General features: G+C 41.9%; 3 protein-coding genes across 3 annotated transcripts; all 3 read left to right on the top strand.

The window, feature by feature from the left end:
• Nucleotides 1–593: 593 nt before the first annotated feature.
• LOC138784967 (extracellular calcium-sensing receptor-like) lies at nt 594–10,769 on the top strand. The gene is made up of 8 exons (XM_069960675.1): nt 594–805; nt 934–1,225; nt 3,425–3,574; nt 4,038–4,865; nt 5,885–6,004; nt 9,024–9,251; nt 9,433–9,556; nt 9,853–10,769. Exons 1-8 carry the CDS (start codon nt 594–596, stop codon nt 10,767–10,769), a joined length of 2,871 nt encoding a protein of 956 aa, XP_069816776.1.
• Nucleotides 10,770–11,291: 522 nt separating this feature from the next.
• LOC138784983 (extracellular calcium-sensing receptor-like) lies at nt 11,292–21,776 on the top strand. Its single transcript, XM_069960676.1, has 7 exons — nt 11,292–11,375; nt 16,062–16,306; nt 16,644–16,935; nt 18,319–19,146; nt 20,055–20,282; nt 20,636–20,759; nt 20,857–21,776. Exons 1-7 carry the CDS (start codon nt 11,292–11,294, stop codon nt 21,774–21,776), a joined length of 2,721 nt encoding a protein of 906 aa, XP_069816777.1.
• A 10,622-nt stretch (nt 21,777–32,398) lies between these two features.
• LOC138784999 (extracellular calcium-sensing receptor-like) lies at nt 32,399–41,136 on the top strand. The gene is made up of 8 exons (XM_069960677.1): nt 32,399–32,474; nt 34,022–34,105; nt 34,213–34,312; nt 35,063–35,354; nt 37,097–37,924; nt 39,307–39,534; nt 39,996–40,119; nt 40,217–41,136. The coding sequence occupies exons 1-8, from the start codon at nt 32,399–32,401 to the stop codon at nt 41,134–41,136; spliced, it is 2,652 nt and encodes an 883-aa protein (XP_069816778.1).
• Nucleotides 41,137–72,089: the final 30,953 nt, after the last annotated feature.

Consider the following 72,089-nt stretch of genomic DNA (forward strand, 5'->3'; position numbering starts at 1 on the left):
TGCTGCTGTGAGCTTCCGTGCCTGTGTGTAACAGGCTGTCTGCCGGAAGCTCACCTGGCCCCGAAGGTGACACTGCTCAAACCTCCCCCCCCCCCCCGGGCGCAGACATTACCGGTGGGGGGTGGCAGAGGGGGGGTTAAAGAAAAAAATGCACCAACCTGAACCCGGAACCCTGCTTCCGGGTTCAGGTTGGTGGGGGCCCCTTTGTGGTGGGGGCCCTGGGGCACGTGCCCCGGGTGCCCACTCTTTAATCCGGCCCTGAGTGGAGCAGGAGGTCTTGTGAGACAATACACGTAAGGAGATGTCACAAGACTTGGTCAAAGATGTATGGAGGGGACTGGTTGTAGACAGTTTTGTATGATAATGTACATATCTTAAACTGAGTTTAAAGGGGATGGTAGCCAGTGAAGGGATTGGTAAGAAGAGGCAACATCCATAGGTAATTGGAATTATTTAGTCATATGTTACATCTCTATAGTGTGAGAAACTTTTCACCTGTATGTTACAGCACCAATTATCGGGCATGACACTAAGCCTATATACTAATTACAATCTTATTATATCTCCAGGCACTTCCGACTACGAAGAGAAACATGATCAGCACATATACTTATATCCGGATACTCCTCATCCTCATTCATGTCTTATACACCAAAACCTCCCAATGCAGTCTGGGAAATACAGAGCTGGAGGGAATAGAACAGGCTGGAGATATACTGATTGGTATTATGTTAACTCTGCATGTGGACAATGTATACAATCGTAACACGTTTACTGAGAGACCCCCCTGGACCACCTGCACCAAGTAAGGAACCGTAACATTGACGATGGGATTTTTTAGTGAGGCTCTTGTATAGCAGTGCCTGACCTTTACCAGGACTTGACTATTATTAATACCGAACAGTCTAAAAATTCTATTTTCTCTATCTAAAGGTTTAGTTTTGAGCACTACCAGCAGCTCCAAGCATCAATCTTTGCCATTGAAGAGATTAACAGCGATCCTGAGATTCTCCCAAACATTACGTTGGGTTTCCAAGCCTATGATCCATGCCTTACTGTCCATCAAAGCTTAGCAGGAACATTGCAGGCAGTAACAGGACAAAGAAAGGCCGTCCCAAACTACAGATGTCTTGTGGACCGTCCTTTAAGCTCTTTCATTGGTCATATATCATCTACATTTTCTATTCTCATGGCTCATATTCTCGGACTTCTTAGATACCCTCAGGTAAAAAATGTTTGATAATTTAAGAGATCAATCAGTGTTAGTTGTAGATTCAGAAACATATTGAGCAGTGAGAGTAAGGCTGGACTGGTCAACTAAAGGTCCAGAGCAAGCTTATGTAGTCACAGATTTAGAAGGGTATTGGGAGTTGGACTGCACTGATGAATTAACACATCAGAAGATTCCAAGGATAACATAGGCCCTACTGTGATAATGAAGCTTAGACATGAGTGGGTCCATTGGGTCCTGTAATGGCCAACCTTATCAGCATAATAATAGGGCAAAAGAGGGTTGTTAAATTAGGTGTTAGTCCTTTTTATGACCTGTGCGTGTAATGTAAGGTTCCAATGAACCCAAAAAGAATTGTAGAAATTCAAAAATAAGTGTGACTCAACCTATTTCAGGGGTGTGTGATGTAAAGTAATTTATATAGGATGGAGAACTTAGAGTGCACTAGCTGCCTCCTGCACCGATTAGGACAGATGGAGTGTTGTGTAAATTATGGTAGGCTCTCAAGAAATTCTTTCTCTTACAGTAATACCTCTGTTTTTGGACCCAAACGGTTCTGGAAGGCTGTTCCAGAAGTGAGCAATTCGAGAACTGAGCTGTGTGTTACCATAGGGAACAATGTAAATGTATTTTATTGGTTCTTACTCTCCATGGGTCAGGTGCAGAGTAATAAGTAGCAGTGCAAAAGTAACGGGATGAAGTACAGGCCTGGAGGTGGGTGCCGGCAGCTGGGGCAGGCTGGAGGAGCTGTTCCCCGTGGCCGGAAGAAGCATTGGTTACCCAAGGAAAGCATTGGCCGGTGGCTGCAGGATCAACTGTGGGAAGGGCAGCTGGCACCGGAGCAAGGGTCCACAGAGCTGGGGAAGGCTTGAGGTGTTCCTTATGATGAAGAGGAGAAAGGTTGAATCAGCAAGCTCAAACAATCCCCCGCTCCTGCCTCTCTCTGCCGCAACTGCAGAGAACACCCCTTTAGAGTAGGGATTCACTTCCTTATGACGGGGATCCCCTCTACTGTAACCTTGGTGTTCCTGAACACCTCAATGATTATCAGCTGAATAATAGTTCGGTTGACAGTAATCTCCCCTGATTTTATTGGGATAGCGAACAATGTTCGAGTACCAAACAAAACTTAGGGGGAAATTTTGTTCAAACATGAAGGTGTTTGAGAGTCGAGGTATTACTGTGTTTAAATATATAATATGATAATAGATATAAATTTTATAAACAATAGATATGAAAAGTTAAAAAAACACAACAAGTTAAAATTGTACAATATAAACCCTTTAAGGACCCATGATGTATACGGTACTCCAGAGGGTCCAGGGGGCTCTCTGAAGCCAGCTCAGGAGCTGAGCTCACTTCATAGAGAGTGACGGCTGGATGCTATCAACAGCAGGGTCTTCACCAGTGTCGGACTGGCCCACCATAGGACTGGAGGGCCCCCAGCTCCGGTGGGCCCCCAGCTTTAGAACCTGCACAGACACTGACTGACGTGTTGTTTCTCACTAGTTCTTCATTGGTGGGCCCCCAATTTTCCTCTGGTGGGCCCCAGATGACCCAGTCCAAAACTGGTCTTCACTATTCATGACGAGGTGCAGAAATTGCGACTGTGACTGCAGGGGAGTCATAGTTACTTACTTCTAGGCAATAGTCCCTGGTAGGGACCTACATTTTAGAAGTTTTAAAAAAAATTACATGCCCCCCCCTTCCTATTTTATATATTAAGAATAAAAATAAATGAGTAAACATATTATATTTTGTAGTGTGCATAACTGTTCTATAAAATAAAAATAATGAGAGACCCTTCTGGACCACCCCCACCAAGTAAGGAAACGTAATATTGATGATGGTTACCAAGACTTGATTATTGTGAATTCCGAATATTCACCACTTGGGTAGAACATACGTTTGCTTTGTTTTAGATTCTTGTTCCTTGTTTCAGGCAGCCGACATCTTGATCCTTTTTCTTACACAGACATAATCTTCTGTCTATATAACTATATCATATCAGCTGCAATGTTTATAGCTGAGGGGTAAACTGAATAAAAAGTGCAGAAGGCTCAGAATGATTTAATTGTTAACCTCTTGATTTACACATCATAAAAGATGAAGTTATAATTTATGATGCGTTGATATCTCCACTGATTTTACACATTCTAAAAATACTGATATTTTTTTCATCTAAAGGTTTAGTTTCGAGAACTACTATCAGCTACAAGCAGCAAATTTGGCATTGAAGAGATTAACAGCAATCGGGAAATTCTCCCAAACATCACGTTGGGTTTCCAAGCCTATGATCCTTGCCTGACTGTCATGCAAAGCTTAGCAGGAACATTGCAGGTGGTAACGGGACAGAGCAAAGCAGTCCCCAACTACAGATGTCTTGTGGACAGTCCTTTAAGCTCTGTCATTGGTCATGCAACATTCTCATGGCTCATATTCTAGGGCTTCTTAGACACCCCCAGGTAATGAATGTTTCTTACGTTGGTTTAGGAGATCAATGTTCTCATAGTAATAGATTCTGAAACATATTGGACAGTGAGACTAGGACTTGATCCATCAACTAGAAGAGCAGAGGATCATCATGGAGTCATAGATTTAGCAGCTGCAACAGGACTGGAATGAGGGAAATGGACAGCAAAGGATTCTGGCCTAAAGAAATGAGGAATAATGATGATGTTACTAGAACAATTTGGGCTGCCAAACCACCAAACAAAAGTGAGAAGTGTGTTGGGTCACAGAATAAACTAAGGTCAGTTATGTTGTTGACATGTAAACACATCTCCAACCATTATTTTCTACACAGATCAGCCCTTGGTCTACTAGCCCTCTCCTCAGTGACCGAAGAAAGTTCCCCTCCTTCTTCAGGACTATTCCCAGTGATGTTTTCCAGTCCAAAGGTCTTGCTCAGCTGGTTTTGCAGTTTGGATGGACTTGGATAGGACTTCTGGCTGAGGACGATGACTATGGCCAACAAGGGATTCAACTCGTCAGACAAGAGATAATAAAGGCTGGAGCATGTGTGGCCTTCACAGAAACCATTATTTTAAGTCAGGCAGATCGCAATGCTCCACACATTGTTAGTATAATAAAACAATCTTCAGCCAAGGTTGTGATTGTCTTCTCCAAGGACATTGATATATTTGCAATATTAATGGAGATGGTAAGACAAGGTGTTAGTCAAAGGCTATTTGTTGCCAGCGAAACCTGGTCGACCTCACAATTTTTCCAGGGAATCAACACAAGTCTTGTTCTAGGCACGATTGGTCTGGCTGTAAGCAGTGGGACAATTCCTGGATTTAAAGATTTCCTAAACAATGTTCATCCATCCATGCCTTCAGGAGGATCATGGGCAAAACTTCTCTGGGAAAAAACTTTTAATTGTAAATTTGTTAATGAGAACAATGTCACAGGTTCTTTATCTTCTCCAGTAAAACCATGTACAGGAGCAGAAGATCTTAGGAACGTAACAAACAGCTACAACAACGTTGATCATTTAGCAGTCACATATAATGTCTACATAGCAGTAAAGATTATCGCCATGGCCTTAAAAGTCCTAAGATCCTGTCAAAGAGATGAATTTACCAGTCTTCACCAGACGGGTGCTGATATTTCCAAGTTTGAGCATTGGAAGGTATTTTATATTTCAAATAAAAAAATGAGAAGGGAAGTCTGGCACAGCGCCAAAAAGTTATTACGGGCTGGGAATGAGGGACCATTAAAAAGAAGTCATATTTACCTCTGCCATTGCCCGCTCAGCTCCTGTACCCAAGCTGGCTGTCTTCTTAGCTCTCCTCCGGCTACGTCACGACCAAGTTGATGGATGCTTCGCTCAGTCAGTCAGTGACTGGGAAAGGACATCGCTGCAGTCACTGATTGGCTGAGTGGGGTAAATCCCACCCGCTTGTGATATTCAATCCGGGTCGTGATGTACCTGGAAACCAGAAGAAGAGGACACCTGGCAATGTAGCGGAGTTTGTTGATAAGGCGCAACGTGGGAAAGGGGTGAACATATTTTCTTTTTTAATTTCCCCCCACCCCCTACCCATAATGAATGTGCAGAAGTAGACTGTATTGCTTACAGTATTCTATAGTTATATCTTGGTTATGTTTCATAGTACCTGGGCACACAGTATGAGAGTTGAATTGAGTTTAGAAGAGGAGAGTAGTTAGATGAGCATAAGGAGTCAGTGAGAAGTTAGTTGCCTCTCGTGACCAAGCTGAAAAACTACAATACCCTGAGTAGACACGTTGACCTGTTCTGAGGGACATTTCTTCTGTAACCTCTGTAACCAGCACTAATCTTAGAAGGGAAAAGTTCTGAAGGACCTCCTAGGAATCAATGACCTTAGGGGACCTATGGTTCAGACAACTTGCCACCAGGAGCTGACCAGTATGATTTATCAACTCAGAAACCAGCTCAGGACACTTGCTGATGCTGCTCATGTTAACTGCACAGGTTCCTGATGATTGGTGGTAAACCCCAGTCTGTCCATATTAAACTCCTGTAACACTGGATTATTAGTGCAACAGAAAAGGGATCTTTCTAAAAAAAGAAAGAAAAAAAACATACATCCAATCTATACAAGTTATACAAAGCAAAGACAACAGTAAAGATATAATCAGAATTTGTAAAATTCTACTCCTCCCTAGAGCAACGAAGTCCTCATGAAAATGGTGAAGAAAATTGTGGTCGCTTCTTTCAGAAACCCTCACCTTGGTAGAACTCCAGTCCACCCTGTAGATCTTAAAATTTTTGGCAGCATGATATCAGTAAGTTCCTTCCCCTCCTTCTGGATCCAGAATAAGTGGGATTTGTAGGGGGTATTGAGGGGAAAGTTATGCTGCATATACTTTACCTCATTCAACACTCCAGACAAACAAAAAATTGTTCAGTGTTACTGGGAACATTGGGGCCCATTGCCCCCTTCCTGTTCATATTGGTGAAGACAACCTTGATTTAAACTATAAGACTGTACTCTTCCATACAGGGAGTGGACATAGTAGGCAAACACCACAAAATAGCAGCTTTTGCCAATTACTTTTTAATAATTACATCCAACCTTGAATCAAGCTTTCCAGCTCTTTTGAACATCCTAGCTCAATATGGTTCTTTTTCTAACTCAAAAATTAGCAATGAGTCAGAAGCCATAGGCTTTACTTTACCCAAAATGACATCAGTTATATATCAATACTCACATGGGCCCTCACACTATGTTAAACTGCAGGAAAATGCATATAAAATTATCACTAGATGGTATGTTACACCAGAACAAAAACCACTACTACCATTCCACTTCAGATCTCTGTTGTAGGTATGGCACTCATTGAAGGACTTATATGCAAGTTTAGTGGATTCTAGAAATCTCAACCCTCTGCCAAACCCCCCTTAGCCCAACATTTGAGAATGTTTTAATGAACATCCCATTCCTTCATCTGCCAAAAGCGACTTATTCAACTCTTAATATCAGGGGCTAAGCTTTCGATCCCTACTTTATGGAAAAGCACTAAAACTCCTTCTGTTGCTCAATGGCTTTGGAAGTTGGACTATTATATAGACTGGTGAAAATTTCTGCATTGTCATATTGCTCCTACAACTCATTTCGATCCCTCTCACAACCATGGTAGGGCGACTGAACAGCCACTTTCTTTCTTATATCTATAGTGTCTCTGACTGACTAATAATAAGATGGATCCTTTCCTGGAATTGACCACTTCGGAAATAGTGACATAATAACTCTCAATCAGAGGTGGTATCCCCTGCCCTCTTCTCCCTCCTTTTTCCTCTCCTGTTTGGTTCCTTTATGTTACATCTCTACATTTTATGTTAAATCTTTACCCAAACATGTGCATTCACCAATAAAGGTAGCTCGTCCTGGCCAAGAGGACAGGCAGCAGATGTCGATCACATTTTAAATAATAGAGATGAGCAAACCTGGGCTGTACGAACTCAAACCATTGGCTTTTGAATCCCGCTGTCTTCCCTTTTCGTGGGGAAGGTGGAGACAGCCTGAGTCCCGCCTAGAAAACAGGGTTAGTCGTGACTCCCCATGGAACAGGAAGACAACGGGATTGAAATGACAATGGTTCTTGTTCATACGTCCCAGAAGTTCGGCCCGCCTTGCTCATCTCTATGAAATATCATAAGTGCCCCCTTCTACACACCCTGTCCTTAGAGTGGAGCACACAATGTTCTTGACATGATATAAGCTAGTGGCATCTTCTACACGGAGATACCACAAAGTAGTGAAGATGTGGTTGAAGGTGTCTCCCATCAATAATATTCATGGCATTTCCTATTTACCAAGAATAGGACCATGGTAGGAAGGAGGAGAAGAATGCAGACTTCCAAACTCTGTAATTATCACCATTTCCATGAACACAAATGACTTAAAGGAGAAGTCCTATGAAAGTGTAAAAATGCAAAGTCACACACACCCTCGTACCCCGTAAAGTCGCCCCATAACAAGTGCCATTGACAGCCACCGGTGTTCTGAAGCTCTCCTTGCTGCAACATCTAGCTATACCCGGCTGAGTGATTGCCCGCTTAGCCAATCAGTGACTGGGGTGGGACATCGAGACGTTGTAGCTAGGAGAGATGACTAGACATTACTGACTTCTGCTGTGATTTGACATAGGGAGAAAGTTATAGAGACAATTGTATGTGAGGGCGGAGGCCTTAGAGAGCGCAATATAGGGGGCATAGGGGGCAGTATATGTGAGAGAAGAGGCTTGTGGGAAGCAGTATATATGAAAGAGAGAGGGGGGTCATAGGAGCAGCATATATGAAAGAGAGAGGGGGGTCATAGGAGCAGCATATATGAAAGAGAGAGGGGGGTCATAGGAGCAGCATATATGAAAGAGCGGGGCCATGGGAGAAGTACATATGAGAGTGGGGCCATGGAAACAGTATATAAAAGGGGGCCTATGGGAGCAATATATTATTACTGTGGGGGAATTAATTAATGGAAGAGAACTAATAATGTGTGAGGCCGTAAAAGGGACACTTTTATTAATTGTTGGCACTAATAAGGCGACTTTTGCGATGTGTGTGGGCACTGTTACTGTATGAAATACAAAAGGTGACAGAGGTTACAATCACTGATAACACACAATTTTGTAAACACTACAATTCCTGAGACCTCAATGGAAACAACATCATATTCATAACTCACTTTAAGTAACATCCAAAGGGAAGATGAGAGAACGATACCTCTGACAGTCCCCTGTATGAGACCCATATTTATATAGCCCTGCCATACCTTCCATTCTTCATGTCAAAAGTAGAGCAAAGGCCCATCCCATTCACATACAGTATATAGTCATTCGATTTACGGCAGGAAAGAAAACTGAAGCTCATCTGATGGGACGTTCCATCTCCCCCTTCTAGGCTCTCTATAGGGTATGAAGATTTACAACACCTCCCTATCCTCTGTCCTTAAAAGAAATACTTCTCCTCCAATCCAAGCTAAAAGTCCTTCATGTCAGGCCTCAACTAGGCTGTTCCACTATCCGAAGTCCTCAATTAAGCATACATGTAGGCAATATGGGGGGTGAGGCATCTATGAAAGGCGCGCCAGTGGCACATGCCACAGAAAAGGAACAGGTTCTTGCCTTCTACCGTAACCTTCTACCGGCAGAAATCAACACCACATCACGAGGACCAGCGTATGAGTATGTAGGTTTTAAAAAAATGTCCCCCTATATCTCTACTTCATTCTCTGAAATCTTATTACATACATTTATGTTGATAAATTCAACTAATCCTCGTCTATAATTATTGTTTTCACAGCTTCTACGCTACATAAAGCGAGCGAGGCTCACACTGAGTAGTGGTCAGGAACTATACTTTGATAAGAATGGAGACCCACCTGCAGTCTATGATATAGTCAACTGGCAACTGGGCCCAGAGGACACCATAAAACACGTCAAGATCGGAAGCTATGACACCACAAGATCTTCAGATCAAGTTTTCCATATAAACACAAGTAACATTCAGTGGCCTGACGGAGAACAGATGGTAAGAGAGATAGAAAGTATTTTTAAATTATTATACTGTTTTAATTCACCTATGCTTCCTACAGTTAATGGTCACCTCTAAAAAAATGTAAGGGGTGTCATGTATGGCATCATGGCGTCATGTGTGGCTTAGGTAATAACATCTAAGGATAGTTTTTTATTTCCAGTTCTTGTACCCTCAGGTTCCTCGCTCGGTCTGCAGTGAGAGTTGTCCTTCAGGTTTTAGGAAAGCGACAAGAAGAGGAGAACCTGTCTGCTGTTTCCAATGTGTTCCATGTCCTCAAGGAGAAATCTCCAACCAAACAGGTAAGAAACAGTTGTTATGTACAGGCTGCATTCACACGTCCACAAAGTCTGTCCACAATTGCAGACATCTTATGGAGCTGTGATCCATGCAGAAAAAAGAACTGCGATTAAAGCACGAATCGCTATTCTTCTATGAATAGGTCCATGCATTGCAGACAACTACAGATGCATTTCCATAGTGCTATCAGTAACTACAGGTCCGTGGCCATAGACAGCACTATGGAACGTGTGACCGTAGCCTAAGTTTCAGGATATAATTTTATACTAAATTGTAAAAAAAAATGTATCTATTGTAGATTCTTTGGATTGCGTCAAATGTCCATGGGATCAGTGGCCAAACCTTCAGAAATCTAAATGTTTCCCAAGAACCATAGAATTTCTCTCATATGAAGACCCATTGGGATCGACCTTGGTGGTGATTACAGTCATTTCCTCCTTGGTTCCTGCTTCCATATTACGACTTTTCATAAAATATAAGAACACTCCCATAGTGAAGGCAAACAACTACCATCTAAGCTGCTTTCTTCTCTTCTCATTGTCTCTATGTTTCCTCTGTTCCTTGGCTTTCATTGGTCCGCCCCAGGCTGAGAAGTGTCTCCTACGACAGTGTGCATTCGGGATTGCTTTTGTCCTTTGTGTCTCTTGCATCTTGACCAAAACTATTACAGTAGTGTTTGCCTTCTGGGCTACAAAACCGGGCAGCCGACTGAGGAAATGGACAAGTCTTAGAGTTTCTCTCTTATTTATATTCATATGCTCCTTATTACAGTTTCTCTTGTGTATCATTTGGGTGTCACTTGCTCCTCCATTTCCCCAGTACATTAGTACACAAGCACAACCCACAATCATCAGCTATGAATGTAATGAAGGGTCACCTATCGCCTTTTGGTGCATGTTGGGATATCTTGGCCTCTTGGCATCTATCAGCTTCATTGTTGCTTTTATGGCCAGGAGACTCCCCGACAGCTTCAATGAAGCTAAATTCATCACTTTCAGCATGCTGGCCTTCCTTAGCGTCTGGGTGTCTTTTATTCCAGCCTACCTTAGCGCTCAAGGAAAGTACACTGTAGCTATGGAGATATTTGCCATTCTTTGTTCCAGTTGGGCTCTGGTGATCTGTATGTTCCTTCCTAAATGTTTCATAATCTTGTTCCAACCTTACAAGAACTCTCGAGAACACCTGAAGAATGCAAGAGTCCAACCCCATGGATGATATGAAGATAACATGTTCTTTTGTTATGTGTGTTTTGTAGTAATATGAAGTTTTAAGTAGATCGCAATGATAACATTCTACTCATTGATTTCTCATAGTTATAACCTAATAACCTTACACATCCAATATTACAGTGTCTTCTGCAGCAGAGTATCGCATATGGTCCTAATGGAGTGATTCTTCTACTTTTTACAATACAGTAACCTCAGAATTTTTTTTTTCATTTCTGGGGAGTCCTTAGGCTGATCGCTACATTAACCCCTTCCTGACTACATCATGTAAATTTACAGCAGCTAGTAGTGGGCCAGATTTCATAGTTACTTTTTAAGTAGGTTGCACCATGTTGCTGGTATCCTGCTGCAGTGGCCAGGACTGAAGCTTTTTCAGAACTGGGCATTTAATCCCTAAGATCCCACAGTCAATGAAGACAGTGTGCTTTAGATGATTTTTTTGTTTTTACTACTGCTTCCTATCAGCACCCCCAAAGTTATCAAGGTGTCCTGTTAGCAGCCAGAGGTAGCCATGCCTGCCAGGTCTCAGATCAGCCTCCAGCATGCTGTCTATGATGGCAAACAGGTTCTGATGACTATACAAATTGCGTACCTGGTATGTGATGCTGCTAGTTGGTCCAATTACATCTATGCTTACAATAAACCACTCACCTTCTCAGAATAAGAGGTTGGTTCCACTAACGCCTGTAAAGAACTTCTTCTGCTGTAAAGTTTATTAAAGTAAAGACCTCTCTATCATTTTGATAAAACAGTTTCTGGATGTATCATTGCACAACCAACACCATGGGCGACTCATTTACCAACTATAAGACACATCACAGAGGGCAGATGCATAACTACCACCATAGCAGCCACAGCCACCACTGGGCCTCCTGAGCTGTCCTCATACTACCAAGGCAGATGCCTACGATAGGGGACACTTTGTACTGTGGGGAAGGGGGAGAGTAGGATACTAAGGGAGATGCCTATTTCAGGGGACATTATCTATGGGGGATACCAGGGGAGATGCCTTGCCTACCATGGGGGACACTAGGGGAGATGTGCACCATGGGGGCACTATCTACTGGAGGGAATACCAGGACAGATACCCAACATTTGTATTCGATCTACTGGGCAGAGGGCTAACAAACAAGGGGATTTCCTACAGTGAAATAAGGGAGAGGAGGGGGGCTAAATCAAAAGTTACGGGCTTGACCGAAGATGTACCCGAGTGGGACAGAGACTCTTAAAATCAGTGCACCCTTTCTTTTTCACTGCTGTGTGAACAGTGTAAGCTGCTGTGACAATCGGGAAAGTGCCCAGAGCCAGACAATCCACGTACTGCTGCTGTGATACTCAATCTGGTGACAGCAAGATGTAAGGTCTATTTAAGACTTCTACTTGAGTTATGGTAAGAAAAAAAAATTACAGAACGTCAGGATCATTGGATGTAAACCCACTGTGCCACATGACTGTCTATCCCAAAGTGTGTTGTTCTACACAAGATACTCCTGATGGTGGAGATAGGCTTTCCCGGAGAACATGCCAGGTTGTTGCCTCTTGAGACAAACAGAATAAGTGGAAGCTGGTCCTGGCAGACCAGATGGAAAGGGTGGTAACTACCCAAGTTGCCAAATACACAGTATAGGCAAATGTATAGACACTGGACACTCTAGATGCAAGTGACAGATGCTGGAGATCAAGACACAGGTGCTGCCAACATGCTGCAGCTTACACGGTGCAGCTCACACTATGCAGGTAACTTGGTAATGGAACAGATAGCTGGTACAAACAGTGGGTCAGGTTCACACTGGAATACAACTGGGAGTGCAGGGCCAGACAGCAGAAACACCAGGATACAGAAACACCACAGCAGAAACACAGGAACCAGGACAGAGAGTGCAAGCAGACTGTAGCTGGACTGTTTGGGGGTCTTATCTTTTGTGCCACGATCTCTATTTTTCATTGGTACCATCTTTGTGTAGATAGAACGGTCTGATCATTAATATGTTTATTGGTAATTTATTTTTGTGCGTTTTATATATAAAATGGGAAAGGGGCAATTTAAACTTTTATTGGGGTAGGGGCTATGTCATGTACCTGAACAGGATAACATGCGGTGCTCTACAAGTCCAGGATTACCTAACAGTCTCCTATAGCAACAATGCTTTTAGAATGACTTGCAGCACTCACTAGTGTGAACTGCAGCCATTGCCCATATTTGTATCCTATGACCTTCTAATTCAATAAGTGCCGCAGTTCACTCTAAGAGCATCATTGACACAATAAACAATGTATACCTACCCATTCTCGTACCCATAGCACTGCTCCCAGGTTTTGCTGACAGTGGCCGGCCTCCTGCAGCTCCTCTAGCTGCAGAAGACTGATAAATGACCTGCAACTATCCCTGATGTCACGTCATCTAAATCTCACTTCTAAATCAATGAAGATATATTGGGGCAAGAGATACTTGAACGCTATCTAGCAGGCTATGCCTCTATATTAACCTCTACATACAGATTATACAACAACATTGAACCACCAGAGGCTTGAAAAACCTAGCACCACTTTACATGGTAAGTCCATGTTCACATGCCGGAACAGACAAACCGTTCCGTGACCCGGCCGGGTCACGGAACAGCTGGTCTCTGCAAAGATCATCCCGGTTGGTACTGCAGTACTGGCCAGATGATAATTCCAGCCACAGAGTTCTGAAGCGGGCGCATCAGTACACGCCCGCATCAGGACTCCATATAGCACACTATAAAGCAAGTGTCCGGAGCCGCTCGCTTCACAGTGTGCACTGACATGCCTTTCTATGGCAGCTATTCAATGAATTGTGGCCGCAGAAAACTGACATGTCATTTCTTTGCCAAAAAAAACCTAAAAAGGCCAACAGCACCTTGGAGACACTCCAACAATGACCTAAGGCATATATACAGGATGCACGCAGGCCGGCTCACAATCCTTGGTATGAGCACTCGCAATTGTAGAAAGAGGAAATTCCCACAGCATACACAGTGAAATAGAGTGTGTTTATTCACACATCAGGGTACAGATAATGCAACGTTTCAGCCTCATGGCCTTTGTCAAGCTTGACAAAGGCCAGGAGGCCGAAACATTGCATTATCTGTACCCTGATGTGTGAATAAAAACACTCTATTTCACTGTGGATGCTGTGGGAATTTCCTCTTTCTACAATGTAATTTCTTTCCGGCACCGCGAGGGATCCCGGCTGGAGCATATTGCCGATTGCAACAACGGACGTACTTTTAGGCTATGTTCACACTACGTATATGTCCGGCCACATATTTTTCGCGGCCGGACATATACGTGTAAAACTCCGGCCGGAATTTACACAAGTTGCGGCCGGCTACGTACGGTCCGTGAACTTACGCCCCTAAGCTACGTACGCTTCCCGAGCGGCGTACATAGCGATCTGACAGCGGTCTTTTACTGGGATATCTTCGCCTAGCCCCTGACACCCCACAGAACCTTTTGGATCGGCACAAAAAGGTGTAAAAATGAAGAAATCACCACTACGTACGGGACTGCATTTCCGTCCCGAAACAATGGTTCATTTTTTACGGCGCCGCATACGATCCGGGCGTAAGTTCGTACGTAGTGGGAACTGTGCGGCAATAGATCGTATACTTTCCATTGTACGCAAACTAAATAAATCTCCGGCCGCTTATTCACGGAGCGCGCTACGGCCGGAAATTTACGTAGTGTGAACATAGCCCTATGTTGTATGAACATAACCTATGACTGTAAACCCAGGCCCTTGCAGATGAATGTAATATATGGTCAGCAGATAGTCTGTAATTGCAGATAGTATAGGCTCTACTTTATTTTGTGGTAGCATGATGCATGTAATTGTAGATCCCAGACCAGGCTAATATACAAACTTTTATGACCTTCTTCCCTGTTCATGGTCCATAATGGTGGGCGGCCCACAAATTACACTTCATGGGCCACTCCATACCCATGGAACCATGGTTAAATAACCATAAGAACAATTCAGACATGTTCTTATACCTTGACCACCTCTTCACATGACCCCGAACTCAACAAGGAGGACTAAAGACTAAAGACCAATGACCATATTTGCAATTGTCTACTGTACATCATTGAATGGCAATCCACTGCAGTCACAGTGACTACTACCTTTCCCTATGTAGCTATTACCCATCATAGGAGACATGAAAATGTAATTTCCAACTAAAAAGTCCCATCTGCACAGAGGTCAAATTTTCTTCTGCCCCGAGGTCCGTTGTGAGGGCTTCACCTCTGAGAATTATAATTTACTTAACCGTTTAGCGCAGAGCGAGATCCCTGATCATATGTAATTTACAGTCAGCGTATAACACATGAGTCTCTATATATAGGAGACATTTATCCTCGGCGTGATCTCAGAAGACATTGAACAATACACTGTAAGTAGTCGGCATGCATGATATAGGATTGTTTCTCCTGGCACATATACATCACACTATAGGATCACACTTTTTACTTAGTTTATAGTGAGTGTAGATATCAGAACTGTGTGTGTGTGCGCGTGTGTGTGTTTGTGCGTGTTTGTGCGTGTGTGTTTACATTCTTTCTCCCTAGTTATGATCTGGTTCATATATTGCACATTAAATACAGTATATATTCCTATTACGTATAGTACTGCACTGACAGTGCCGAATGGTCTATTTAGTGGCAGTGGTAAATTTGAAAATGACAACTGTAAATGCCTGAGAGTGCGGTCTGATGGGGTTCGAGAGGTCCATACAAATGTATTGGGCACAGTTATGTACTGTAGGTTATTCACAGGATTAGCTCAAGAAGTCATCTTCAGATTGAAAAGTCAGCGGCTCTATCAGAAATTTCAGGTAAGATTCAGGTGCACCGATACAGAGGAGCCATGATGTGTGTGGGGGGGGGGGGGGCAGAGACAGAAAGGGAGGGAAGTTCCTGTAGAAGAAGGGAGTTGTCAGATAAGGAGGTATCACAAGACCACGGCCGTATTCACCACTAGGCACCCGTCGTCCGGCTGATAATACGGCCCTGCACAAGACTAAGTCAAAGATGTATGGAGGGAGCTGGATGTAGACAGTTTTGTATGATAATGTACTTTTTGTAGATACTGGAATTGCAGCCAGGGAATTGATTGGTAATAAGAAGGGGCAATAATCATAGGTAATAGGACTAGATTAGTTATATAGTAAATTTCTATATTACACCTATATTATACAACACCAAGTATCGGGCAGGACACTAAGCCTATGTACTAATTACAATCTAATTATATTTCCAGACACTTCTGACTACGAAGAGAAACATGATCAGCACATATACTTATATCCGGATACTCCTCATCCTCTCTCAATGTATTCAAGCCTTATTCACCAAAACCTCCCAATGCGGTCTGGAAAAAACGGAGCTGGAGGGGATAGAACAGGCTGGAGATATAATAATTGGTATTATGTTAACTCTGCATGTGGACAGTGTGTATATTCCTTACACATTTACTGAGAAACCCCCCTGGACCACCTGCACCAAGTAAGGAACCATTACATTTTTTGTAAAGAGGCTGTTGTATAGCAGTGCCTGACCCTTACCTGGACTTGACTATTGTAAACTCCGAGTACTCAGCGCTTGGGTAGCACATACTTTTGCTGTGTTTTAGATGTATTCTTGCTCCTAGTTTCAGGTAGCCTTTATCTTAAACTTTTTTCTTACACAGACATAATCTTCAAAATTATCCTATGGCCATAGTGTTCCCTTTGTTAACTTCTTGATCTATACTTTAGAAAACATGAAGTTATCATTTATTATGAGTTTATATCTCCACTGATTTTACATATTCTAAAAATTCTAATATTTTTTCTATCTACAGGTTTAGTCTTGAAAACTACCAACAGTTCCAAGCAGCGATCTTTGCAATTAAAGAGATCAACAGCGATCCCGAGATTCTCCCAAACATCACATTGGGTTTCCAGGCCTATGATCCTTGCCTGACTGTCATGCAAAGCTTAGCTGGAACGTTGCAGGTGGTAACGGGGCAGAGCAAAGCCGTCCCCAACTACAGATGTCTTGTCGACAGCCCTTTAAGCTCTGTCATTGGTCATGCATCGTCTACATATTCTATTCTCATGGCTCATATTCTGGGACTTCTCAGATACCCTCAGGTAGGAAATGTTTGATACATTGGTTTAAGAGATCAATAAATGTTCTGTTCATAGATTCAATGTTCAGTCATAGATTCAGAAACATATTGGGCAATGAGAGTAAGGCTTTAAATAAGAAAGCCAGAGAATTCTTAAGTAGTCACTTATTTAGAAGGGTATCGATAATTGGACTGGACTGATGAACTTGGACAGCAAAGGATTGCCTGGATGGCATAGACACTTATACGATAATGAAGATTGTCCATGAGTGTATTAAATGGGTCCTTTTATTGGCCAACCTTATCAGCAAATATTAGTAGGGCAAAAGAGGGTTGTTAAATGTTCAGGCGTTCACCTGTGAATGTAATGTAAGGTTACAATGAACCTAAAAAGAATCCTGGATTTTCAGAAGAATTTCTTTTGGTAGACACACCATACCCTAGATGGACACTACCATGAATTTTCAACAGTGGTTATCTACAGTACAGACCAGAAGTTTGGACACACCTTCTCATTCAAAGAGTTTTCTGTATTTCATTGACTATGAAAATTGTAGATTGTAGCGGCATGAGATTCCATCCGGTTTGTGTTTAGTTGGACCATCATTTATTTTTTAACAGGACAATGACCCTAAACACACCTCCAGGCTGTGTAAGAGCTATTTGACCAAGAAGGAGAGTGATGGGGTGCTACGTCAGATGACCTGGCCTCCACAGTCACCAGACCTGAACCCAATTGTAGATGGTTTGGGGTGAGCTGGACCGCAGAGTGACGGCAAAAGGGCCAACAAGTGCTAAGCATCTCTGGGAACTCCTTCAAGACTGTTGGATTACCATTTCAAGTCTTCATCAAGACCAATTCATCAAGAGAATGCCAAGAGTGTGCAAAGCAGTAATCAAAGCAAAAGGTGGCTACTTTGAAGAACCTACAATATAAGACATACTGTATTTTCAGTTGTTTCATACTTTTTTGTTAAGTATATACAGTAATTCCACGTGTTAATTCATAGTTTTGATGCCTTCAGTGTGATTCCACAATTTTCATAGTCATGAAAATACAGACAACTTTTGTTCTGTACTGTATAATGAAATATAGCATGACTACTAAAGAATTTTTCAGTTAGCTAATATAACACTTAATGACCTCCCTCGCCTAACCACTACCACTTTTATAGAGCCCCGATCCCACTGAGCTAGATATGCCTGCTCGGAAAAAGCAGGCGTCACAATGGCATCTCAACTGATTAACTAGGCAAGCAGGTCCTTTTGCCCGCACTGATATAGGGAAGTGTTAAGTGGCAGGACAGAGCTTGGTGAGATAGACAACAAAAGGGTCACAGAGTAAACTAGGGTCAGTTACTTTGTTGACAAGTAATCCTACCTACAACCATTATTCTCTACACAGATTAGCCATTGGTCTACTAGCCCTCTCCTCAGTGACCGAAGAAAGTTCCCCTCCTTCTTCAGGACTATTCCCAGTGATGTTTTCCAGTCCAAAGGTCTGGCTCAGCTGGTTTTGCAGTTTGGATGGACTTGGATAGGGCTTCTGGCTGTAGACAATGATTATGGCCAGCAAGGGATTCAACTTGTTAGACAAGAGATAATAAAGGCTGGAGCATGTGTGGCCTTCACAGAGACCATAATCTTAAATCGAGCTGATCGTAATGCTCCACACGTTGTTAGTATAATAAAACAATCTTCAGCCAAGGTTCTAGTTGTCTTCCCTAACATTGACATTGACTTTTTTCCGATATTAGTTGAGATGGTTAGACAAGATGTTAACCAAAGAATATTTGTTGTCAGTGAAACCATGTCAACTTCAAAATTATTCCAGGGAATAAACACAAAACTTGTTCTGGGCACGATTGGTCTGGCTGTAAGCAGTGGGACAATTCATGGATTTAAAGATTTCCTAAACAATGTTCATCCATCCATGCCTTCAGGAGGAACATGGGCAAAACTTCTCTGGGAAAAAACTTTTAATTGTAAATTTATTGGGGAGAACATCACAAGTTCTTTATCTTCTCCAGTAACACCATGTACAGGAGCAGAGGACCTCAGGAACGTAACCAACAGCTACAATAACGTTGACCATTTAAGAGTAACATATAATGCCTACACAGCGGTAAAGATCATTGCCATGGCCTTAAAAGACCTGATATCCTGTCAAAGTGATGAAAATGCAGCTCTTAACCAAACATGCGCTGATATTTCCAAGTTTGAGCACTGGAAGGTATTTTATATTTGAGATAAAAGTTATAGAAAAATATATTTCAAGATCTTAATGTTAAAGAGATACTTCCATCTGGGGTAGTTTGTCCTGTCCAAAGTATCCACAGCATTTGCTTTTCTTTGGCGATCCAATAGAGAAAGAACGGTGTTGCATGGCCTGCAGCTCCATACAGTGGGGGTTTAGGTTCCCCGATCTCGAGATCAAGGGGGGGGGCAGCAGTGTGACCCACCCCCCATGATTTTTTAGCAATTCCCTATGCTGTAGATACTGTGGATAGGGCATAACTACTCCTGCCAAATAAGCTGAATAAAAAATGCTGCCACCCTTGGACAATATTTATCATTTTTTGCAACTCTGATTAATTGACCCTTTTACCCATGAAAGCAATAAAGGTTTAGCGTGCAGAAAGCCTATCATGCCTTATATACCAACAAAGCCAGCTCAGACTGTGGTATTTATTTGCTAGTCTTTACTTTGTTGAAATGGTTCATCTGTCAATAAAATTTGTGTGTGTGAATAGATTAAAGCTGGTCTGTCAAGAACTGAAGTTCCATCTCTTCCTTGTACACTTCCTTAAGACCCATAAAGGTACTCTATACTTTCCCTATCCTCTGTCCCTAGCTGAACTACTCCTCCACTTAATCCTCCATAGATACCTTCCGATGGCCTCCTATCCTAGCCTCTACGTTGTATTGTCCTGCTTCCATTTGGCTGTGCCACCAATTTAAGCCCTCACTTATTCATGCACACGGCTAGGCAGAACAGAATACATGTTCATGTGATTAAAGTAATTTCCAATAGTGAAACATCCATTGATCAAAATTTTACGGAATAAATTATAAATTTCAAATTCTGTTTGTTTATATGTCCAACTTGTCCTTATCTCCAATTGCCTTTTTTATTCACAGCTTCTACGCTACATAAAGCAAGCAAGGCTAAAACTAAGTAGTGGTCAGGAACTATATTTTGACAAGAATGGAGACTCACCTGCAGTTTATGATATAGTCAACTGGCAACTGGGCCCAGATGATACTATAAAACACGTCAAGATTGGAAGCTATGATACTACAAGATCTTCAGATCAAGTTTTTCATATAAACTCAAGTATCATTCAGTGGCCTGCCGGAGAACAGATGGTAAGAATAATACAGATAAATCTGGGCAGGCACCTGATAGGTCAGATGAAGAGTGTTCTAGTGTGGCGGCCATGACTAAATTTCTGTAACTGGACATGGCCAATGTAAATAAAGATGCCTTTATAGCTCTCTGTGGCATCACAGAGGCATGATAAGTACTTAAATCCAGTTCTCTGACCTTTAAGGCCCTAGGGTCAGTTGGTGAGGGTTCTAGGGTAATTATATTTATCCTACAGTATATGGTACCATGCATCTTTGATGGCTTGTGTAGCATGGGGAATAAGAAGTTCCACTACAGTATAACAAAAAATTAATAGAGACGGCTATTTTTTCCCTTTCATCTCTACTCTTAGGTTCCTCGCTCGGTCTGCAGCCAGAGTTGTTCTCCAGGTTTTAGGAAGGCAACAAGAAGAGGAGAACCTGTCTGCTGTTTTCAATGTGTTCCATGTCCTCAAGGAGAAATCTCAAACCAAACGGGTAACAAACTATATGACTTTTCTACAGTACACTTAATGTGAAAGTATAATTCCTTTTAAATGAATTATTTGTAAAATTATTTTGTTATTTTGTTTAGATGCTTTGGATTGTCTCAAGTGTCCATGGGATCAGTGGCCAAACCTTGACAAATCCAAATGCCTCCTAAAGACCATAGAATTTCTCTCCTATGAAGAAGCATTGGGATTAACCTTGGCAGTGACTACAGTCCTTTCCTCCTTTGTTCCTGCTTCCATATTACGACTTTTCATAAAATATAAGAACACTCCTATAGTGAAGGCAAATAACTACCATCTAAGCTGCTTTCTTCTCCTTTCCTTGTCTCTATGTTTCCTCTGCTCCTTGGCTTTCATTGGTCCGCCCCAGGCTGAGAAGTGTCTCCTACGACAATGTGCGTTTGGGATTGTTTTTGCCCTTTGTGTTTCTTGCATCTTGGCCAAAACTATCATGGTGGTGTTTGCCTTCTGGGCTACAAAACCGGGCAGCCGACTGAGGAAATGGACGAGTCTCAGGGTTTCTCTCTCATTTATCTTCCTATGTTCCTTATTACAATTTCTCTTGTGTATCATTTGGGTGTCACTTGCTCCTCCATTTCCCCAGTACATTAGTACACAAGCACAACCCACAATCATCAGCTATGAATGTAATGAAGGGTCACCTATCGCCTTTTGGTGCATGTTGGGATATCTTGGCCTCTTGGCATCTATCAGCTTCATTGTAGCTTTTATGGCCAGGAGACTACCAGACAGCTTCAATGAAGCTAAATTCATCACTTTCAGCATGCTGGCCTTCCTTAGTGTCTGGGTGTCTTTTATTCCAGCCTACCTTAGCGCTCAAGGAAAGTACACTGTAGCTATGGAGATATTTGCCATTCTTTGTTCCAGTTGGGCTCTGGTGATCTGTATGTTCCTTCCTAAATGTTTCATAATCTTGTTCCAACCTTACAAGAACTCTCGGGAGCACCTTGTGAGGAATGTGAGGGTCCAAACCCATGAATGACATGAAGATAATATAATTGTTAATGTGTGTTTTATAGTTTATAAAACTTTACTTAAGGTAGATCATTATACATCACTGAATTTACTTTTCATAGTCCTAACCCAATCACCTAACACATCGTACTTTGGAGATGGCTCTAATAAACATATGTAGTATAAGTTTGGCAAACATCCCAGGGAGACCAGCCAAAGAAAACACTGTCGGCTGCTGTTTAAAGCGCTCATTACAGTGAAATCCTAGGTGCATTGCCCCCTGGGAAACATCAATATGCAAAAAGGTCCACAGAGTCTCAGTTACAAGTCTCAAAACACGGGACTAGCCAGATATCCTTCAAGGATAGGACCTAACAAAGGGGTGGCTCCTGTACAGAGACCACCAAAACCACCAAATTAAGTGGCCCCTTCAGTCAATATCCAACTCAATTACGAGTCTAATGAAATGACCAGGCAAATACAAAAGCCAGGTATCAATCCACAGAGAGATGTTTCGGGGTGTTGACCCTCATCAGTGTGGAGCAGGATTCTGGGAGCCATGCCTAGTAGATCAATATGGCAAACAGATCACTGATCTCCAGTAGGCCATCCAAAGAAGATACTGTTGGCTGATGGTTAATGAGATAAATACAGTGAAATCCTTGGTGCATTACCCCCTGAGAAATATCAGTATGCAAAAAGGTCCACAGAGCCAGTTAGTCTCAAAACACAGGACAAGCCATATATCTCTCTAGGGAAAGACCTAGCGAAGGGATGACTCCTGTCCGAAGACTACCAAAATCAGCATATCAAGTGGCCCCTTCAGTCTATATTCAACTCAATTAGGAGTCTGATGATATGACCAAGGAAATACCAAAGACAGGTATCCATCCAATAATTGTAAGTACTTATGTGAGCCTAAAGCATCCATTCCTGTACTTTTCCCACAATGGAACCCATACATTTTATTTTTCACCTTTGGGGAACCCTTCACTTTACATTGCTACAATAAACCCTTTCTGGCCATATAGAGTACATTCACAGCAGCCATAAGGGGGACATATTTTATAGATTTTCCTGGCTAAATTAGTACCAAGAGGGGGCACAGGTTTAGGGGAAGTCAAGTGTCTTGTGTTCAAGTGCCTACTGCAGTGGCCAGGACTGGAGCTCCTCCTATCTACATAGGTCATTGAACCTTTTATATCATGTCAAAAGTGACCATGGGATTTATGTGGTTAACAGAAGAAGACAACTCCCTACTGTTTCCTATAGATTCCCTCACAAAGCGACCACTGTGTGATGATGGTAACAATGGCAGCCGGAGACCTAAGAATGGCCTTTAGTCTGCTGACTACGGAAGGCAACCAATTTCTGCCTGTGCCTAATCGGCGTGCATAATACACTGTCTGGGAGATCTGTACTGCAGTGCTTTACATGTGCCATCCGTAGGTCATAGAGTTAAGTCGCCTAGGGTGCCAATAAAATCATAATAAATAAATAAATTTAAGAACATAAATAGAACAGTAAATAAAATTCTAATGAAATGATTTGCAGATCTCATAGACCCATAGGGCTGGATGTGAGGGGAAGCAAAGACGTGCTACAGCTCTGGGGACGCCTCTTTGACTCTTTGCACTGGATAATAAAAATATTTTTCTATGGACAGATATATGAAAGGTATCATGTGTCTCTTTGATCTAACAGCATCTAACAATGTTAACAGTTTGGAACATGAAATCATTTTAAAGGAAAACTCCGGGCAGGGCAATTTTTTTGTAAAAGTGCCGTGGAGGCTGCAAGTAATGACGTGCACTCACCTCCCCGGCTCCAGCACTGATGCAGTGTACTGCAGTTTCAGTCCCCTCTATCCCCAGACGCTTCCTGGCTAGAGAGGGGACCCAGGTTGTGATGTATGAGGCACGCTCAGCAAGTAAGCGGCCATAACCGGGCCCTGCCTCGGCTGCTGAATGCCTGAGTGGGTCTGATACGTCATGACCCGGGTCCCGTCTCTAGCCAGGACTCAAAGCAGCGGTACGCAGCAGTAGCGCTGGAGCTGGGAAGGTGAGCGCTTGTTATTTGTTTAATTTTACCAAAAATTTTCAAAAAATCGCCCTGCCCAGTGTTTCCCACTTGTCATCACCTACTGGACATTATTGAACGGCAATTCACTGCACTGTGCTATTACCTATCATAAAAATGTAATTTCCACCTGGAAAATCCCATCTGCTCTGGTCTAATTTTCTTCTGTCCCAAGGTCCATAGTGGGGACTTGGTCTCTGAGGATTGTTGTTCATTTATCTATTTTGTGTATACAGTAGCGAGATCCCCGATCATGAGTAATTTGCAGTCTCTATATACTGTACTGGAGACATGCATCGTTGGCGTGATCTTAGAAGACACCGGAGAATGTAAGTACTCGTCATGCATAGAGGAAAATTTTCTCTTGCTCAAAGACATAGGATGACACTTATTATTTAGTGTAGCTATCAACAGTGTGAATAAGTAAAAAAGTGGAATTTTTTTTTTTTTTTGAATTTTTGTCGATAATTTTGCACTTGAAAACCAACCCTCCAAATTTATATTTATGGCTTATTATTTCTTCCTCCTCTGCTTATAAGACCCTAAAAGTTTTCCACTGATGAGAAATCATTTTCTGACATTCTAAATTTATTCTGCGGGTCAATATAATCGCAATAATCCCAAATTTGCCTTATTTTAGTTTTGTTTTACCATTAAAAAAAAACTAAAAAAGAAAATCTTTTCTATGCAACATTCTGAACCCAATAAAACCACATCTGCTATAAAAATAATAATAATAACATTTATTTGTATAGCACCAACAGATTCTGCATCTGAAAGTATCAATTACTCTTTCAGTAAATTAATATTTGTTCTGATCTTTACCCAATAACCTCAGATTATGCTCCTGCTCTTGTTTTAAGTTTCTTGATTTCCTTGATTTGGGCCTTTAAGATATTTAAAGGTTTCCATCTTGTCCTCTCTTTCCCTTATTCCTCCTATAACATATATAAGGGTTTCCATCATGTGCCCCTTTCCCTTCTTCCCTCCTGTAACATATATAAAGGTTTCCATCATGCCCCTCCTTTCCCTTCTTCCCTCCTGTAACATATATAAAGGTTTCCATTATGTCCTCCTTTTCCCTTCTTCCTCCTGTAACATATATAAAGGTTTCCCTCATTTCCCCCTCTTTCCCTTCTTCCTCCTGTAACATATATAAAGGTTTCCATCATGTCCTCCTTTTCCCTTCTTCCTCCTATAACATATATAAAGGTTTCAATCATCTCCTCCTTTCCCTTCTTCCTCCTGTAACATATATAAAGGTTTCCATCATGTCCCCCCTTTCTTTTCCTTCCTTCTGTAACATATATAAAGGTTTCCATCATGTGCCCCTTTCCCTTCTTCCCCCTGTAACATATATAAAGGTTTCCATCATGTGCCCCTTTCCCTTCTTCCTCCTGTAACATATATAAAGGTTTCCATCATCTCCTCCCTTTCCCTTCTTCCTCCTGTAACATATATAAAGGTTTCCATCATGTCCTCCCTTTACCTTCTTCCTCCTGTAACATATATAAAGGTTTCCATCATGTCCCCCCTTTTCCCTTCCTCCTCCTGTAACATATATAAAGGTTTACATCATGTCCTCCCTTTCCCTTCTTCCTCCTATAACATATATAAAGGTTTCCATCATGTCCTCCCTTTCCCTTCTTCCTCCTATAACATATATAAAGGTTTCCATCATCTCCTCCCTTTCCCTTCTTCCTCCTGTAACATATATAAAGGTTTCCATCATGTCCTCCCTTTCCCTTCTTCCTCCTGTAACATATATAAAGGTTTCCATCATGTCCTCCCTTTCCCTTCTTCCTCCTGTAACATATATAAAGGTTTCCATCTTGTCCTCCCTTTCCCTTCTTCCCCCTGTAACATATACAAAGGTTTCCATCATGTCCTCCCTTTCCCTTCTTACTCCTGTAACATATATAAAGGTTTCCATCATGTCCTCCTTTCCCTTCTTCCTCCTGTAACATATATAAAGGTTTCCATCATGTCCTGTCTTTCCCTTCTTCCCCCTGTAACATATATAAAGGTTTCCATCATGTCCTCCCTTTCCCTTCTTCCTCCTATAACATATATAAAGGTTTCCATCATGTCCTCCCTTTCCCTTCTTCCTCCTGTAACATATATAAAGGTTTCCATCTTGTCCTCCCTTTCCCTTCTTCCCCCTGTAACATATACAAAGGTTTCCATCATGTCCTCCCTTTCCCTTCTTACTCCTGTAACATATATAAAGGTTTCCATCATGTCCCCCCTTTCCCTTCTTACTCCTGTAACATATATAAAGGTTTCCATCATCTCCTCCCTTCCTTTTCTTCCTCCTGTAACATACACTACCGTTCAAAAGTTTGGGGTCACATTGAAATGTCCTTATTTTTGAAGGAAAAGCACTGTACTTTTCAATGAAGATAACTTTAAACTAGTTCTAACTTTACAGAAATACACTCTATACATTGCTAATGTGGTAAATGACTATTCTAGCTGCAAATGTCTGTTTTTTGATGCAATATCTACATAGGTGTATAGAGGCCCATTTCCAGCAACTATCACTCCAGTGTTCTAATGGTACAATGTGTTTGCTCATTGGCTCAGAAGGATAATTGATGATTAGAAAACCCTTGTGCAATCATGTTCACACATCTGAAAACAGTCTAGCTCGCTACAGAAGCTACAAAACTGACCTTCCTTTGAGCAGATTGTGTTTCTGGAGCATCACATTTGTGGGGTCAATTAAACGCTCAAAATGGCCAGAAAAAGAGAACTTTCATCTGAAACTCGACAGTCTATTCTTGTTCTTAGAAATGAAGGCTATTCCATGCGAGAAATTGCTAAGAAATTGAAGATTTCCTACAACGGTGTGTACTACTCCCTTCAGAGGACAGCACAAGCAGGCTCTAACCAGAGTAGAAAAAGGCCGCATTGCATAACTAAGCAAGAAGATAAGCACATTAGAATCTCTAGTTTGAGAAACAAACGCCTCACAGGTCCCCAACTGGCATCTTCATTAATAGTACCCGCAAAACACCAGTGTCACCATCTACAGTGAAGAGGCGGCTGCGGGATTTTGGGCTTTAGGGCAGAGTGGCAAAGAAAAAGCCATATCTGAGACTGGCCAATAAAATAAAAAGATTAAGATGGGCAAAAGAACACAGACATTGGACAGAGGAAGACTGGAAAAAAGTGTTGTGGACGGATGAATCCAAGTTTGAGGTGTTTGGATCACAAAGAAGAGCGTTTGTGAGACGCAGAACAAATGAAAAGATGCTGGAAGAATGCCTGACGCCATCTGTTAAGCATGGTGGAGGTCATGTGATGGTCTGGGGTTGGTGCTGGTAAGGTGGGAGATTTGTACAGGGTAAAAGGGATTCTGAATAAGGAAGGCTATCACTCTGCACCGCCATGCCATACCCAGTGGGCAGCGCTTGATTGGAGCCAATTTCATCCTACAACAGGACAATGACCCTAAACACCTCCAAATTGTGCAAGAACTATTTACAGCAGAAGCAGCAGCTGGTATTCTATCATAGGTAATGGAGTGGCCAGCGCAGTCACCAGACCTGAACCCCATTGAGCTGTTGTGGGAGCAGCTGGACCGTATGGTACGCCAGAAGTGCCCATCCAACCAATCCAACTTGTGGGAGCTGCTTCTAGAAGCGTGGGGGGCAATTTCTCCAGCTTACCCCAACAGATTAATAGCTAGAATGCCAAAGGTGTGCAATGCTGGAATTCTGCAAAAGGAGGATTCTGGGACGGAAGCAAAGTGTGATGTAAGAACAAAGTTATTTCACATACAAATCAGTATTTCTAACCTTGTCAATGTCTTGTCTCTATTTTCTATTCATTTCATAACGTATGGTGGTGAATAAGTGTGACTTTTCATGGAAAACACAAAATTGTTTGGGTGACCCCAAACGTTTGAACGGTAGTGTATATTAAGGTTTCCATCTTGTCCTCCCTTTCCCTTCTTTCCTCCTGTTTCATATATAAAGGTTTCGATTCTGTCCCCCATTTTCCTCCTTTCCTCTTTGTATGCTTCACACCCTCCACCATTTTGTAGACATCTTTGTACCCGTTCTATTTTATCAGTATGTTTCTGTAGTTGAGGTCTCCAGAACTGGACACAGTATTCCAGATATGATGTCACTAGAGCTCTATACTGCAGTATTACACTCTTCCTTCTGGTTACACCTCTAGCTCTAAAACCTTCTCCTATGTCATTACCCTTACCTATCAAACCTTCTCCTATAGTATGTCACCTTACTTACCTACCAAACCTTTTCCTATATCACTATCCTTATCTACCAAACCTTCTCCTATGTCACTATCCTTACCTACCAAACCTTTTCCTATATCACTATCCTTACCTACCAAACTTTCTCCTATGTCACTATGCTTACCTACCAAACCTTCTCCTATGTCACTCTCCTTATCTACCAAACCTTTTCCTATATCACTATCCTTACCTACCAAACCTTCTCCTATGTCACTGTCCTTACCTACCAAACCTTCTCCTATGTCACTGTCCTTACCTACCAAACCTTCTCCTATGTCACTCTCCTTACCTACCAAACCTTTTCCTATATCACTATCCTAACCTACCAAACCTTCTCCTATGTCACTATCCTTACGTACCAAACCGTCTCCTATGTCACTAATCCTAACCTATCAAACAGATATCAGCAATTTTGGGCTTTGGTATTTGTTTGCTTTTATGATGTTATTTATGAAGGGTCAGATATGTAGTAATTGATTAGTTCAGATAATTCTGAAGGCGAAAATATGGGGGATTTTTTGTTGTTGTTGTTGTTTGTGTTTGTTTGTTTTTTATTTGAACAATGGGAAAAGAGGGGCGAATTAAAATTGGAATAGGGGAGGGATGTTTTTTACTTTTTTATTCTTTCAAAAACATTTTATCTTCTAATATTATAATCAATTGTTTGATTGCTTTGCTATCTCAATGCAATGCATATTTACCCGCTGGTGCTAACAATCATTGGGCGTCACCCAGACCCAAACCGCTGATAACTAATTACAATCTTATTATGTTTTCAGGCCCATTTGAGTTTAGTAAGAAATATGATCAGCACATATACTTGTATCCGAATACTTTTCCTCTCTCAGTGCATTCATGCCTTGTATAAAAACTCCCAATGTAATCTGGAAAAAACAGAGCTGGACTGGATAGAACAGGATGGTGATATAGTGATTGGTATAATCTTATCTCTGCATCTGGACAGTGTGTACCATCCTAACACATTTACTGAGAGACCCCCCTGGACCACCGACACTGAGTAAGGAACCGATATATTGATGATGTTTTTTTAGTGAGGTCTTTGTATACAGTATCAGTGCCTTCACCAGGACTTTCCCGTTCTCTTGTTCATGAACCATCTGCTTACAGCCTGTAAAGCCATTTCTGATATGACGCTCACTTAGCATATTTGTATTATCCATTATAGTTTTTTGTAATGACAGGTACCCTTTAACGTTCGAAACATTCATGACTAGTCTTTTTTCCCATTTACATCATTGTACAGTTATATTATATTTTGATGAAAGACCCTTTTTTATGAATTCTATATATGTCCAACCAGTCCTTATATACAATTGCCTTTTTATTCACAGCTTCTACGCTACATAAAGCCACGCAAAGTACGCTATACTTTGATAAGAATGGAGACCCACCTGCAGTCTATGATATAGTCAACTGGCAACTGGGCCCGGATGACACCATAAAACACATCAAGGTTGGAAGCTATGACACCACTAGATTTTTGAATCAAGTTTTCCATATAAACACAAGTATTATTCAGTGGCCTGCCGGAGAACAAAAGGTAAGAAAATTATAAAATACGGATATATAATTTTTTTTCAAACAGCATGAGGCAATGTGATAGTTCTTGAGTTTATCTAGGAAGAAAGGACCTCTTAAGTCTTCACACGTATTTAGGCTGGGTTCGCACACAGTATATTTCAGGAAGTATTTCGTCCTCATGTCAGGTCCTCATTGCAACCAAAACCAGAAGTGGATGGAAAACACAGAAAGGCTCTGTTCACACAATGTTGAAATTCAGTGGATGGCCGCCATATAACAGTAAATAACGGCCATTATTTCAATACAACAGCCGTTGTTTTAAAATAACAGTAAATGTTTTCCATTAAATGACGGCTCTTTTTTCATTTCTGGTCTATGCTTACTCAGGTTCCTCGCTCGGTCTGCAGTGAGAGTTCTCCTCCAGGTTTCAGGAAGGCAACAAGAAGAGGACAACCTGTCTTCTGTTTTCAATGTGTTCCATGTCCTCAGGGAGAAATCTCCAACCAAACAGGTAAGAGACTGTCCACCTTATTTACAGTATACTTAGTGCAAAGATATCATTAATTTTAGTTCTTACATTTTTTGTTGTTTATTGTATTTTAGATGCTTTGGATTGCCTCAAGTGTCCATGGGATTCCCGAAAACCATAGAATTGCTCTCCTATGAAGACGTGTTGGGGTTAACTTTGGCAGTGACCACAGTTATTTCCTCTTTGGTTCCTGCTTCTATTTTACAACTTTTCAGAAAATATAGGAACACTTCTATAGTGAAGGCAAACAACTACCATCTAAGCTGCTTTCTTCTCCTTTCCTTGTCTCTATGTTTCCTCTGTTCCTTGGCTTTCATTGGTCCGCCCCAGGCTGAGAAGTGTCTCCTACGACAGTGTGCATTCGGGATTGCTTTCACGCTTTGTGTCTCTTGCATTTTGGCCAATCACAGTAGTGTTTGCCTTCTGGGCTACAAAACCAGGCAGCCGACTAAGAACATGGACACATCTTAGGGTTTCTCTCTTATTTATATTTACATGTTCCTTTTTACAATTTGTGTTGTGTATCATTTGGGTGTCACTTGCTCCTCCATTTCCCCAGTACATTAGTACACAAGCACAACCCACAATCATCAGCTATGAATGTAATGAAGGGTCACCTATCGCCTTTTGGTGCATGTTGGGATATCTTGGCCTCTTGGCATCTATCAGCTTCATTGTAGCTTTTATGGCCAGGAGACTCCCCGACAGCTTCAATGAAGCTAAATTCATCACTTTCAGCATGCTGGCCTTCCTTACCGTCTGGGTGTCTTTTATTCCAGCCTACCTTAGCGCTCAAGGAAAGTACACTGTAGCTATGGAGATATTTGCCATTCTTTGTTCTGGTGCTCTGTATTTTCCTTTCTAAATGTTTCATAATCTTGTTCCGACCTAACAAGAACTCTCGACAACACTTTTTCAGGAATGTGAGGATCCAGCGGCAAAGATGACATCAAGAAAATATGTTCTTTAACGTGTGTTTTGTAGTACATGAAACTTCAGTTACAGTAGATCATAATTACTTATCACACTCAGTTGAATTGATTTCTCGTAGTCCTAACCCAATCACCTGACACATCCTATTGTGCAGCTGGAAAACTTAAAAAGTTTCCGCTCCAGTGATATTATATCATGTAAGTAGGAAATTTAAGTAGAGGCAGCTATGGGAATTTCTCCACCTCAAACTATTTATTGAAACAAAAGCCAATACCAACAAGATGGCACTGTCTCAATAACTTGTCATATGCCCTTTAGCATCAACTACAATTTTAGGCTTTGTTCACACACCATTTTTTAAAAGTGAAAAACAGATTTTTTATTTTTTTTTACTTCGGGTATAGACAATGATCATGATCATTATTTACGACTTTCCTTTGTCCAGTCAGTTTGCATCTGCATGAAAAACGCAGGTCTAATTTCATGTTCATGGATGACAATGCTCCAGCTCATTGAGGTCACAGCATCATCAGGGAACGTCTGCCGGAGACAGGGGTCCTGCACTTTTTGTAGACTGGAATCCAATAAACAACATGTGGGATCAGCTGAGTCTCGTGTAGAAACTCATAACTTTGTACCCCAGAACTTTCTCCAGAACGTGACGTACTTCAAGAAGCGTGGGATGCCACGTCTCAGCACACAGTTAACTTGTGAAGAGCATGACACATCGTTGTCAAGCTGTAATTGATGCTCAAGGGCACATGACAAGTTATTGATACATGGACATTTTTTGTTGGGCTACCCCCCACTGGTGTTTACCATTAGGGAACTCATACATTTTTTTTTACCTTTAGGGAGCTCTTCTCTTTCTATTGCTACATCAAACCCTTCTTGACCACACAGCATAAATTTATAGCAGAGGCACAGGAGCAGTGGGAATATGAATACTCCATGTTGCCAGCATTCTACAGCAGTGGCTCCCTCCAGTCTGTCCCATTGAACCCTTTAAATCTTGCAGTCCATGAGGACAAGAAAGGAGGACAACTCCCTACTAGTCCATATCGGCACCCCAAAAAGGGATCACTGCATGCCGACGATAGCCATGACAGCCGAAAGCCTCAGCGTGGTCTCTGGTCTTCTGTCTAAAGGCTAATCAGCATGCATAATACATTGTCGTAAAGATCTATACTGCTGTGTTTTATACAGTATGAACCATCAAAGGATCATAGAGTACAGTCCCCTAGTGGGGCAATAAAATAAAAAAATTAAGAAAATAAATATAACCTTAAATAAAACCACAATGAATTGGTTTGCAGATCTTATAGACTCATATTTCATTCAGGACTGGAAGCAGGGCTCCATGCTAAAAGCTGGATGTGAGGGGGAGCTCAGAGGGGCTACAGCTCTTAGCATCGCAGGAGTTTGGGAACGCCAAAGGAAGAAACATGTTGCCACTTGCCATTATGAAATCATTAAATGGCAATCCATTGTACCTTTTCCTATATGAAGAAAATCTCGGCACTCGCGTTATGCTCTTAGCGTAGAATTTATTCAGATAACATCAATAACGCTGCACGCGTTCAGATCTTTCTCAGCACCATGCTACTGGGAAAGACCTAACAAGGTCGGAACACATGGAGAATTATTGATGTTACCTGAATAAATTCTATGTTAAAGAGCATGCAGCGAGTGCCCAACAATTTTTTTTTTCATATTGGCTGTTATCGCACTACTGTACGTGCACCGTAAAACGCATTCTATTTGGAGTGCCGATTTTCTTTGAACTTTCTGTTACCTTTTCCTATGTAGCTATTACTCATCATAAGAGACGAGAAAATATAATTTCCACCTGTAAAGTCCCATCTGCACGGGTCTAATTTTCTCCTGTCCCAAGGTCCATAGTGGGGATTTGCTCTCTGAGGATTGTCATTCATTTATCCATTTAGTGTATACAGTAGCGAGAGCCCCAATCATGAGTAATTTGCAGTCTCTATATATAGGAGATATTCGTTCTCGGCGTGATCTCAGAAGACACTGGAGAATACAATGTAAGTACTCGCCATGCATAGAGGAAGATTTGCTCTCGTTACACGTACAGGATGACACTTATTATTTAGTGTAGATGCTGTGAGTGTAATGTTGACTTGCAGGTTTAGCAATGAACCTTCACATTGTATATATTCCCTGTAGCTATAATACTGCACTGACTGCAATACACAAAGCAATGGCCTGGAAGCTAGCTATATAAAGGCATTTTCTTTTTTTTTTTTTCTTTTTTTAACCTTAATTTATTTTTATTTTTTTTTGAATATTTTTTGTTATTTTGTGTTCTAAAACCAACCTTCTCCTAACTAACCAGCCAATTGACATTTTTGGTTTATGTCTTCTTTTTCTTACTCTTCAACTCCTAAGACGTATAACATTTTTACTTTATCACCGAGGAATTATTATTTTGCGGAACAAGTTGTACTTTTTACCGGCCCCTTTATTTTACCAAAAATGTATTAGAAAGCCTGGTAAAGACGATATAGGGAAAATTTGAGCCAATTCACTCTACGGTAAAACTGAAATGCTAGATTCTACAGGTCAGGATGATTACAACCAATTTGACTAATTTTAATTTTGGTTTACTATTAATAAAGGGAAAAAAATCTGTGCTTTGCCATATTCTGGCCATAGAAACATAAACAAACGTGTAAAAAAATTAGCAATTTTGACTATTTCTGTGCTTTTACGCTGTTGTTTATATAGGATCAGATATATCATAATTCAATTGTTCAGATAATTCCGCAGGTGGCAGTACCAAACGCAATTTTTTTTTTTGTATGTTTATAATAGAAATGGGAAAAGAGGGGTGAAATAAAATTTTAATAGAGCGGGATTGTCTTTATCTTTTCAAAAACATTTCTTCTTTCTTATTTAGTCCACTTAGGGGACTATTATAATGAGTTGTTCAATAGCTTTACTACCTCCAAGCAATGCATATACACTTTGGAGCCTGCCATCGGTAATTGTACAACAGAGGGAGGAAGACACATACCTTACCCTGCTGGTTCTAACAATCTTCTAGACCCCAACCACTGACAACTAATTACAATCTTATTATGTTTCCAGGCCCGTTTGAGTATAATAAGAAACATGATCAGCACGTATACTTGTATCCGAATACTTATCCTCTCTCAGTGCATTCATGCCTTATACAAAAACTCTCAATGTAATCTGGAAAAAACAGAGCTGGACTGGATAGAACGGGATGGAGATGTAGTGATTGGTATAATCTTATCTCTGCATCTGGACAGTGTGTACCGTCCTAACACATTTACTGAGAGACCCCCCTGGACCAACTGCACTGAGTAAGGAACCATTATATTGATGATGTTTTTTTGTAATGTCCTTGTATAGCATTGGCTGGCTCATACCAGGATTTCATTATTGCTCTCTCTCTTGTTCACGAACTTACCCTCTGCTTACAGCCTGTACAGCTACAGTATTTCTAATCTTAAGTGACACTCATCAAGCAAATTTATACCTTCAATTATAGTTCTTGTCTTGCCAATAGTTTTACGTAGCCCACATTTGGCCCCCTTTTTTAAACATCACAACTTCTATGGATTCTCATGTTGTGGTAAACACTTGAAAATTCTTTCACATGGTTATGGGCTCTTATACTGTCTTTCAGCTTGTGTTTTAAACTATTCCACCTGCCTAGTTGTGATATATCTCAAAGGGAAATACAAAAATTTTCCTGTACCACTATAGAAATGACACAAAGATCAGCATCATTTTTGCTTTTACAATAGACGGGTAAACAAAAGGTTTAGGAGGCTAAAAATAAGTTGGTCAATTAATATAAGAAGAAGCCTACCTTGGACATTGTTGTATTTTGGTGACCTCTACTTTTAATTTATGATGCGTTTGTACCTTCACAGATATCTTACTTGTTGAAATTTTCTTCCATCTAAAGGTTTAGTCTTGAGAACTACCAGCAGCTCCAAGCAGCGATCTTTGCCATTAAGGAGATCAACAGCGATCCTGAGTTTCTCCCAAACATCACGTTGGGTTTCCAAGCCTATGATTCTTGTCTTGTTGTCCAGCACAGCTTAGCGGGAACTTTACAGGTGGTTACGGGACAAAGCAAAGCCGTTCCCAACTATAGATGTCTTGTGGACAGTCCCTTAAGCTCTGTCATTGGTTACAGATCATCGACACATTCTCTTATTACAGGGCATATTCTGGGGCTTCTTAGATACCCGCAGGTAATGAATTTTTGTTTCATTCAATATACTAATGTTTCCATTATATTTGGAAGAGTATTTGGCAGTGAGACCAGGGGCTATACTAGTCTAACTAGAAGACCAGATGATCCTCATGTAGTAATAGTTTCAGAAGGGTATTCAACAGTTGCAAGAGACGTGAATTGGCAAACTAGCATACTACAGGATTGTCTGCTTGGCATGATAAACATGCTTTACACAATATGGTTCATGGGATGCCAACCTAATCAGGTTACAAAATCATGCCATTGCAAAGGAGGACACAGACACTCAATAAATATTCAACTGTGGTTATCCATTAGGGTAAAATAAGGCTAAAGGCTATTTAAAGTTATTTGGAAAAAAAACTTTTAAATTTTTTCAAAAAGATGGTAAGAGTTAAAGTAACCTTTACTGACCTTTCTCTCCCCCAAGATTCTGCCATTCTCACAGAGCTTTGGTCCCATGGCGCAGTACATTTGGGTTCAGGGATAACATGTCGAAATGCCCGCTCAACCGGCCCGATCAGCCTGATTGGCTGAGTAGACAGGTCCCTAAGCCAACACAAAGAAGTGCTATGAACCGGGACCAGGCATGGGGAGAATGGCAGCAACAGAAGAGCAAGGAAGGTAAGTGTAGCTATTTTTTTATTTTACAGCGAAAAAGTTGTCAACAATTAGATGGAAAATATAATTTCTCGGTGGCAAAAATTGAAGTTCCCAGCCTCATCTTATGAAAATCTTTTACATAGCCCCGCACTTATCACATGCTGTTTTGAATGCTGGTGCCCTCTGGTGAAGCAGAGGGGCCTTTCAGTTTGTTAAGGCTCCAAGGCCTGAGTGCGGTGTGCGGCTTAATAGCTGCACCTAGAAATTAGAAAATTGATTTTAAACTTTCAAATTTTCACCCCAAACTTCCCTCAAAATTTGGGTTTCTCCAAATTGAGATTTGTTTTTACTGTTGGCTTTGGGTGACTCACAGAAGAAGGGGCTGCCGTCAAAGACAAGTGTTCCTTCTTCTTAACACCGATCACTACTTGGTCCACCGACTGTTTACTGAGAACCAAGTAATACAGTGTTTCCTTCAGGGCTCATGTATAAGTGAAGAGAATACTGCATTTGACTAGTGTCCCTGCTCCTGAACACACTGTCAAATTAGTATCAGTCTCTGAATCGAATCTGACTGCCGATTGGAGTGGATTGGACCCAAAGCAAATTTCAGAAGATTCACTTATTTCCAGGAAAGATCCAACTTCAACCACGTTTGCCAACAGAGCCCCTTTGACAGATTTTAGATTCACAGTTACTTTTACATTTTCTGGGAGCACCCAATAAATTTTAAACTTAAGATTGTGTGTCTTGTATCGAATATAGTTTTTTTCGTCTATAAAAAAAATTATAGAATTAAAAAGCTAAACTGAACCCTTTTAATGTCTGCAACACCATTTTCCTAAGCCAGCACTTCAGACCCTAGACTTTTTATCAACTACAGTCCAGACAGATGTCTGATATAAAATAAAACATCTAAAGGGAAGGGTCATAATGGGATTGCTCAAAAGTTAGGCTGGCCTAACCACCAAAGAAGCGAGAGATAAGTTGGCTCACAGAATTACCTAAGATAGGTAGCAGACATGTCTGTCAGTTAGAACCAGTCCTACTAGTTGAAGAACATACTGTAAAATATTTAATGTTGTGCGGTGGGCATGCAAACCCATCCTTAACCATTATTTTTTATATTTTACACAGATCAGCCATTTGTCTACTAGCCCTCTCCTCAGTGACCGAAGAAAGTTCCCCTCCTTCTTCAGAACTGTCCCCAGTGATGTTTTCCAGGCCAAAGGTCTTGCTCAGCTAGTTTTGCAGTTTGGATGGACTTGGATAGGGCTTTTGGCTGTGGACAATGACTATGGCCAACAAGGGATTCAACTTGTCAGACAAGAGATAATAAAGGCTGGAGCGTGTGTGGCCTTCACAGAAACAATTATCTTAACTCGGACGAATCGCAATGCTCCACACATTGTTAACATATTAAAACAATCTTCAGCCAAGGTTGTGGTTGTCTTCTCTAAAGATATTGACATATTTGCAATATTAGTGGAGATGGTAAGACAAGGTGTTAGCCAAAGACTACTTGTTGCCAGTGAAAACCTGTCAACCTCGACCTTTTTCCAGGGAATCAACACGAAACTTGTTCTAGGCACGATTGGTCTAGCACTCAACAGTGGGACAATTTCTGGATTTAAAGATTTCCTAAACAATGTTCATCCATCCATGCCTTCGGGAGGAACATGGGCAAAACTTCTCTGGGAAAAAACTTTTAATTGTAAATTCATTGACGAGAACAACATCACAAGTTCTTTATCTTTTCCAGTAAAACCATGTACAGGAGCAGAGGACCTCAGCAACGTAACAAACAGCTACAATGACGTTGACCATTTACGAGCTACATACAATGTCTACATAGCGGTAAAGATCATTGCCATGGCTTTAAAAGATCTGACATCCTGTCAAAGTGATAAAAATGCAGCTCTTAATCAGACATGTCCTGACGTTTCCAAGTTTGAGCACTGGAAGGTATTTATTGAAAGAGGTCTTTTATTGTGCACGTCTCTAGATAATCCTAGATAGGAAGGTGGAGTTGACAAGAGCGGCTACCCCTAATACCCAACCAGATTACTAATGTCATTTTCAAAGGGGATTTGGAAAGATAAGAACTAGAATCTGAATGGATTCTAGAGGAAACTGAATAACCATTTAGGCAAAAACCTAGATTTAGTCACAGTTTTAGCAGCTGCTCTTTAAGCAGCTTTACTGGAATACATGTTCTAGATACTTTAGAGCACTTTAAGGAAGCCTGTAATCCCGGCTGCCGGGGTGAAGCCCGTCCAACGCCCCGGTGAAGTCCGTTACACTTACCCCTTCCTTGAAGTCCCAGTCCCAGAGTGCAACTGTTCAGATGTTAAATAAGAACCTTCCATAGATGCCAGGTACATAGTGGAGTCCCAATATTATGAAAGCCAGCTAATATGCAGAGTAACTGGCATATGCAGCACCAGAAGGAGCTAGACAGACCAGAATAAGGTCCTGGTAGGTGCCACAGGTATCTGGAGTGATGCTGACTGCATGGAGGGTCCATAGAGCCAACACCACCATCCAAGTGGTCCCAAAGATGCTCAGTTGGGTTCAATCTGGAATATTACTTGCCAGGGTAGTACTGGGAAGTCTTGGTCAGGCTCTTCTAATCATGTGATATGTCGCATTATCTTGTTGGAAGACCCCATCCTCCCCAGGGGAGACACTCAGCATGTATAGGGGTATATGATCTGCAAGATGGACTCATACTCTATTAAGCCAAGAGTGCATCTATATGGGTGGCCCAGAGAACTCCACAAGATCATTCCCCACGCCATAACCCTGTCCCCACCAGCATTCTTGCAGCAATGGCTAAGGGGTGATTGTTCTATGATGTTTCTTGCCTGACACAACAACGTCAATCCGATCCATAAAGAAGAAAAAGTGATTACAGAAGACAGCCCTCAACAGAGGTCCATTCCGATACTGTTGTGAAATCTCAAACTTTTATTGCCAATACTGCTTCATTAGCAGACCGCAGTAACCAACCATCTGCTCGGAGCTGCATGCACAGTAGGGATCAATGATCTCTTCTATTAATTGCTCCACTGTAGTGTGTCGGTTCATTCTCTCATAGTCAACATTCACCTTTCACATCACTGGCACATGGTTCTCTGCAGTTTTCCCATGTCGCTTATTTGCATTTTTGCCATTAGTCCAGTCACCATACACTGTCCTCTCCACAACCACAGAACAGTTTACAAACTGGCCAAAGTTTGGCCGAAAAGCCAATTATCATCCCTTTTAAAATCTTATATAAATACATTTACAGTTGTTTGAAATTATTACCCAATCCGTGTCTACAATTACCTTTTTCTTCCCAGCTTCTACGCTACATAAAGCAAGCAAGGCTTAGACTAAGCAGTGGTCAGGAACTATACTTTGATAAGAATGGAGACCCACCTGCAGTGTATGATATAGTCAACTGGCAACTGGGCCCAGACAATACCATAAAACACATCAAGATTGGAAGCTATGACACCACAAGATCTTCGGATCAAGTTTTCCATATAAACACAAGTATCATCCAGTGGCCTGCTGGAGAACAGATGGTAAGAAAATTAGAAAATTTCGGTATACTATTTCTTCCAAAAAGCTTGAGGCAATGTGATAAATTTGGAGCTTTCATAGACAGTTTATTGTGAACCGATAAGGTTTCTGGCCCATGACCTGAGACCTAGGAGAACAGCATTTTTGGGTGGATGCCATGACTGACTTTCCAATCACACAGACAGTCATGCTGACCATGCCCCCTTTCACTACTCAAGGTTAAGGAATTAATCACCACTGTCTGGACAGGAGGTGCACAGTGAGCGGTTCTGTAACTAGTCTTTGTGAATGAAAAATCTATGTTCTTCTGACCTGTCAGGTCCCAGGGTTGGTTGGTTGGTTGATAAGGCGCCAGACTTAAGCTTACACTAGGTATTAGAGGGTTTGTTTTGTTCTGAAAATCTTTAGAATGTGTTAAACATCTTTGAGGCTAAATTTTCATTTCCAATCTTCACTCCCTCAGGTTCCTCTCTCGGTCTGCAGTGAGAGTTGTCTTCCAGGTTTCAGAAAAGCGACAAGAAGAGGACAACCTGTCTGCTGTTTCCAATGTGTTCCATGTCCTCAAGGAGAAATCTCCAACCAAACAGGCAAGAAACTGTCCACCTTATCTACAGAAGACTGTGTGAAATTATATTTCCTTTTAGTTACACTAAATTGTTAAGACTTTTGTTTATTGTGTTTTAGATGCTTTGGATTGCCTCAAGTGCCCATGGGATCAGTGGCCAAACCTTGAAAAATCTAAATGTCTACTAAAAACTATAGAATTTCTCTCCTATGAAGAAGCATTGGGATCGACCTTGGCAGTGACCACAGTCATTTCCTCTTTAGTTCCTGCTTCCATATTACAACTTTTCATAAAATATAAGAACACTCCCATAGTGAAGGCAAACAACTACCATCTAAGCTGCTTTCTTCTCCTTTCCTTGTCTCTATGTTTCCTCTGTTCCTTGGTTTTCATTGGTCCGCCCCAAGCTGAGAAATGTCTCCTACGACAGTGTGCATTCGGGATTATTTTTGCACTTTGTGTTTCTTGCATCTTGGCCAAAACTATCACAGTAGTGTTTGCTTTCTGGGCTACAAAACCGGGCAGCCGACTGAGGAAATGGACGAGTCTTAGAGTTTCTCTCTTATTTATATTCCTATGTTCCTTATTACAGTTTCTCTTGTGTATCATTTGGGTGTCACTTGCTCCTCCATTTCCCCAGTACATTAGTACACAAGCACAACCCACAATCATCAGCTATGAATGTAATGAAGGGTCACCTATCGCCTTTTGGTGCATGTTGGGATATCTTGGCCTCTTGGCATCTATCAGCTTCATTGTAGCTTTTATGGCCAGGAGACTCCCCGACAGCTTCAATGAAGCTAAATTCATCACTTTCAGCATGCTGGCCTTCCTTAGCGTCTGGGTGTCTTTTATTCCAGCCTATCTTAGCGCTCAAGGAAAGTACACTGTAGCTATGGAGATATTTGCCATTCTTTGTTCCAGTTGGGCTCTGGTGATCTGTATGTTCCTTCCTAAATGTTTCATAATCTTGTTCAGACCTACCATGAACTCTCGGGAAAACCTTGTAAGAAAAGTTAAAGTTCACACTCATGGATGACATCAAGAGGAAATGTTCTTTGATGTTTATTTTGTAGTATATGAAAACTTTATCATAATTAGCTCACAATGGTTTCTCATAGCTCAATCACTGGCCCAATCATTTAACATATCCTAACTTGGAGTCATTCCTGTAATTTGGAATTTCTATAAAAAAAAAACATACTCTATATAAACAAGTATTGGGACAACTACACATTAAACCACGAAGAGCTTTTAGGATGCCCCCTTCTAAATCTAAAGACATTCATTTGGGTTTGGTCCCCCTCTTTGCACTCTTCTGAGAAGACATTTTACAAGATTTTGGAGGTTTCTGTCAGGATTTTCTTTCAGAGAAGCATTTGTAAGGTCAGACAATAATACTAGGGTAGTGGGCTCAGCCCTGAATCTTTAATTCCAAAGCTATTAGATGTGGTGAAGGCCAGAGGGACAATCAAGTTCTTCTATGTTAACCTCACTCAACCATAACTTTATGGACATTGCTATGTTTGCACTGGCGTATAATTATCCTGGAACAGAAAGGAGGCTTGCTGGAAAACCTGGAAAACATCCCTATAGCCTTGTTAGTCAACAAAATGTTGCAGTCAGACCGGTAATGTAGCTTGATGCTTGACATTGCTCTTTGTAATGTAAGGCTTCCATGCACCTGCTTAGCCATAGAAGCCCATGCCATGAAGTTCCTCATGCATGGTTTATCTACTGATTTAATACAAGATGAGGTAGTTTTGGTAACTTTTTAGTGTTGGTCTTCGCTTTTGGTCTAAGTCATTGTAGTTCCTAAATACTTCCATTTCTCCATAAAACTGCTGATTTAGTAGGGCAGAAATTTCCCAAACTGACTTGTAGATGTGGCATACTATTACAGAACCCTGCTAGGATTTTGTGTACTCTTTGGAACAACCCATTCTTTCACAAATGTTGCTGAAGACAGACTCGACTGGTATTGGGACCAAATTCAGTAATTAGTTGATGGGGGCCAATACTCTTGTCCATATACTGTCCATTGTATTACAAAAAATGTAGGTATTTATATGAATTTAATGCAGTGAGTACCATACCTATTACTATATGGTAACTCCTGAAAATGTTTTTGCCTCTGGGGAACCCCTACTCCCCTTGCAGAAACTAGATAAAGCGTGAACTTTGTCTGGTTATGGAAAGTAGAGATGTGCTGCAAAAGTGAAGAACCAAAGATATTCGGGCAGAAAACAGCATGTGATGCCTTGAAAAGCCATGTCTACTTCCTCATGTGGCCTTTTAAATACTTAAATGTCATGGTGTTTATCAATGAGTAGGAAGTATGGGGATATTCTGACTTTAGCAACCAAGTACATGCTTTATAATGTTGTGCTGGATTATATTTTTAAAAATATACTGTATGATGCCTAATTGAAGTGTGATGCTTGCCATTTTTATCGGCTTGGTGTACTATTTAGCATATGCATTTCTAATTTTTGGGACCTCAATCGCTCAAATAAAAAGTAATTCAAAGGTAGCATTGAATGCATGTGGCTTTTCCTGTAAAAGTTTTGTTTTTTGTAGTTTTGCCCCAGAGACCTTCACCAACCTTAATCCAACCCTGCCCCTCACAAGGTTCCAATGAATGTCAAAGTTTCTTGGAACCTTAGTTGCAAAACTGGGAAAGGGGTTCTACATGGGATTAAACTAAGTTCCGAGTTTAATGTTTTTTATACACTTGTATAAAATCGAATGAGCTAGTAAACCAATTCTATAAATCAATACAACAAATGGTGCACTAACAAGCCACTTTGCCCTGGCCAGGGTACTGTCCTAGTGTAGCAGACTGAACCAGAACCTGACTGAAGGGAACAGTGCATGTACCCATAGTTAACTCCAGCATCTAAAGAAGCATGGCAAAGTAAAAAAAAAAAAAAAACTGGCCTACTGAAGACCATTAGTGTTTCTACAGAAGACCATTATGTGCTCTACCACTAGTTAATGTAAAGTACTTAAGACCACAATGTGGTAAGCTGAAGACCACTACCTAATTGACTTCAAATACTACTTGACTTTTTGAAGAGTACTACCTGACATACTGAAGACCATTCATTTATCTACATAAGACTATTACATGGCCTACTAGAGACCACTAGTTGACGTACTTAAGACCATCATTACTTAACTAGCTGAAGACCACTACTTGATATACTCAAACTTTTTCTTGATCTACTGAGGAGCTTGACACAATAAAGACTATTACTTAATAAAAAAAAAATTAATTGATCTAGAAACCACTAGTTGATGTTCTTAAGACGACTACTTTGCCAGAAGAAGACTACATACCTACACTACCTGATTTACTCAAACCACTACCTAGTAGAGATGAGCGAACCTCGAGCATGCTCGAGTCCATCCGAACCCGATCGTTTGGTATTTGATTAGCGGTGACTGCTGAAGTTGGATAAAGCTCTAAGGTTGTCTGGAGAACATGGATACAGCCAATGACTATATAAATGTTTTCCACATAGCCTTAGGGCTTTATCCAATTTCAGCAGCCACCGCTAATCAAATGCCGAATGATCGGGTTGGAATGGACTCGAGCATGCTCGCGGTTAGCTCATCTCTACTACCTGACCTACCTAAAACCATTAGTTTACCAACAGAGGACTATTATATGACCGACTAGAGACCACGAATGGATGTAATTAAGACCACTACTCCATCAGCTGAAGAAACACTACTTGACATAATCAAATTATTATTTGACCTACCAAAGAGCACTATCTGACCTACTGAAGACCATTAGTTAACCTACTTAGGATAATAATATTACCTACTAAACTTCCCTAGTAGAGATGAGCGAACCTGGAGCATGCTCGAGTCGATCCGAACTTGAACTTTCGGCATTTGATTAGCTGGGGCTGTTGAACTTTAATAAAGCCCTAAGGCTATGTGGAAATCATGGATATAGTCATTGGCTGTATCCATGTTTTCCAGACAACCTTAGAGCTTTATCCAAGTTCAGCAGCCCCAGCTAATCAAATACCGAACGTTTGGGTTCGGATCGACTCGAACCAGAACCCGGTTCGCTCATCTCTATTCCCTAGTTGATAAACTTAAAATCACTAGTTGTCCAGCTTAGTTTAATCTACTCAAGCTACTATTTGATGTCCTGCAAAACATCCTCTCATCTACCGAAGACATTAGTTTATCTACAGAAGACCATTACATGACCCACTAGAAACTTAGTTGATGTATTTAAAGCCACTTCTTGGCCAGCTACAGACCATTACATAATCTACTAAAATTACTAACTGACCTACCAAAAATCACTATCCGATCTAATATAACCATTAGTTTGTTCACAGAAGACCATTACCTGACCTTCCACAGACCAATAGTTGACCACTACAGCACTTGATATACTCAAACTGATACTTAACCTGCCGAAGACTTCTACCTCCCTATATCAGTGGTACAGCATTGTTTTTACTTGTAAACATTCTGATGATGACTGTGATTTAAAAAATGATGATTACAGCTTCATGATTCTAGAGACTGTGATGTGTTAAATCTCAAGATACCGTATGCACCTCAGAGATTTCACGTCAGCTCCATCACACCTCTAATCGGCTTTCTCTTGAGACAAATGCCCAAGGTCTTCTACCAAGGGGCTTCATTTTAATGCTTCAGTGGATTATGTGTATAAAATTTTACGCAGACGAGGGGGACTTTATATTAATGAGAACTCGCTCTTCTACTAAACCCACTGCTGCCATGTCTCACTCTATAAATACTGACACACTGGGACAGTGACTGCGCTTTCATTCATCCTAGACGCTCACCATACAACAGCATCCTGTACCATCAGCAATGAAGTGTAGATTTGTCATTTATATACTGATATATCAACCACCTGCACATGGACAGATGTAGCAGAGCTAGACTTGTGAGAGGAACTTTAAAGGACAGGTATTAACCCATAAGGCTGCACCCCCATTGCTCTCTTAGTTGTACAGTCTATGCATCATCATCGTGGACTATATTGTTGCTGAGTTCAAGTCCAGTGATGGCAGTCAACTGAAAAGTTTATTAGAGGTCAATAATACTGGAATGGCTATACTACCTACAAAGCCGGACTGTACTAATGTATATAATATGTTTCCGTGCAGAAGAAGGTCAATGGCCTAAAAACACATTTGGGATTAGCAATTTCATATCTAACCCAAGGTGAGTCCCATTGTATTCATCTCTGATCGATCACCAGAATAATGCTTGATCTTTCCAATATTTCATGTGTTATTCCTGTGATCCTACTTTGATCTGGTCAAACACCTGCTTTAAGAGATGTCTAGACGGTCACTAAAGAATCTAAAGGGTCACTGAAGAATCTAGAGGGTCACTAAAGAATCTAAAGGGTCACTGAAGAATCTAGAGGGTCAGTGAAGAATCTAGAGGGTCTCTGAAGAATCTAGAGGGTCACTAAAGTATCTAGAGGGTCACTAAAGAATCTAAAGGGTCACTGAAGAATCTAGAGGGTCACTAAAGAATCTAAAGGGTCACTGAAGAATCTAGAGGGTCAGTGAAGAATCTAGAGGGTCTCTGAAGAATCTAGAGGGTCACTAAAGTATCTAGAGGGTCACTGAAGAATATAGAAGGTCGCTAAATAATATAGAGGGTCACTGAAGAATCTAGAGGGTCACTAAAGAATCTAGAGGGTCACTAAAGAATCTAGAGGGTCAGTGAAGAATCTAGAGGGTCAGTGAAGAATCTAGAGGGTCTCTGAAGAATCTAGAGGGTCACTAAAGTATCTAGAGGGTCACTGAAGAATATAGAAGGTCGCTAAATAATATAGAGGGTCACTGAAGAATCTAGAGGGTCACTAAAGAATCTAGAGGGTCACTAAAGAATCTAGAGGATCACTAAAGAATCTAGAGGGTCACTAAAGAATCTAAAGGGTCACTGAAGAATCTAGAGGGTCAGTGAAGAATCTAGAGGGTCAGTGAAGAATCTAGAGGGTCTCTGAAGAATCTAGAGGGTCACTAAAGTATCTAGAGGGTCACTGAAGAATATAGAAGGTCGCTAAATAATATAGAGGGTCACTGAAGAATCTAGAGGGTCACTAAAGAATCTAGAGGGCCACTAAAGAATCTAGAGGGTCACTAAAGAATCTAGAGGATCACTAAAGAATCTAGAGGGTCACTAAAGAATCTAGAGGGTCACTAAAAATATAGAAGGTCGCTAAATAATATAGAGGGTCACTGAAAATCTAGACGGCCAGTAAAGAATCTAGAGGGTCAATAAAGAATCTAGAGGGTCAATAAAGAATCTAGAGGGTCAATAAAGAATCTAGAGGGTCACTGAAGAATCTAGAGGGTCACTGAAGAATCTAGAGGATGACTAAAAAGTCTATAGGTTCACTGAAGAAGACAAGAAAATCACAAGAATGTTAAAGGGAACCTGTCACCAGGGATGCGGGCGTACGGCTTTGGGTGCTGATCTCTTCGTCCCGGGACCGGCTCAGGAACAGGACTTGTCGGAAAGGGTAAGTATCCGGGGGCAGCACCGGGGGGTCGGGCGGGCTCTGTGCCCGCATACCCGGTGACAGGTTTCCTTTAACTAATTTATGATTTTTTCATGCTAGAGCTTTCCTTAACATAAGTATATCCTAGGACAGGGGTGTCAAACTCGCAGCCCTCCAGCTGCTGCAAAACTACAATTCCCATCATGCCTGGAGAGCTGAAGCCAACGCTTTCAGGTATAATAGGAATTGTACTTTTCCAACAGTTGGAGGGCTGCGAGTTTAATACCCCTGTCCTGGGAAGTCTATTCTAGGTTACAATGTTATTACAAGTCACAATTCCACCTCCATCTAGGTCTTGGTTCTCTGAAGGCCCCAGGACTCAGATACCTCCATAATAACAGGACTGCCTCCGCGCCTGCCATCACATGTTATATATCAGGACCTGTCTGCACACCCTGCACCGACAGCCAGCAGATATCCTATAGTTACAGCTACTAACACTGCATGCTGGTAGATACACTGTGTGTGGCCTCCTGGGAATGTATCACACATAGTAGGCTTAGCTACACCAGCAGCACATATGAAACATAATAGTCACTAATGGTTGGCTTAGATACTGTAAATTCATGCATGATACAGTTGTTTTATTGCTTAGATATACTAGTAATATCACACACAGAATTAGGCACCCAAGTATTAAAAATGATAGGCTTAGTTACATCAGTATCACAGGTGATAGGCTTAGATACATTGTTGGGGGCCTAATTGGCTAAGAAACACTAAAATCACAAAGGATAATTTGAGATACGTGGATTATATATGATATCTTCAAATACACTAGTATCACACAGAATGGCTTAGCTGCATTTGCATCACACTCTGTGGCTTAGATACACTAGTATCGCACAGTATCAAAGTGTTCCAAATGTTTACTGATTATGGTGAGAACTAATGCTGAGTGATAATTCGCCCAATCAAACGATCACCAATTACGAAGTAACAAAGTGTTTTTTACAACGATCAGCATTTAGACAGACCGATATATTGTTTGGAAAATTCGTTATTGTGATCGTTTTAAGATCGCTTAAGCTTATCTCACATATAAGTCAGTGAAAGACTGCTTACACGAAGCGATCTGCGAATTTGTAGAGAACGACCAATGATGATTTGGGAACATGTTGAAAGATAAAAATGAACAATTTCTCGCTCGTCGCTTGATCGTTCGCTGTGTTTGCACGATTATTGCTCAAATGCGATCGTTACCGCGAAAATACGTACGATAATTGTTCCGTGTAAACGCAGCATAACTCTCCTACACACACACACACACACACAGACACTACTGACACACACATACACATGTACATACAGATGCAGAGACAGTACATACACACAGTGCTTACCGCTCCCTGCCTCCTCCTCTTCTTTGCAGCCAGGCTGAAGTGACTCCACATTCTAGGTTTGAGGACCTGCAGGTCATGTGATTCAGGTCCTTCAGTACTCTCTCTCCCCTGTACACACTGATGCCTTAGGTTTTTGCAGCAACTTGCGGGAAATATCACTAGGAATCTGCAAGGCACAATGATTGCTATGGCAGAAGTCTGCAGGATTCTAAATTGCCGCCCCGGCAGTCTCTATCCCTGCGGTATCCTTTCATTCATCCCAGCTCTGCTTCATCTATACATTTTATAGCTGCTTCCGGGTCATGTGACCTCTGACCAGCCACCATCTTGACTCAGATTGCAGACTGCATCAGTCAATCCCATAATGCATCAGCGCAGCATCATATGGGCTGCTAGAGTCAGTTCCATCTCTAATAATAATCCTCATGTCTATATGTATATCTTTAAATGAGCTAAGAGACTATAGGAATGCAGTCAGGGAGACTGAGCAGTCATCAGATCCATTATAACTGTATAATCTTTATCAGTAACTGTCATGGGAGTTTCTGTCTCCCCTCACTGAATAGCATGTGTGGAAAAACTTCACCATATACTGAGTTGTGATAGCAGAGGTGGTCATACCATTGAGAGCAGTGGGGTCACCATCCGGGGGGTCACCAGGAGATCACATGACTCATCTGAGGGAAATTATTCCAGGAATTTTCAGATAGAGATGAACAACTAATGGTAAGTATCAACCTAAGAGTGCACACCCAGTGGTTAGGAGTAGTATTACACATAAAGTTTATAAGCAGGCCTAGAGGTGATGAACGTATGACACAAAGGAGAAAATTCCAACCTTGTGATGTATATTCTCCGCCATTACCATGGCAGCACCCCACCTGTACACTTCTAGCCCTAGTCTTTCCTTGTTTGCCATGTAAAAGGAGACGTCATGTGTAACATTAGGAACTTCTGTGCTATTTTACAGGATAATCCCAAGATGAAAGGCGTAATGTGTTTCCTCCTCCTGTTCCATCTTATTCCAGTGATTTGGTCCATCAGTGGAGGATGTAGACTGGAGGCGGCTGAGCTGGATGGGATATCTCAGCCCGGAGAGGTTATGATTGGAACTGTCCTACCTATTCACTTGGATAAGGTTTATCAACATGTTTCTTTTACTGAGAGGCCGGCCGGGACCACATGTACAATGTAAATTATTATGGTAAAACTATAAACTCTGGAACAGGGTTGGCTTGGGAACTGAGATTTAAAGGGATTCTGTTACCACTCCTGACCAGGCCTCTTTGAAGGAGAAGTCTGGAAAAAATTAAAATTTTCCAGCAGGCAGGGGCAGGGAGAAACATAATAAAGAATTGCTACTTACCTGTGCCTGTGGCTGCGCAGCACTGCCTGACCGTCCTGGATCTCCTTCAGCAAAGTCGGCTGATAAATTGCCTGCTCAGCCAATCCGTGAATGGGGAAGGACACCACTGCAGTCACCGAATGGCTGAGCAGGCAATCCATCAGCAGAACTCGGGGGGGAAGTGAGTCCTGGCAGGAGTCCCGGGGGTCGTGACACTGACATTTAGGGGCAAGGGGAGAGGTAAGTAGCACTTGTTTCTTATGTTCCCTCCTGCCTCTGCCTGCTGGAAAATTTACATTTTCCCTAAAGTTCTCCTTAAGGGTAGCTTCAAACTTACTGGATCACAGCAGATTTCATGTTGTGATTTCCGCAACGAAGTCCAGTGTGACTCCCAGTACTGTCTTTACCCGAGCTGCCCCAGTTCTATGGAGCACATTGTCCAAGGCTTCAAATGTGCCCTGAAAACTCATCTTTTCATCAGGTTTAGCAGGTTCCCTAATCTGATCCGAATATTTAAAGCCCCTTCCCACTTAACCCAGGGCTGCCCGGCTACTGCGTTACCTTGCTACACTCCTGCTTGCTTCTCGGGCTCCAGCTCCCTGGTATCCTGCTCAGCCAATCAGTCCGCTGCCCCATCACTCTATTCAGTTTCCAGCCCTTTGATGGCAAGTTCAGGCCCACTCCCTCTCGGAGGCCAACAGTAGGTCTTTTGGACCCCTTATGCAATTCCATCACACACACAAACCCTCATTGGCATCGTCTCCTGCAACATGGCAGCTGCACAAAAACATTCTGCAGCTCAGCATTGCAGCACTGATGCCCACTACTCCTGTTCAGCCCACTACAATTTTTAATTCAATGTATATAATATTTACTCCCCCATTTAGGGCACCAGTGTTGGCGATTGGCCATACAGGTGCCATGTGTAATAGGCACAGCAATCACTTTAGCAAGTAAAAAAAAAAATCCTTGGTCAACAGCTGTACATTTCTCCATGTGATAGGGAATGTCTGGCCAACAAATAGAAAAAAATAAACCATCGGGAGATTGTTTCTGTACAACAGTCAAAACCATGTAATAAGCTCCTTAAAGGGGTACTCCAGTGGGGGGGGGCACTTTTTTGCTGGGAGCGGGGAGGAGGTGGCCAAGGGAAAAGACGTCCACTCACCTCCCCGGTTCCAGCGGCGGGGCCCGCGTCAGACATCCGGAGGCGGCTGGGAACCAGTCACCGGAGCGTCGCGAGAGGTGACATCTCAGGTCCGCTCAGCCACTCAGTGAAGGAGGCGGGATCCGTTTCAAGTCCGCTCAGATGCCGCCTCCTTCACTAAGTGGCTGAGTGGACCTGGGACTTCACGTCTCGGGCCCGCGCCAGACACCCGGAAGCGGCCGGGAACCGGGCCACCGGAATGCCGAGATGCGGGACCTGCCGCTGGAACCGTGGAGGTGAGTGGACGGCTTTTCCCTCGGCCACCTCCTCCCCTGTCCCAGCAAAAAGTACCCCCCCCCCCCGCTGGAGTACCCCTTTAATGGTGCGTTTACACTGAGGAAAAGATAAGGAAATTCTCTTCTGGAATCCTGACGTGTCAATTCTTTCAGCGGAGGCACGCTATACTTAACACTGAGACGAGGTGGAGGCAGATGAAATTTCGAGTGGAATCCGCAGCAGTTATTTCCGCCTGTTTTCCTAAGTGTGAACACACCCTTATAGATCACCAATATACGAGATCAGCACTTCTTTAGTCCATGCCACATCCCATTTAAAAGGACCCTTATAGGCATATTGCAGTTCTACTAAGGTGGGCACAAAGGGAGGCAGGCTACAAAAGTGATATTGGCTAGACAGAAGACAGGTTTGTGCATAGGCCTCTTTTACAAACTTTCATAAAAAATATAATAAGAGAGAATAAGGATATAATGAGAAGTTGGTATAAAAGCCATAGCTAACATTTTCCCCTGATCTTTCAGGTTCCATTTTGAAAGTTTTCAACATCTCCAAGCCCTGATATTCGCCGTGGAGGAGATCAATAAAAATGTTGATCTTCTTCCCAACGTTTCCTTAGGTTTTCAAGCCCATGATTCCTGCACTTTGCTCCATCAAGACCTGGAGGGAACTTTAAAAGTGCTGACAGGATGTGGAGGGGTGATCCCAAATTACAGGTGTTTAGATAATGTTCCTCTCAGCTCTGTCATCGGTCACTCCATTTCCACACACTCAATAGCAGTGGCTCATATACTTGGGCTCTATAGATATGTGCAGGTAAGTAATATCTGGTTTCTTAAGAAAGTATTAAAAATACCCCCCACCCAAAAAAAAACAAAAAACATAAGCCCACCCATGGTGGCTTCTCCCCACCCCACCAGCTTTCATCCTTTCCTGTTTTGGTATATGGAAAGATCTCTCAATCAACGCCAATGGGGGTAGGAGAACCAGCCAGGAACCCCCCCCCCCCCCAATAACTTGAGGATTAGGCTACATAAAAGTGATCACAGGTTTCCTACCCTATAAGTTGTCTTGATTGGAAAAAATTGGAGGCTTCAAACGTTTCATTATTGTCTCAACAGATAAGTCATTTTTCTACCAGCTCTGTTCTAAGTGACCGGTCAAAGTTCCCATCTTTCTTCAGGACTATTCCTAGTGACACTTTTCAGTCTCAAGGTCTGGCCCAGTTAGTGCAATATTTTAATTGGACTTGGGTTGGTTTGTTGGCCGTGGACAATGATTATGGACAACATGGAATTCAACTTGTCAGAAAAGAGATAGCTAAGGCTGGAGCATGTGTGGCATTCACCGAGACAATTCTTAGGAGTCAACCTGATCGCAATGCTCTACACATAGTAAAGGTGATGAAGATGTCAACAGCCAATGTCGTGATTGTCTTCTCCAATGATATAGACTTTGTTCCAATTTTGGATGAGATGCTGCAACAAAATATCACTGGCAAGACACTTATTGCCAGTGAAGCCTGGTCGACATCTACCTTAAGGACCATGGAGAGATTTGCCGATCTCCTATCAGGCTCGGTTGGTTTTGCCCTCTACAGTGGGCTTATTCGTGGATTTAAGGATTTTCTTATTAAGGTCCATCCTTCCACTTCTCTTGGAAAGGATTGGGTGAAACTGCTTTGGGAACAAACTTTCAGCTGTAAATTTCTCAACAATTCTGCGGAAAGTCCTGAAAAGCTATGTACTGGAGAAGAAAGTCTACAGAGTGTGCTGAATAGTTACAGTGATGTATCCAGTCTAAGAGTCACCTATAATGTCTATGTTGCGGTCCACATGGTAGCCAAAGCTTTGGATGATCTAAGTAATTGCAACAAGAGAACAGATGAAATTTCAAGAGACAACTGTGCCAATTTATGGGATTTTAAACCATGGCAGGTAATGGGATATTCTCGAAAAGGGCAGGAGATACCTTTACAACATTCTACAATCCTCTATATGATAAATGCTTGTGCATATATTAGCAAAGTCACTAAAGATTTTATTAAAGGTCACTGTATGGCTATGTTCACACTACGTTTTTTTAAAGTAAGGAACGGACCCTGATTGCAATTGCCTCAGCGTCCGTTCTTTACTGCAGGGGCGGCATTGCATTGAAGTCAATGCAATGCCGTCCGCAGTGTTCTCACATCGTTATTCTAACACCTGATCTTTAGAACGGGCGTTAAAATAATGTGCCTGTCAATTATTTCCGGACACTGTTCACTGAACAGCGTCCAGAAACATCATCTGTTCACACAACGCAATGTGCAGTGCAGCCACACACTGCATTGGAGTGAATGGCTAATTGATTTGCGGGCACAGCCGCCGGTGCCTGCAAATCAATTGGGAAAAAAGAACGTGCCTGCAGCCAATACGGAGGTATTGCAGCCCGGCGGACGGCTGTTTAACAGCGTCCGTTGCCATGCAACGGACACTGTTAAACGCTGTGTGAACTTAGCCTATGGCTAGGTTCACACAACGTCAAACAATGGCCATTACAAAACGGCCGTTTTTACCGCGATTTAACTGACAGCAATGGCAATGCATTGAAGTCAATGGGAGGACGGTTGTCCAATGCACACAACGCATTGAAAAACGGGCATTAAATTTGTGGTAAAACCGGCCGTTTTGTAACAGCCGTTATTTGACGTTGTGTGAACCAAGCCCAAGTGTGACTTTCACTGTCTAGTGTCTACTGCAGTCATAGTGCAGTATCTGTGTCAAAGATTACCTTATCCAACTTAGCAGGTTATTTGCATTAGGGTCCATTAAAGAGGAAGTACCAAGGCATTGACAAAAGGCAGGTAGACAGGTAGTAGGCAAGAAAATAATAAACAAGTAAACTCACCCGTCCTCACTCCTCTTTTTTGTTGCTCCTGGGTCTCATTGACCCAGCTGTTATCTTCGGCTGGAATTCGGTTACATCACCTACCAGGCTCTTCCAGCGGCAATGTCATGGCCCGGCTAAGTGATTGGCTGCTCAGCCAGACAGTGACTGGGGCAGTGTCTCACCCCAGTCACTGGTTGGCTGAGCGGGCAATTGCTTAGTCTGGTATATAATGTTGCAGCTAGAAGAGCTGCAGGACACCAGCGGCTGTCAACAGGACCCAGGAGCACCACTACAGGATAGGTAAGTTTACTTTTTTTTATTATTTTCCTGCACCCCCTGCCTGCCTGCCTGCCTACTAGTTGTTTAAACCCACCACTGACTGTGGCTGACAAGATGTATGGGGGCCTACCAACTCTTTGCCTACAAATGATGCTGGTGGAGAAAGTAATCAGGGGTGATGGATTTTCACTGGTCGACCTTTATGTTCTTATAGGGATATTGCAAACATAACAAACTATGATCTCTTTGACTCATTTATCTACTGTCCTCCTTGACAGCCTTGACAGGATAGACTCTGGTTTTCTATCTTCATAGGAAGCTAATGCAGTAGACGCTTTGCTTTCCGATAACTTATGGCCTTTATAGACTGTCCTCCTCTTCTCAAATATTCCATTCTTCCTCATTATTTCCAATCAGGTACATCTTCCTGACTTTTCGTGAGCTAAGGTAAAAAAAATTTTTTAATTGATGTCTCCTTTGTGCAGCTTCTAAAGTATGTAAAGCGAGCAAGACTAAGACTGAGCAGTAGGAGAGAGATGTATTTTGATGAGAATGGAGACCCACCTGCAGCCTATGACATTGTGAACTGGCAGCAGGGCCAAGAAGGAACCGTAAAGAAGGTCCGCGTTGGTAGTTATGACACCACAGCTTCTCAAGTATTTACCATCAATTCAAGTGTCCTTTATTGGACTGGTGGAGGCCAACAGGTGAGACTAGTAGCATTTTTATCACGGATTAGCTATAGCTTCCATGATAGTCAGTAGATTTATGACATGACTATGCAAAGACTGACATTACCAGTGGTTGAGAAATAAGCAGATAACTAGTGTTGGCTTTTCACCAGGCCCCTTCTTCTGCCTGTAGTCCAAGCTGTCCTCCAGGGTTTTGGAAGGCAAGCATAGCAAGGGCGCCTATCTGCTGCTTTCATTGCATTGCTTGTCCACAAGGAGAGATCTCTAATCATACAGGCAAGTAAGAGCATTGGAAGTTGTAGCTGTAACCCATCATAATCATCCCCCATCTTACATAGCAAACCTATAGTCATGTGTGTTGTGTGAGGTTTAAAATAAGAAGGGTGACATTAGGGAGGTGTGTCTCTTTAGTAATATTTGGATTTTGTGCCACATTTTAGATTCAGCCAACTGCATCCAATGTCCATGGAATCAATGGCCAAATGCCGAAAAGTCACAATGTCTTCCGAAGACAATAGAGTACCTGTCCTATGAAGACATGTTGGGGTCAACTTTGATGACTATGAGCCTTACCTCTTCCTTGGTTCCAATTGCAATCTTAAAGCTCTTCATCCAACACAAATCTACCCCTATAATTAAAGCCAACAACTTCTCCTTAAGTTGTCTTCTACTGATATGTTTGTTCTTCTGCTTCATCTCCGCTTTGTTTTTCATTGGTTACCCAAACTCAAAAAAGTGTTTCCTTCGCCAAATCACATTTGGAATTGTTTTCTCTCTTGGTATCTCTTGTATTTTAGCAAAAACTCTCATGGTTGTTTTTGCCTTTTTGGCCACGCGACCTTACAGTAGACTTCGTAGATTCTCCAAGATCAGTTTTTCCTATTCTCTAATTGTTTCATGTACTTTAATACAATGTGTATTGTGCGCTACATGGCTTGCCCTAGCACCTCCATTTCCACAGTACAATATTCATGATCTTCCTGGTCTTATTACTGTTGAGTGCAATGAGGGATCTGCATTTGCTTTCTGGTGTATGCTGGGATATCTTGGCCTTTTGGCTTTCATCAGCTTTTTGGTCGCTTTTGTGGCTCGGGGACTACCTGATACTTTCAATGAGGCCACCTATATAACATTCAGCATGTTGGCTTTTGTTAGTGTCTGGATGTCCTACGTACCAGCTTCTCTTAGCTCCCATGGAAAATACACTGTGGCTATGGAAGTTTTTGCTATCTTATGTTCAAGTTGGTCCCTGGTCATCTGTATGTTTTTCCCAAAATGCCTCATTTTACTGTTACGACCAAATCTAAACACTAAGACACATGTAAAAATAAAAGTGTAATTTGAAAAAACAATGTGAATATTTTAACTTTTTTGTTTGGTATGTCATGTGATATCTTATTGAAAAAGTTTTATAATTCTGGACCCAATTACACGAGGTGATGCTCAGCCCAATAGGCCGACATTGACCCCCCCCCCCCCCCCCCCCGATGACCAGATGGTAAATGGGCAAATGCTAACTCCCTAGCTGATCATATTGTTGTAAACTGTCAAAAAATTATCAACAGTCCTCCACAAACCATCCCATGTAATACGGGATGTGTGGTCAATTATTGGTAGCAACAATTCAGCTATCCTTTTTGCCGTTCTCTTAGAGCGATGTCTGAGTCTTATAATAGGCTCTATAACTACAAGCATGAGGCCATGTAATGAGGCTCTTAAAGGGGTCTTTTCTGAATTGAACCACACAAGGCGGGGTTCTATACTGTGGTGATTCAGAAATAAAAACAGGCAACTTGTGTAATACCACTCTACCTCTTGGGGCTAGAGAGGGAGACAGTCAGGTGTTGGGTGATTTTAAAGAAATTCACCTGGGCTCAGCGATGCGGTGCTAAAATTACTTGCTTTATTTTAGTGATCCATGAAACAACGGAGACAATCTGTACGCTCTCTCAGACCCACGCCAACGCGCTTCCGGTACGTCACATATCTTTAATCATGGTTGGGTGATTTTAGGCAGGAGGGACCCCCAAAAGCCCTTGTTAGGGCTAAAAATATAGATAGCAGAGATTGATCACACATATATACAGCTATTAAACACATCTACACATATATACAGCTAGCAGCACATCAGTGTGTTCAGAGAGGCAGACAGCTGGAGTGCACTGTGAGGAATAGGCTGCAGTGTATCTGTCTATATAGGGTATACGGTTATATACTCCTTGTGTGTCATGGCCAAAAATAAAAGCTTGGTACTACTCTTTTGCGTGCTGTGCGCCACATAACAGTCTAACGCCTGTAGCCTACTGTAAGGCATTCAGCTACATCATAGAGAGGGTATATGGCTGTATACTCCTTGTGTGCCATGAGACCCACACTCCCTTATGTGTAATAAGTAGGGATGGTCCGAACCTGCCGGCAATGATTCCCGCTGTCTTCCACCTCCGTGGAGAGGGTGGATACAGCTGGAGGACCGCCTGGAAAACTGGGATACAGCCTATGGCTATGGCTTTATCCCAGTTTTCCAGGCGGTCCTCCGGCTGTATCCACCCTCTCCACGGAGGTAGAATACAGCGGGAATCATTGCCGAGAGTTCAGGTTCGTACAAACCCGAACCTCGGCAGGTTTGGACCATCCCTAGTAATAAGGGCACATGGAAGTGGCAGATGACTTTGAAAACTTAAAGAGAACCTGTCTGACCGCATCTCTCTCACGCACACAAACACACACAAAATGACATTTAGCGGTGGGTGCTGTGTGATTTCCCCCTTGCCTATCCCATCTGTAGTTGTCATAGGCAACATGATTTAAAGGGCTGCATGAAAATGTTTTTTTTATTATTAAAATGTGGAAAGAAGGTTTCCATGTATTTTTTCCACTTTACATGGAGGTTATATTGTGTTTGGAGTGTATAGTTGAGAGGCTGTTATAGTGGTGTAATGATGCAACTTTGGCATGTTAGATGCGCCCAGGCATGCTTCCCCTGCTGTCCCAGTTACATCCAGTGGTGTTGGCATCATTTCCACAGGTGTCATTTTGGACTTGGTGACCTCTAAGTGGTCGAATTTTGATTTCCAAGTGTCAAGCATTTTTCTCCCGTAGACTTTAATGGGATTTGATATTCAATCAAATAGTCGAGTATCGCGGTCTACTCGACTTGACTCATTTCTAAGAAAGAGGTCTGGATGTTACAGCTGAAAAATGGATCCCGTACTGGACTGCAATTCTGGTACTGTACATGTAATGCAGCAAGGCGGTGCTCCATTCTTCCATCCAGAATCATCATGTTCACAGTTCCGCATGTGTTCCTCACTTCCTTGGGCTTGGTTCTCCCTGTTCCTCTCTGGCCTGGTTCCGCAGGTGTCCACATGTGTTGTCGCTCCCTACTGTCACTTCTGTCCACCTTGCTTCCGTTCACTCTGCTCACTAGGGTTCATGTGTGGCCTCTTATCTTGGTTTTAAAAGGCCAGTGTGTCTTCATCTATGTTGGCCTCGACCAATCCTGTTTTGCCTGCACTATTTAGAGTTTATCAACCAGTTACTTCTTGCCTAAGCATTCTTGTATTTTGGTTTGCCTGAACGAAGGTGCGTACCTTTGTCTGCTATTTCTCTGCCATTCTGTGTGTCCTAGCCTGTGCCTATTCCTTGGATTACGCTTGCCTGCCTGACCCATTCCGTACCATTCACCTTTCTCATTGCCAATTCCCATTGCCAGGATTGTCTGTCCTGCATCTGAAGCTGTCTGTCCTGATCCTGTGCCTGACTGCAGTGTCATCCCACATTTGGTTTTATATATATATATATATATATATATATATATATATATATATATAATAAACGTTGGACAGCCTCCTCTAAAACAACAGTAAAAAAAAAAGGGATCTCGTAGTATTTAGATAAAATTCTCGATCCATTTCAGACCAAGTTTACCCAGAAATTTCCAATATTCCAAAAGGGGGTCACAAACTTCCTAGCATAGCTCTACATGAGCAGGGCCTCCTGGGTGCCACAGCTGCTCTTGCTCCATTGTGTAGTTATGTGTGCCATATAGTATATGGATCTGGTGCAGTGTCTGGAATCATTATAATATCTGAGAACCCTGTGGAGGCCACATAATGATTCCATAGGGAGAGACCAGTGGGACATATGTCTATATAAAGAGATGGCAGTGATAATAATAGGCAGCATCACCATAGAGAGGATGAGGTAGGACAAAATGTGAATTGTATTATACAGTGCAGAGTGATCAGTCTCCATGTATGTAGATTGTTATACATTATTATCAGATTAGTATTTTATATTATAGCATAGGGTATATAGATGATTTATTTTATGATATTATTATTATTTGAGTATATAGGTAGTCAGTACATTGTATAGTCATCAATTCTAGGTGCAATCAGGATTCGTTTTTCGGAGTCCTGGATCTCATTTGCCAAATGCCACACTACACTACCAAGTATAGGGTCAGAAATAGACACAACACTCCATCCTCTATGGCATTACCAAATTAGATAAGTGGTTCCAGTACTACATCTTTTGGTCATCACTGATAACAGGGAACTATTTAGAACATGTGCCATTGACCATGAGTCCCTCAATATGGTCCATTACTCTATCTATCTATCTATCTATCTATCTATCTATCTATCTATCTATCTATCTATCTATAAGGGAGTGTTTCAAAAGCCTTTGCAAGTCCAAAAATGCTTTGTTTAAAATATACCTACCATTTTGCTCGTGAGGCAGGATACCTTGTATTATAATGCAGTCTTCCGGGAGGTCTGTACAAGGCTCGCTTTAGAAGCGGAGTGCAGAGTTTTGAAAAAGTAGAATGGTAGGTACCTTTTAAGGCCACCCTTCTGTCCAGGGTTCCGTTGTTCTGTCCAAATTTTTGTTTGATAACTTTAGTCTTTCATAAGACCAAGCTGGTTGTACCTTATACCCACCTTCCTCATTCAGAAGTGTTTACCAGGTGCCTACCTATGTTAAGCTACCTGCCCCAAAGGAGACTCTCTTTATGGTCAGAAAGGGAGTTTACTCTACGGAACTGTCCCCACTACCAAGTACAACGGCCTTCGCCTTGGCAGAGTTATTTGCCATATAAAAGTATAGTAGCATTAGAAATGGCCAAGTTCTTACACTCAGCTGTGTCCACTGCTCCTATTAGTAGCTATAAAGAGTCTATACAGGTAGTACCAACTCTTAAGCCAGGAATGGGGCCTTGAAGTCCCTCAATGGTGGTGACCATCCCAAAAAACACCCCATAACTTTACGGTAAATAACTTTTAGTCATAAAATATACAGTCGGAAGCTGTGTTTGCCCCATATCGAGCACCAAACCTTCTACAGTATTTTCTGTAACTTGAATCTGGATATATACCAATTCCATTAAACCCTTCTCAGGAAATGATTCTCACAACTTCAGCCAAAAGGAGCCTAAGTAAAGTCAGTAAATCAAAATACTCACAATTATTAATAGGGGGAGGGGGTGTTTACGTTTTCATATTCATGTCCAATTTCTTCCTTCAATTTTTTTCCTTTTTTTAGTTTATTTCTTTGTTTTGTTTTCTTGCACTGTAGGACAGTATCACATATTTACAGATCCCTCTGGCACCTCATCATCTACCTTATTCCAGTCTCTCATGGAAATGGTGGGAGCTGCAAGTTGAGAGCATCAGAGCTTTCACTGATATTCGAAACTGGAGATATCTTACTAGGGGCAATAATCCCATTCCATACAGGTCATGTGCCCCCAACCACCACGTTCTCGGAGCCCCCCGCTCAGGGTATCTGCACCTGGTAAATATAATTTCTTGCTTAAGTTAAAGCATTAACCTATGAGCACAAATCTCAAAATATATTTTTCATAACAATTGACCAATGAATTAATTCAAAAATATTACAGAGGTAGAATGGTCTAGATACGATAGCACTACATCAGAAAGAATGAAAAGACTGCTGATGGTGACAACATCACCAAATCTCAGCTGGTCCATTGTGTGGAAAGTAGTGCAAGGAGATGCGAGATGGGCTCCGTGTGTATGTAGCCATACACACAGACAGCACAGGTGAGATTTCACAACACACCCAATATCATAAGTTTGGGTACACATCTATGACACTTAAAAGGGAAGTCCCAGAAAAAAAAAAAAATGGAAAGGATGGAAAGCAGGGGGGTGCAGGAACATAAAAACAATGTATACTTACCACTCCATGTGCCTCCGTAGCGGCGCCCCTGGGTCTCCCTGACTAGGCTTGATCAAACAGCGGAAAAAGCTAGGTTCGATCGAACTCAAACCTAACCGGACCTTCCGCATTTGATTCCTGATGCCTTCCCAATCCGTGAGGGGAAGGCATCAGGAATCAAATGCGGAAGGTCCGGCTAGGTTCGAGTTCGATTGAACCTAGCTTTTTCCGCTGTTTGATCAAGCCTATCCCTGACAGCCATCGATTGTCATTTTTACCCAGCTATTCCAGCGGCAACGTCATGATTGCCTCGCTCAGCCAGTCAGATGGGTAAGTATACTTTGTTTTTTATGTTCCCACCCCTGCCTTTCTGCTTTTTAAAAATTTAATAGGATTTCTCCATTGAAGGGGTTTCTAGGTTTTATGAAAACATATGAAACATACTCACGCCTTTGCTCATCTAATGCTATCACCAATCCTGAAAGTGACCAGTGTAAGTGAACAACACTTGTGTAAGAGAACAACATTATGTGAGCACTTTCACTAGGCATTTCAGAGTGGTGGTGGTGCTTGATAGGAAGCAAGCGGAGGGGTGGCACAGATCCCTAACATAGCAATAAGTTCATGTAAGACCCATTGTCCTTCCCAAAACTACTGTATACTACTACTGTATATAGTAATACTAATGAAGGTCCAAATGGTAAAAACCTTCTAAAATTTGAGTGTTCAGGCTGTATTTCATGTAATATATTAGTCAAACCTTTTGTTTTCCTACCGCAGGTTTTTATTTGAGACTTACCAGCAATTCCAGGCGTTGAGGTTTGCCGTGGAGGAAATCAATAGGAATCCAGAAGTTCTCCCAAATATCACCTTGGGCTTTATGGCCTACGATTCCTGTTCTACCTTATACAAAGAGTTGGAGGGAACCCTAGGTATGATCACTGGCCAAGAATACGCAATACCAAACTACTTATGGCTGCGAAGACCACCATTGGCTGCAATCCTTGGGCACTCAATGTCTACCTACTCCATCCTTTTGGCTCATGTTTTAGGTCTTTACAGATATCCACAGGTAAATAAAAGAGAAGTTTGTATATGGTTCTTGAATTGTTTCAAAGTTTTGAGACCCCAGGAAAATGTAGGTAGGTTGCATACTGCAAAACAACATTGGTTTAATTTGGATATTCAAAAATTAAACATTCAACTGGTTTACAACCTTCAGTAACATAGACCTCTAAAGTATATTCTTTAAATTTTCTGTACTATGCTATTGTTTTTCTCTCCGCTGTCCCCACAGATAAGTCACTATGCCACAAGTGCTCTGCTGAGCGATCGGACACGGTTCCCTTCCTTCTTTAGGACTGTACCCAGTGATACCTTTCAGTCACAAGGATTGGCTCAGCTGGTCTTACATTTTGGATGGACATGGGTGGGGTTGGTGGGAATGGGAAACGACTATGGACAACAAGGGATTCAAATAATTACGCAAGAGATTCTAAAGGCGGGAGCTTGTGTTGCTTTTACAGAATTCATTCTTCTCAACCGGGCAGACAGGAATGTTCCATATATCACTCGAGTTATACAGCAATCCACAGCCAAAGTTATAATTGTGTTTTCCATCGACATCTTCTTCATCCCAATATTGGATGAGATGATCAAACTAAATGTCACAGGAAAGATCTTTTTAGGAAGTGAAGCATGGTCCATTTCCTCTGTACTCCTTTTGGACAAATATGTTCCTCTACTATCTGGATCCTTAGGGTTTGCCTTCCACAGCTCAACCATTTCAGGATTTAAGGACTACCTAAAAATCGTGCATCCTCTATACACACCAGGTAAAACGGTAACTCAAATGTTCTGGGAAATGACTTTCGGCTGCAAATTTTTGGACCATAACAATGTTGATTTGAATGGTTCCTTAAAGGTGTGTTTAGGGAATGAGACCCTGGAGACAGTTGAGAATGTCTATACTGATGTCTCAAATCTTAGAACTTCTTATAACATTTACACATCTGCTCAGGTCATAGCTCAGGCGCTGCACGACCTTCAGTCATGCCAAGAGAAGAAAGGCCCCTTTTACAACAGGAGCTGTGCAAATCTTCACAACTTCACACCATGGCAGGTACAAAAAAAAAAAAGAATAGGAAATCTAACCTCAAATCACTTCATAGACCGTATATGAACTTTTTAGAAATTAATGTAAAAGTTTAGAATTTTTGTGGGGAAATTTTGAAAACATCTCACACAGGGGATGACATGAACTCAGTCTTCTCGATTCTTCTTGGTTCTCGATGTCCAACCAAGGCAGAGATTTATCGACTTGATTACTCTAAACTTGGAAGGAGGGATAAAACTGTTGAAAGTGTTATCAATGACTATAAGATGAATAATGCTTTGAAGCCCCACACACCGGCCGATCAGTTGCTTGAAGGGGCCATGGCACTCATCCAAGTGTTTACCAGCACCAAGACCTGCTAATAATAGCAGCAGTGCAAGTTACTACAGTGTTGTCCCATTTAAGTGAACAGGGTACTGCTACTGTTAATAATACAGTGATGTAGATAGGGCAGTCGTAACACTGAAGAGCATGTGGCATTCGAATAAGCTCCATGGCCCCTTTAACTGATCAGCAGGGATACCAAAATGTCGACCCCTGCCAATCTAATACTGATACTGCCTATCTTAGGCCATTCATTTCATAAAGCCTGATAAAGCCTTTTACCATCCTAAAATATGTATAGAGAGATATCACCGGCACTACTCCTAGCATGTGATAATAATTATGTAGCTGGGCGTATTGTGGACTTATGCCGGGTAGAGACGGGGGTGCTCCTCATAAATGCACTGATACATCGTGATACAGTCCCATATGAAGAAGAAAAGCCAAGGCACTCACCCGTCAATAGTGATGAGTCTTTATTTCATAGTGCAATAAAATCTCCAGATTTTTAGTGAGAGAAATCCATTCACGCGGGCGATAAGAGTTTATTATCGCTTCGTGGATGACATCTTTATGATATGGGATGACACTCCAGAAATGTTCGAGGACTTCGTCACATACATTAACAATAACGATTATGTCTTTCACTAGTAAAATAAATATGTCAGAGTTAAAATTTTTAGATATTACAGTGAAAATTATTAATGACAATCTTGAAGTCACAAGCTATCGTAAACCAACCGCTTGCAATTCCCTTCTCCACTACAAGAGTTACCATCCCCCACATGTTAAATCGTCACTGCCCTACGGTCAATATCTGCGTCTAAGATGCATAAATAGTACTGACAACACATTTAGAGAAAAGGCTAAAGAACTTACCGATAGACTTATAGAGCGAGGTTATCCGGTTGAGGAACTCCGCCGGGCAGAGGAGAAAGATTTCAGTAAAGATAGAGCCTGTCTGCTACAAGACAAAAAGAAAAAAACGAATGGTAAAAATAAAAAAAAAACAAATACAAGAGAAATTTACATTTTCTTTCAAATATAGCCCTATGGCAATGGTAATTAAAGAGGTTATTAAGAAAAACTGGTACTTAATAAAAAATGACCCCATACTGTCGGAAGAAATTACAGAAAGACCAACAATAGCGTTTAAAAGATGTAAAAACCTAAAAGACGTGTTAGTGCATAGCAAATTTAAAAGCACTAAAGACATCCAGGAACCAATATGGTTAAAAACAATGGCATCGAAAGGCATGTATAGATGTGGTAATTGTTCATGGTGTGAACAAGTACTAGTAACAAAAACAGTATCTCTAGGTGGAATTAGGTGTGACATACAAGACTTTATTTGCTGTAAAACGAAAGGAGTAGTCTATGCAATTACGTGTGTATGCGGCATGTTCTATATAGGAAACACCCTACGAGCGCTTAACCGTAGGTTTTACGAACATATTTATGCTATCAAAAATAGAAAAGCTGCAACTAGAATAATAGACCATGTAAACACACAACATAATTGAGATACCAGCTGTCTTAAATTTACAGGTCTGAAGAGAGTTCACTTTAAATCAGGACAAGACATTAACACACAACTCCTAAAAATGGAAGCCAGGCTCATCTTAGCCTCAGGAGCACAAGGAAAGGGAGGCTTAAACGATAAAATAGAATTAGGCATGTTTATATAAAAGTTTCACTGTTTGTATCAGCGTAACTATGTTTGTTTTTAAACCCAGACTGCATTGTATCTGGTTTTGGTAACGCCCACCCCCGACACGTCATTGTAGGTATTTTACCTAGACTTGCGGGAGGGGCGGCATCCGATGAAGCGCACATGTGCGCGAAATGGCCATCATGACCACGCTGTAACTTGGGATGGCGTCTGCTCAGACCAGTGTGCAATCTGGAGATTTTATTGCACTATGAAATAATGACTCCTTACTATTGATGGGTGAGTGCCCTTGGCTTTTCTTCTTCATATGGGACTTTTACCATCCTAAACTACTGAGGCTCTCAATGAACCCAAACTACTAGATATGTTACCAACCTTCTTCAACCTAAACCACTTCAATAGCCCAAATTGCCATATAAATTACGAGCAATTCCTTCATTTATGGTGTCTAAACACCTTTCATAATAACAATATGTCTGAACATTCATGTGTTTTCTATGGGAAAGTGGGATGGGAGGACTCCTCTGGCATCAGCTTATCCTTCCAATAAAAAAGGGGTCAAGAAGTAAAAATCCATTATGCCAGACCCTTATCTCAACCAACATCATCTGGAGACTCGGAAGGCCCCTATACACTTTATTTAAGCAGAGGGTTTGGATGCTTTTACTATAAAGTGTACAGGATGTCTATAGACAACCTTGAACACTGCCATTACCCTAGACCACCAGGAATGGTGGCACTACCCAATTGAAACATATATATATATGACAGAAGATGACACTGGTAAGTAATGTCAACCATAATAAGCCATCGAGAGAAGAAGATCATGTTGGTCCACGAGGTATGTATACTACAACAAAGTTACTTCTCTGACCGACCATCCCTCATCTATCTCCATGTCGGTCAGTTTTATTCATGCTCCTTCCATAGCCATACTTGCATCTTCTTAGGTTTATAGTCAACTCTACTTCATTTACTTTATATGTTGATAATTCGGAGTAGGCCTTTGGTTTGTAGGCTTAGGAGTAATATGTTCTTTCCCTTTCCTTAAACTTGATGTGATGTTTTTCTATTGGTCCTCCTACACACGCAGCTAACACATTACATCCAGAATGTCAAAGTGAGGTTGAAAGATGGAAGAGAAGTTTTCTTTGATAAAAATGGAAATCCCCCAGCAGTGTATGACATTGTTAACTGGCAGCAAGGTGATGATGGGGCCATGAAGCAAGTCAAAGTGGGAGAATACAATTCAGCAGTCGCAAGTAAAGACGTCCTCACCCTCAACAGCAGTGCCATACAGTGGATATATAGGCAAAAACAGGTATGCCAGCCAATATACATAATTCAGCTAGTATTGCCTCAATTAGTTGTTCTGTCATGGTGTCCTCCTGGAAATTATGTGTGTTTCTGTGCTCTTAACGAGCTCACCATCTAAGCAAGCAGAACCTATCTGATGAAGCTGCATGGACTGTTCCACACGAGCCCTCCTCATGGGGGGAACCAGTGATGATGATTATACAGATCCTTTCACTCAGTGGATTTGATGACAGTTCAGCCTCCCTGGCGGTATACTTATAGTTTCTTAGCTTGTTTGGAGATAGATAAAGATGAGGATATTACATTATCCTTCTAGCAGGAAGAGATTATTCTGGATCTAGCTGCCCATTTGATGCTGTGCTGATGCATCATTGGATTGAGAGTAAAAGTGGTGGAATTCCGTGCAGAAGCCCAGCCGCAGACTCCGCTCGGAATCCCGCCTGCCTCAGTGTGTCAGTGCAATGCCTCACACGCTTTTGCTCTCTGCCACTCTCTACCGCTCTCCGCTCAAAGAATTAGCATGTCCATTCCATTTGAGCGGAGGCGCGCGACACTGACACATTGAGGCAGATGGGATTCCGAGTGGAGTCCATGGCGGGGGTTATGCACGAAATTCCACCCCTTTTAGTCTGAACATGCCCTTAAAAGAGAAAGGGTTCAGTATGCAACCTGAAGATAGTTGCTGAGGTTTGAGGTCACATGACCCAGATGCAGTAATAAAATTATTGGGTGCAGCAAAGCTGGGACGAGACAGAAAGCACAGCAGGGATAGTGGTGGCGAATACGCATTATATGGCCAAAATAATAGATGGCAGGAGGCCACTTTCTCTTAGGAACAGCACTTATAAGTTTGTGTTATTGCAGCTTAGTTCCACTGGCGTAAATAGAGCTGAGTGGTAATACAACAAACAACCTGTGTGTGGTGTGGTGCTGTTTTTGGAAGAAAGCAGCCAAATTTTTCTAATCTTGTATAACTCCCTTAAATCAGAAGAGGGGAGACAGGGGGCGCTTCCTTGTGTAGGAAAAAGATGACCAGGTGGATGGAAGAAAGATCTAGCAGGGATCCACTCACCTGGGTAGGTTGTGCGAATATTAGGCACAACTCTAAATGCAGCATGAAGGGTTGTACTCCGCAGCTGTACTGGGGGACATCACCACCGACGGTGGGAAAAGAAAATGCAGAAGTGTAGTCAAACGACTACAGGACCGAAGACCAAATCCACACCAGAAACGATGAGCGCAGGAGTATATACAGTTTGCACACGGTGGTGCAGCCAAAGGTTATCCAAAAGTAGATGGCGTAGTAAATCAAAGTTCATTTATTGCCCTTAAATCAGCTTGTGCTTAGATGCGGCAGTCAGTCGGAATAACCCAACCTGGAGTACAAAGCATGGAGGAGAGACCATACAGCACCCCAAGCCAGGAGATGGATATCTGACCACCTCCAGCTCCCAAAATCCATTATTTACCATAAATTACAGATAAATGTACATTTTATATACAGGTTCCTACCTCAGCCTGCAGTAACAGCTGCCCTCCAGGTTTTCGGAAGGCCACTTTAAAAGGAGAACCTGTCTGTTGTTATCAGTGCGTTCCATGTCCACAGGGGGAGATCTCGAACCAGACCGGTAAGATAATCACTTGAAAGTTGAGAACATCAATGACAACTCTTTACTGACCTTAGTGACCAGTGTCTTCTATTTAGACTCATTAGACTGCTTCAGATGTCCATGGGACAAGTGGCCGAATGTGCAGAGGAACAGCTGTTATCCAAAGCCCATTGAGTTTCTTTCATATAAGGAGCCTCTGGGGGCGACACTTGCAGGTTCCGGACTCTCATCGTTCACCGTACCACTTTACATCTTAGGACTCTACCTTAAAAAGAAGGACACGCCAATTGTCAAAGCCAACAACTACTCTCTAAGTTGTCTTCTTCTGGTATGCCTTTCCTTCTGTTTCCTTACTTCGTTGACCTTCATTGGGTATCCTCAATCTAGTAAATGTTTTCTACGCCAAGTCGCATTTGGTATGGCATTTACCTTATGTATTTCATGTATCTTAGCCAAAACTGTGATGGTGGTTTTTGCTTTCATGGCCACAAAACCGGGAAGTAGCCTAATAAAGTTGGCTACACCACAGGTGTCCTATGGGATTATTTTGGGATGCACCCTTTTGCAATTCATCTTATGTGCCACATGGATGTCTATGTCACCTCCATATCCAGAAGATGATATTCACACTGATCCTGGGACTATTATTGCTGCGTGTAATGAGGGGTCTATTACCGCTTTCTGGTGCATGGTTGGTTATCTTAGCCTTTTGGCCTTCATTAGTTTTATCGTGGCTTTCTTGGCCAGAAATCTCCCAGACAGCTTCAATGAGACCAAGTTCATCACCTTCAGCATGTTGGCCTTCCTTAGTGTCTGGATTTCATTTATCCCAGCTTCTATTAGCGCAAGAGGCAGATACATTGTAGCCATGGAGGTGTTTGCGATAATATTCTCTGCTTGGGCCCTGGTGATCTGTATGTTTTTACCTAAGTGTTTCATTATATTGTTTAGACCTAACATGAACTCCAAGGAACATCTTCTGGGAAAGTCAAGAAACAGAACGTAACATCAAGGTGGAGACAATGAGAGTCTATGTTCAAAGTGTAGACTTCTCAGGGTGCAGATCAGGCAAATGTCCCATTTCTTCTATATGTATTTGAGTTGAAACCCAAGACAGAAAAAGAAGTTAGCTACTTCCTACTTCAGCAGAGAACTTCCCTTCACAACACTGCAATCTATCATTAAATATCAAGAAAAACTCATCAAGGTGAAGGCCCTGGTCTGTACGAAATATTCCTAATGTATTATCAGGTCACTAATCCCTAGTCCTGATCCCTCTGGCCTAAAGGGGACCTGTCACCCCAGCTGCCAGGGTGAAGCCCGCCCAACCCCCTGGTGGAGCTCCTTATACTTACCCCAATCCTGGACCCCGTCCCGAGAAAACCCCATCGGAAGCTGTGTGCATGCTCACCAGAGATGAGTCCGATGCCCATAGAGAATGACTGCTCCGGGACCAGGACTTCGAGAGGGGCATAAGTATAAGGGGCTCCACTGGGGCTCGGGCAGGCTTCACCGCGGCAGCCGGGGTGACAGGCCCCGTTTAAAGGGATATACACGTGGACCCCACCTCTGGGACCTGCTCAGATCTTCAGATCGAGGGCCTGTTTGCAGCTGCCAGAGGTGGTTGGGAAGCCGAAAACAGCGGAACCTTGCAATTTACGCAATTTCCTCCCACTGACTTTAATGGTAGTAACGCAAACAGTGAGCTACCCTATTTACTCCACTATTATTAAAACGGGAGTTTTGCAAATTGCTGTTTTTGGCTTCCTGACCACTTACGGCAGCTGCGAACAGGCCGGAAGTCATCAATGTGACAATAATTGCGGGTTCAAGTGGTCAAGGTGGGACCTGTATCTGGAGACACATATAGCATAGCCTGTTAATAAGCCACGCGTGTCCACAATGCTTCTCTGCCAACATCTGTTTCCTTATTTGCAGAAACTTTGCAGTCATGACCCAGATCTGCCCAAGAGCCCATACTATGGGTTATATTTCTATAAGCCACACCCATTGACTGTGAACCCGATTAAGTAAGGGGCAGAAGGGTAGGGCCCTCACTTCTCTGGGGTGAATAGTTGGTTGTAATGTCTGATTCCATACATGTACAGTATGTATACCCTTGGTATTGTATATAAATAAAGATTATTATCATTAGTAGTATAAGTATTGCTGTTGTTGTTTTTATTGACACTGGAGCCAATCTTCCCTTTTTCCATCACCAATACTCAAGGGCACTCCAGTTTTCTTTATGTATTTCAAACCAGATCAGCAGAAGAGATCTCAAAGTTCCTGGGCCACAGTGCACATCTGTATCAGAGCCCCTCACCCACCATATGCCATCTATAATACTTATATTTTACAACGGCCTCCTCCATGGCCCTTGCACCTACAGTACACCAACCCAGATCAGGTTTCACACTCTCAAAGTAGAAGAGAGTCAATGTACTCTGTCTCTATACAGGAAGAAACATTGGAGGAGTGAAACTGTCTCATGGTTATATCCATGGAGATCTAATCGAGGGACTAATGGCCCTAATACACTGCGTACACTAACAATCCTTGTATGCCGCGTGCAGCCCTGGAAACTGACACCACAGATATGTATATATGATATATTGAATATAGAGGATATGTATATAGGATATACTGTACATATAGGATATGTATATAGGATATACTGTACATATAGGATAGGTATATAGGATATACTGCACATATAGGGTATGTATATAGGATATACTGTACATATAGGATGGGTATATAGGATATACTGTACATATAGGGTATGTATATAGGATATACTGTACATATAGGATAGGTATATAGGATATACTGTACATAGAGGATAGGTATATAGGATATACTGTACATAGAGGATAGGTGTATAGGATATACTGTACATATAGAGTATGTATATAGGATATACTGTACATATAGGGTATGTATATAGGATACTAGAAAATGTACCCGGCGCTGCCCGGGTATAAAGTGTCAGTGTGTTAATTAGATTTATTCTAAGGTGCCCAGGAGGCCAATCTATGTCCTTGCTTTTTTTGTTTAAGGGGAAATCAGCAGTAGCCCTATATGCCCCTATATACCCAACAGTTCTGCACTGTTTATGTAAATTGTAGCTTATGCACATTAGAAATAAACTAAAAACTTCAAACATCTGTCCTGTATACCCGTAGTGTATAGTTGGGGGTGGGGTGGGGGGCTGTATACTTGTAGTGTATAGTTGAGCGGGTTCTGTATACCTGTAGTGTGTAGTTGGGGGGGCTGTATACCTGTAGTGTATAGTTGAGGGAGGTCCTGTATACCAGTAGTGTATAATTGGGGGGGGGGCTGTATACCTGTACTGTATAGTTTGGGAAGTACTGTATACCTGCAGTGTATAGCTGATAGAGGTATACCTGTACTGTATAGTTGGGGGTCCTGTATACCTGTAATATATAGTTGGTGAAGGTGCTGTATACCTGTAATTTATAGTTGGTGTAGGTCTTCTATACCTGTAGTTTATAATTTGAGGGTCCTGGATACCTGTAGTGTATAGTTGGTGGAGGTCTTGTATACCTGTAGTATATAGTTCGGGGGTCCTGTATACCTGTAGTGTATAGTTTGGGGGGTCCTATGTACATGTAGTTTATAGTTGATAGAGGTCTTGTATACCTGTAGTGTAAAGTTTGGGGTCCTGTATACCTGTAGTATAAAGTTGGTGGAGGTGCTGTATACCTGTAGTATATAGTTGATAGAGGTCCAGTATACCTGTTGTGTATAGTTTGGGGGTCCTGTATACCTTTAGTGTATAGTTGGTGGAGGTCCTGTATACCTGTAGTGTATAGTTTTGGGGTCCTGTATACCTTTAGTGTTCTGTAGTATATAGTTCAAAGGTCCTGTCTACCTGTAGAGTATAGTTTGAGGGTCCTGTATACCTGTAGTATAGCGTTGGAGGAGGTGCTGTATACCTGTAGTATAGAGTTGGTGGAGGTCCTATATACCTGTAGTGTATAATTTTGGGGTCCTGTATACCTGTAGTATATAGTTGGTGGAGTTCCTGTATACCTGTAGTGTATAGTTTTGGATCCTGTATACCTGTAGTATTGAGTTGGTGGGGGTGCTGTATACCTGTAGTATATAGTTGGTGGAGGTCCTGTATACCTGTAGTGTATAGTTTAGGGTCCTATATACCTGTAGTTTATAGTCGGTGGAGGTCCTG

The sequence above is a fragment of the Dendropsophus ebraccatus genome, chromosome 1 (assembly GCF_027789765.1).
Source record: "Dendropsophus ebraccatus isolate aDenEbr1 chromosome 1, aDenEbr1.pat, whole genome shotgun sequence".
NCBI lineage: Eukaryota > Metazoa > Chordata > Amphibia > Anura > Hylidae > Dendropsophus > Dendropsophus ebraccatus.

Bases quoted from the DNA above. Each gene is read 5' to 3' on its own strand.
- LOC138784967 (XM_069960675.1), top strand. From the start codon at position 594: ATGATCAGCACATATACTTATATCCGGATACTCCTCATCCTCATTCAT. The intron at 9,252-9,432 runs GTAAGAGAGATA...TTGTACCCTCAG, and splicing joins GGCCTGACGGAGAACAGATG to GTTCCTCGCTCGGTCTGCAG. The intron at 9,557-9,852 runs GTAAGAAACAGT...TATCTATTGTAG, and splicing joins AGAAATCTCCAACCAAACAG to ATTCTTTGGATTGCGTCAAA.
- LOC138784983 (XM_069960676.1), top strand. From the start codon at position 11,292: ATGCCTGCCAGGTCTCAGATCAGCCTCCAGCATGCTGTCTATGATGGC. The intron at 16,307-16,643 runs GTAAGGAACCAT...TTCTATCTACAG, and splicing joins CCCTGGACCACCTGCACCAA to GTTTAGTCTTGAAAACTACC. The intron at 20,760-20,856 runs GTAACAAACTAT...TATTTTGTTTAG, and splicing joins AGAAATCTCAAACCAAACGG to ATGCTTTGGATTGTCTCAAG.
- LOC138784999 (XM_069960677.1), top strand. From the start codon at position 32,399: ATGAATTGGTTTGCAGATCTTATAGACTCATATTTCATTCAGGACTGG. The intron at 34,106-34,212 runs GTAATTGTACAA...TTATGTTTCCAG, and splicing joins CACTTTGGAGCCTGCCATCG to GCCCGTTTGAGTATAATAAG. The intron at 35,355-37,096 runs GTAATGAATTTT...TATTTTACACAG, and splicing joins GGCTTCTTAGATACCCGCAG to ATCAGCCATTTGTCTACTAG.